Below are 58,748 nucleotides of genomic sequence, written 5' to 3' on the forward strand. Positions count from 1 at the left end.
ATTGGGTTTCTTTTTATTAAAAAGGGATTTAATTGACTGATTTCAGTTTTTTTAAAAGATAAGGGTTTTATGTTCTTTTTTTTTTAAACCTAAGAGATATGATAAGATTTAGTTTTTTTAAAAAAAAAAAAAGATTGGGTTTTTTGAGAATATTACGTGATTTTGAATGATTTTTAGAGTGGTCTTAACGACCTAATCTGAAGCAACTTCCTTCATACAAATTGTAGCTCTCTCTGTTATCTAAATTCTTCTTTGACTTCATGTCATTCCGACCTCTGTAGCTTGAGTTATTCACGTTTTAGTGAGCAGAGGTCAAGCTGCCCTGTTTTTCACAATTTGCTTCAAGGGTTTGCTTATTCCGAATTTTATCTTTAAAATTCTAAAGGCTTGGGTTTGTTTTTATAAAATGGGGTTTTATTTTATTTTAATTTAATTTAATTTAATTAAGAGGTATTAATTGAATGGAGTTGGGCTTGGGTAGAAAATTATGAAAAACCCTAACCCATTGTGTTGTAGCCGCCGGCTTTATGCAAGGGAGAGAGAGAGGGGTTTTATTTTCTTTTCTCAAGCCAAGGAAGGGAAAAATAGAAAGACAACCACATACTGTTTTCACGTAAAAAAACTCCAGCAAAGAGAAAAGAGAGCTTTTGAGAGAAAAGAGAGAGGGAGAGAGATCGTGAAAGAGAAAGAGAGCAAGGGGAAGAAGAGGAAGCTTGTGAAGGTGATCAAGGGAGAAGAAGGGACTAGAGCAAGGAGTAAGGAGCAAGGACCATCTTCTACATTTTTCATATTTTCTTCCTCAAATCTTAGGCCAAGGTGAGGGCTTTTCCGGTCTTGGGTAGAGTATAGGTTATGTGATGCATGTTTTGGTTTGAATGCATGAAAAGCTTTCTTGTGATGATGTTTTGTTATCTCTCTTGTATGTAGAGTCCTTTTGAACATGTTTAGGGCCAAGGTTCTGTTTTTACTTTCTCTTAAGGTTGATGCCATGATCTACTTAGATGAAATCATGCTATACTTGATGAATATGTTTGGATCTAGGTGATAGTCTATAACATGTGTTTTAGAATGAGTTATTTGATGATAAATATGTTGAAAGCTTGCTGGATTTTTCATGTATTGAATGATTAAGCATGATAACAAGATTTGATGATACCTTAGTCATGGTGGCCGAAACCCTAGTTTGTTAGGGTTAGGCGCATGTGACTTTCTTTTGTCTATGGAGGCATGTGTTGATGTTAGTTGCTGGACTTTGTATTTGATGTGTGAAGAAGCGTGTTGCCATGAGTACTTGATTGAATGGATGATGCCTTGGCCGATCCCTGTTGGGTCTTTATGGTTAGGCATGGACTAGGTTTACCTGATGATAATTTATTTGATAATTTTTCTACTCTCTGAGGAATGGGACAAAACCCTAAACCCCTTGATGACCATGATGTGCATGATAACTCATTATGTTGCCTCTGTGTAGAGATATTAGTAACTAAACCTAGAGATGTGAACTTCGCTTGCAAGTAGTGAATGTTATGGCTATAGTGCTAGGGTATAGGCTATGAACCATGAGAGCGATGGTGCTGTTAGAGACAAACGGTGACTGACACGCGAGGGAGTTTTTGTGGATTGACTGTGTGGTCTCCACGTGATAACCATGATTTAGTCATGGGATAAGGATTGACTGTGTGGCCTCCTTGAGAACTTGTGGATTGACTGTGTGGTCTCCACGTGGCTTGGGTTGACTGTGTGGTCCCCTTGGGTTGTTCATCTGCGGATGATCGAGATTGGATCCAAGGTGTTGAGGTGGTTGTGTGAATGGTGAGGACGTTAGTCTAACTGAACATTAAGTTGCTAACTCTAGAGATGAGTACTTGAGACCGATGTTGATCTTATGATTATTGTGTAATTGTTTTATCTGTGGTTGATGCATGGGAACTGACCCTCTATTATCGGTTATTTGTTTTATTCTGGGGGGGGCAGATGACCTTGACAAAGATTGCGGTGCGTTCTTGGGAGCTGATACTCCGCGACGAGCCATGTTGGTAAATCCGCAAGTGTACGAATCCACCCGGTTTTAAATATCGAACCACAGGGATTGTGAGTGACTAAATTCAGCTTAAGCCTTGAGTTTGAAGGTTTGTTTTGTTAAGATAAAGATACGTCGATGTAGCAAAGATATAATATAAGAAAAACAGAGATGGAAATGCTTTGGGTTCTTGTTCAACTATTCAATTCAAGTACATCATTCTAAGCACATGAACTCATGAATCTCTCCTTGATGATATAGCCTAGTTACTCAATTATTGATTCCTCACATAAGCAATTCTCTCATACTAAAAGCTAAGCCCAATTCCTTGTGTACTTAGTCATTTATATGAGGTTTTAGATCATGCAAATTCAGGCCATAAAACCCCAACCCTTCCTCTATTCCCAGTAGCAAGCATAGAAGGGGTAATCCCAAATCGGTTCCCTAATTTATAGCAAACTTCCGTTCTGATTATAGAAAAAGCATAAAGCAAGCATGCATACAAGCTTAGATTGATATTCCGAAAATAAGATTCAAGGAGAGAAGAAGAACATGTGGGAAAGAACTTAAGATTATAACTCAAATATGAAAAATCTTACAAAGAAAACCAAAGCAATAGAAGAGAGATTGAGCCATGCTTGGCTAAGAACCTGAATTACAAGCTTGGAAGCCTTCTCTCACTCTCCAAGATGATCCTCTACCTCTGAATTTTACAAAGTATGAAAAGATACAAGAGAAAATGACTAGAATCATATTGATAGGCAAAATACACGAGTCTGGGCGCTCAGGCGCTAACTCAGAGCGCCTGAGCGCCAATTCCATGCTGAAAAGTGCCTCTGGAAGGAAATTGGCGCCTAGGCGCCAATTGAGCATTCCTAGGCGCCAATTCCAGAAACCTTGGAAAAAGTAATTGGCGCCTAGGCGCAATGGAGCACGCCTAGGCGCTCCAAGCTCGCTGGAAAGCCTTTTTATCTTCCTCTTAACTCCTCTTCAAGCCTCTTTAAGCCTTCCTTCAATTCCAAGCTTCTTGACCTTCCTTCTCCTTCAGTTTCAGACTTAAAATCCTAACCACAAAGCCAAGGAAATATCCAGAAGCTCCAAGAGTCTATTAGCAAAGAGAACCCTCAAATAAAATAAGAAAAGTTATGCAAGTCCTAAACTTACTTAAAATGCTAGAAAAGTCCCTATAAGACTACAAAATTACCAAAGCAAAGTAAAAACACAAAGAAAGATAAAAATGCATGAGAATGCATGAAACACTATATGAGACTCAACCAAAAGACTCAAAAGTAACAAAGAAATGACCCTGAAAACAACACTTAATACGGGTCATCAAGCCACTACCGGATGACGACTACACGTCTGATGAAGAGGAAGAAGAGAAAAAGGAAGAGGCCAAGGAATAGGGTTGGGTTGAGAGTCAGTCATTTTCTTTTTGGGGTTGAGAGTACCGAGTTTGGGAAGCATTGAACCATTACTTTATTTTCATTTGGATATTTTACTTTGATGTAATTTACTTTGACTCCAAACATACATTTCATACTATTTCAGATGGTCAATTGGAAAGTTTTGCGATGTCGATTATTTTCCGCGTTTTAAAAATGTGAAGTTTCAAGAAATTCGTAAAATTGAACGTTTGTCATTAATTAAGGGTTAATAATTGAATCAACGAAAATTATTTACGAAAATTGTATTATTTGGTTACTGTGTGACACTCGAGAAATCGGGGCGTTACAAAGGTACATCCAGAGTACGTATGTCCAGACTTCAGTTGCTCACTACACAATTTGAAAATCTTAGAATGAAGGAAGATGAGACTATTTCTGACTTCCATATGAGGGTAGGTGATTTGGCAAATGCATCATTTGCTCTTGGTGAGCAAATGTCTGAGGAGATGCTTGCTAGAAAGGTTTTGAGATCTCTCTGCCTAAGAAATATGATACGAAGGTCACTGCTATTGGAGAAGCTCAAGATATCAATAGCATCAAGGTAGATGAGCTTATTGGATCCTTGCAGACCTTTGAAATGTAATCAATGATAGATCTGATCAGAAAAACAAAAGCATAACCTTTGTGTCAAACACTGAAGATGATGACCAAAGTGAGAAAGATGCTGATGAGAATATTGCTGAAGGTATAGCTTTACTTGGGAGAAAATTTAACAAGGATGTTTGATAGGAGATCAAGACCAAACACTTCTGATAAGCGGACTGACACTACTAAATTTTTTGTTAATTCTCACAGGGGCAGGGAAGAAGACAAAACAAGCAAGAGCAAGGGAGTTCAATGTCATGAGTGTGAAGGCTTTGGTCATATTATGGCAGAATCTCCAACCTATCTGAAGAAGCAGAGTAAAGGAATGGTGTCAACTTGGTCTGATGAAGACTCTGAAGAAGAAGATGAGACTCAAGTGGTAGGCTTCACAGTGAAGTGCAGTTCTGATAATGAATCCAGTGATGATGACATCTTTGAGAAAGAGCTTGCTGAAACATAGAGGTTATTGTTCAACAAATGGAAAGAGACTTGCAGTCATGGTAAGAAGGTAGAAATGACCATAGTTGATCTTGAAGTTGACAAGAAGAGACTGAAAGACATGAACAATAATCTTCAAGAGGAGAATTCTGTGCTGAAATCAAGACTTGAAGGAATGATTAAGTCTGTGTGTATGCTAAACAAGTGCAGTGATGTATTACATTAAATACTGGAAACTGGAAAAACAGCTAAAGATATGAAAGGTGTAGGTTATGGTCAGGAACCCACATAAGAAGAAGGCAGTAAATCTGAGCACAAGTTTGTTCCCTCAGAGAAAAGAACAGAGTTCAAGATGTCCAACTGTATGTTCCAACAAGGGGTAAAACATGTGTATCCTCAGATACCTTATGTGTATCGCCAAATGAGGAGTGGAAAGAACTTAAGCTGGAGATGTCACCATTGTGGTAGATTTGGGCATATAAGGCCTTATTGTTACAGATTATTTGGATTCCCCACACCAAGTAATAGATCTCATGTGAATAATCAATTTGATCAAAGAAGACAGGAGTGGAAACCAAAAGGTGGTGTACATGCTCTCATTGCTCATACCTTTCTCAGGGTTTCTTCCAAAGAAGTCTGGTACTTTGATAGTGGATGTTCCAGGCATATGACAGGTGTGAAGACTCTGCTTTACAATGTGAAACCATGCACTACTAGTTTTGTCACTTTTGGGGATGTTGCCAAAGGAAAGATCAGAGGATCTGGAAATCTTGTTAACTATGGGTCACCTGGACTGGATGATGTTCTTCTGGTAGAAGGTCTAACTGCAAATTTGATAAGCATTGGTCAATTATGTGATTTAGATCTTGATGTTTCCTTCAACAAAATTGCGTGTAAGGTCACTGATAGCAATGTCTTCAAAATGTCTATCAACTGTCAAGGAGGAGGTTATGTTATGACATCAAAAACTGGGTCATCTCAATCCCAAAGGCATGAAGATGATCGTTTCAACTGAGGCCATCAGAGGACTGCCTAAACTGAAGATAAAAGAGGACATAATATGTGGTGAATGTCAAGTTGGTAAACAGACTAAGGCGTATCATAAAAAACTCCAGCAAGTACCTACATCCAGAACTCTTGAACTACTACACATGGATCTCATGGGTCCAATTCAAGTGGAGAGCTTTGGAGGAAAGATGTATGCATTTGTTTGTGTTGATGACTTCTCTAGATACACTTGGATTAATTTTATTGCAGAGAAATCAGGCACTTTCAGTGTATTTAAAGAGCTATATCAGCAAGTTTAGAGAGGAAAATGTCATGGTATTGTGAGGATTCGCAGTGATCATGGAAAGGAGTTTGAGAACAACAAGTTCTCGGAATATTGCTCAGGTGAATGCATTAATCATGAATTCTCAGCACCCATTACTCCTCAACAATTTGGTGTCATTGAAAGAAATAACAGAACCATTCAAGAATCTGCAAGGTCATGCTGCATGATCAGAAGCTGCCATTGCATTTCTGGGCTGAAGCTATGAATACTGCATGTTACATTCATAATAGGGTAAATATTCGTTCAGGCACCTCTTCTACTCTTTATGAGTTGTGGAAAGGAAATAAGCCAACAGTTAAGTACTTCCATGTGTTTGGAAGTAAGTGCTACATTCTGGCAGATCGTGAGCAGAGAAGGAAGCTAGATCCTAAAAGTGATGAAGGAATCTTTCTAGGATACTCAACTAACCACAGAGCTTATAGAGTGTATAACTCTCGTTCCAGAACTATGATGGAGTCAATAAATGTTGTGATTGATGACAGTCTAGGAGAATTGAAGAGTTTTGAAGAGGATGAAGATGATACATCTCCCCAGCCAGATGATAATAATCCAGATGTCTCTGACATACAGTCTAACAATGAGTCTGAAGACAACACTGAGAATCTGACTTCAGGGTGTAAAGAACCATCTATTAGGATTCAGAAGATCCATCCAAAGGAAAACGTCATTGGAGACTTGAATGAGGGTGTTACCACCAGATCCAGAGAAATTATTGCTAATGGTTGTTTCATTTCCAAAATTGAACCCAAAAATATCAAATAAGCTCTCACTGATGAATTCTGGATCAATGCAATGCAAGATGAACTGGGTCAGTTCAAGATAAATGAAGTGTGGGAACTTGTACCAAGGCCAGAAGGAGTAAATGTGATAGGAACAAAGTGGATCTACAGGAAAAAATATGATGAAAATGGGGTTATGACTAGAAACAAGGCTCGTTTGATGGCTCAAGGATATACTCAGATAGAAGGAGTAGACTTTGATGAAATATTTGCTCCAGTTGCTCGCTTAGAATCCACCAGATTGTTACTAGGAGTTGCTTGTCTGTTCGAATTCAGATTATATCAAATGCATGTGAAGAGTGCCTTCCTGAATGAATATTTGAATGGGGAAGTGTTTGTTGAACAACCAAAAGGGTTTATTGATCCGACTTTTCCAGAACATGTCTACAAATTGAAAAAGGCTCTGTATGGACTGAAGCAAGCACCCCGAGCTTGGTATGAAAGGCTCACAGACTTTCTGACTGGAAATGGGTATGACAAAGAGGGTATTGACAAAACTCTATTTGTGAAGAAGGACAAAGGAAAAGTTATGATAGCACAGATCTATGTTGATGATATAGTTTTTGGCGGCATGTCAGACCAGATGGTAGACCAATTTGTGGAACAAATGAAGTCAGAATTTGAAATGAGTCTAGTGGGAGAGTTAAACTACTTTCTGAGTCTTCAAGTTAAACAAATGGAAGATACAATGTTCATCTCTCAGAGTAAGTACGCCAAAGAGTTAGCAAAGAAGTTTGGTTTGGAAGGTGCTGCACACAAGAGGACACCAGCTGCAACTCATGTCAAGCTTACTAAAGATGAACAAGGGGTTGATGTGGACCAAAGTCTATACAGAAGCATGATAGGGAGTCTCTTATATCTCACAGCAAGCAGGCCAGACATAGCATTTGCAGTAGGAGTATGTGCTAGATATCAAGCCTCACCTAAGAGTAGTCATCTGATCCAAGTTAAACAAATTATTAAATACATCAGTGGTACTAGTGAGTATGGAATTCTGTATTCTCACACTACAAAATCTGCATTGATTGGTTACTGTGATGCTGATTGGGCTGGGAATGCTAATGACAGGAAAAGCACCTCTGGGGGTTGTTTCTTTCTGGGAAATAATCTAATATCTTGGTTTAGCAAGAAGCAGAACTATGTGTCATTATCAACAGCTGAAGCTGAGTATATAGCAGCAGGGAGTGGATGCACTCAATTGATATGGATGAAGCAGATGCTCAAGAAGTACAACATCTTGCAAGACATCATGACACTATATTGTGATAATCTAAGTGCAATCAACATCTCCAAGAATCCCATTCATCATAGTAGGACCAAACACATTGATATCCGTCATCATTTCATCAGGGAACTTGTTGAAGAGAAAGTCATCTTGCTTGAACATGTGGATACTGAGGCACAACTGACAGACATTTTTACTAAGGCTTTAGATGCTATGAAACTTGAGAAATTAAGGAGTAAATTGGGGTGTGTTTGTCAATTGAGTTATAGCAGTTAATGACTTGTCTGAGTGGTAACGACTTTAATCCACTCTATTTAATCTTGACAAACCGTGCTGAGGAACCACTCACATTTTTCTTGAAACTTCCACCAACCGCTCTTGCTCACGAAAGTCTGGTTCTTGAAATTTCTCTCAATCTTCAATCTGAATTCCGTAGTTCTTATATTTCTCTTCAATACCTGATCATCATGTCTCAGGAATCTAGAAAGAAAAGCATCTCTGGTCTTACTCCCGTGAAGAACGCACATGGTGTTAGGTTTCTTGGTTTGAAATCTTCGTCCTCAACTTCCACTAGGGTTACTCGTTCTTCCTCTGGAATTGCTGCTCCATCATCATCCCCAGGACAATCACCTACTCCCAAGAAGATGCGAACCAAGCAGGTGGTGACAAAGAAGAAGATGTTGCATGTCTCTCCAACACGGGAGAATTCTACAAACACTGTGCCCCATTCTGAAGGTGTGGCTGACATTCTTGATCCAGACATTGTGCATGCTGCTGATTTGCTCGATCTTGCAAGTACAAGGGTTTTTGAGCAAGATGTTGAACCAACTGTGGAGAAATCCACTTCTTTGTCTGAAGATTCTGAAGATGTACAAGATGATGCTCCTATTGAGAAGGAGTCAGTGGACAAGCCTGTTTCTGCCAAAACGATTCCAGAAACATCTTCCAGGAAAGGGAAAGAATAGGTAATCATTGATTCTGATGGTGATACTTTTGATAATGTTGATGTGATTGTGAAAAGTATAGCAAGCAGGTTAAGGAAGAAGAAGCAAGAAAAGCAGGTCAAGTCGTATCAAAGGACTCCTGAGGCTGCTAAGGGTTCCAAAATTGCTGGATCTGCACAACAAAAGAAAGGAAAACCAACTAGCAAAGGAAAATGGTCAAATGGTTCCAGTAAGAAGAGGAAACATGTCTCTGACAGTGAATCTGAACAAGATGCTGAACCAAATGTGCCAGACATCTCTACTACTGCAAGGAAGAGTGTTAAGGGAAAACGAATTCCTCTGAATGTTGCTTATGTCCCCTTGGACAATGTCTCTTTCCACTATGCAGATAATGCTTAGAGATGGAAGTTTGTCTCTCATAGACGCATGGTTATAGAGAGAGAGAGAGAGAGAGAGAGAGAGAGAGAGAGCTGAGTGAGGAGGCCTTGGGATTTAAGGAGATCATTGATCTTCTAGGTAAAGTTGAGTTGATGAAGACTGTCAAAGGTATTGGCAGATGTTATGAGAAACTTGTGAGGGAGTTTATTGTAAACATCCCCTTTGACTGTGATGATGAAGGTTCTACAGAGTTTCACAAGGTGTTTGTAAGGGGAAAGTGTGTGCATTTTTCTCCAGCTGTGATAAATGAATATCTGGGAAGGTCTACAGAAGCTTTTTTTTAGGGGGAGTCTGACCTCAATGAGATTGTTAGTGTTATCTCTGGCAAGCAAGTGATGTAGTGGCCCAAAAATGGCATGCTGCCTTCTGGGAAGTTAACTGCCAAATATGTTGTTTTGAGCAAGATTGGTGCTGCAAATTGGCTGGCAACAAATCATACTTCTGGAATTACTCCACCTCTGGCCAAGTTAATCTTCTGGATAGGTAAAGGAGCCAAGATGGATTTTGGCCATCATGTGTTTGAGTAGACTTTCAAACATGTTGGTTCCTATGCTGTAAAATTGCCAATCATGTTCCATGTCTCATTACTGAATTGATTCTTCAGCAACATCTGGGTATCTTGAAGGAAAATGAGGCTCCAAGTAAGAAAGGCTTGCCTCTGAACTTTGACTATCGTCTGTTTGCTGGGACACATGTCTCATACATTGTGATGTCTGCTCCCAAGGATGGTCCTGGTGCAAAGGAGTTGCTGGTTCTGGCAAGGAAGACATTTTGGCTGAACTAAAGGAAATCTCCAAGACTCTTCAAGCTAGCAAGGTTAGAAAGCATAATGTTGATCAGCTCATCAAAAAGCTAACTGCAGGAGCTGATGGTGAGGTAAGTGAACATGCTGAAGATGAGGATGCAGACTTGGATGATGAGGATGAGGAAGAGGACAATTCAAATGACAACAATGTGGAAGAGGAAGGAGGAGCCACTACTGCTGATGAACTTCTGAAAGCACTTCTGAGTAGGCTGTGTTTTTATCCTAGTTTCTTTTTATTTTGGATGTATTTTGTCAGCCACTGGGTTGTTCAGTTTGACTCCTGGGTTGTAATAATTTTGTGCTACTAGCTCTTACACACTCTGCCTAGTTGTTCTGGCATGCTACTATGGAAATTGGTTGTTTTCTACTGTCTTTTGCCAAATTCTGCTAATAAGGGGGAGTAGTATGTGATATCTGATTTTGTGACTCTGTTGTGACTAATTTGAGTTGGTAGTTCCGATATGTCTGTGATCTGGTGTGTTTGGTAGCTGGTAGATTTCTGATGTGTTTTGTGAAGCTATACAATGGTGGCGCAAGTGTGTTGTTAGCTTCTATGTGTTACTGCTACGCATTGGCTTATGTAGAGCATGATTGTATGCAATTTGTGTGATTGGCATATGGCTGCTGAAAATAGCTATGATGCTGGAAGGTATTCTTTGTGCTGCCTGAGTGTTTACTCTGAATGTTATCCAAGCTGCTTTGCATGACTTAAGTTTTTTTTGGTAGCATGATGTTATTAGCTAAAATTTGACAAAGGGGGAGATTGTTGTTCCTTTGTCTTGGATTGTCTACATTTTAGCTAAGTGTTTCACTGGCAAGATGTGAGACACGATGTTGTAGCATCTTGGATGTAACATCTGTCCCTGTCGGCCTGCTGTGTGTGATTAAGTTGTTTATCTCAGAAGCGTTGGATTGATCAAGTGGTCAACATGCTAGGGTTTGTTATAAGGCTTCTGCGCGCTGTATAATGGATATGTCAAGTGTGATCAAATTGATTTGAGAAGGTTTGATCTAACGGTTGTTTGTGGAAGGTTTATCTGTTGTTCAAATCTTAATAAGAAGAGATTTGTTGCTGCTTTAAAAAGATAGACTTCATGTTTGTGTTATGGACTCTTTGTTGCTCAAGCCCATCGAAGACAATGCATGAGGAACTGCTATATGTGAAGACCAAGAATAAGCTGATAGGTCCGAGTTTTTAAGTAGAGGGAATATTATGGTTTTCTAGTGAGTTCATACTGTGTACTTTGGTGTAACTCTCTTAGCAGCTCTTACTGAATCTGGTTAGGCTAATTAAGAGTAGTTTGTGTGGTTTGTTTGATCGTGTGATCTGTCTTTACTCTGATTGTAAGGGATCAATCACTGTTGCAGTGGTTGTGTGAGAAAGTGAGAGGGGCTCTCATACTTAGGGGGAGGACTAAGTAATGAGACAATATAGTAATAGGGAAAGGGGCTATGAATAGGGGCTATTCATCTAAGACCTTGTGTACTTGATTATTTGATATAGTAGATTATCTTTCTCGGGTGAAAACCCTCCAGATGTAGGTGAATTTGCACCGAACTGGGTTAACAATCCTGTGTGTTCTTTTTGCAGTTATTTTACATTCTGCCAAATTTGTTTTCTGATTGTAATATGTTATACAAGATGTCCTAGACATCGTGTACAACATTTGTCCTTACGTGTTCCAGAATTTCAGTGGTAGAGAAGACGTTGATGGTGGAGACGGTGGGGTGGGCGGCAAAGTTAGGTTCTTGAAGTTGAAGGTTGAAGGTTGAAGGTTTCGATGGTGGCTGGCGGTGGTGCGGTGGAGATAGGAGCATAAGAAGTTGAAGGTTGAAGGTTTCTGGAAGTATGAAGAAGAGGATTGAGGAAAATGGAAAGTTAAGGGAAAATTAAAATTAAAAGAAGAAGTGCACGTGGAAATTGTGATTGTGTAAAAAATGAGCCACATAAGCATAAAACACGGGTAAATTTTTTTCCAGGGATTCGAAATCGGAAAAAAAAATCCAGGGACTTATTTTCGTACACCACACAACTTCAGAGACCTTCAGAGTATATGAAAAAAAAAAAAAAAATTACTATGATTTAGTAACAGTTTTTTATGGTCTCATGTTTCGGCGTTTCTATTCCCTTTGGTGATAGTTTCTTGTACTATACGATAACACTATAACAAAATACAACAATTATCACGTAATAGTTGTTCCATATTATTATATACGAAACACTTATTTAGTATTGTAAAATAACATGTTGGCTAAAATCAGTCTTTTATGGCAACAGTCACGAACGGATTCCTAATGCATTTTAGGAAACAATTTTTCGTACGTGTTGCTTAACTAGTGTCATATGGTCTTACGCTGGACCCTACACGCTGAGGGCCTATGTTTGAGATGGGTTATCCAAATATGTCATCATTTTTTGTTTACATCTCTGGTTTTCGAAACATATAATAGCCTTTTGTTGCTGAATTCGTGGAAATCACTGGACATCATGCTCCTACGTACTTGCAGATGATTGTGGAGGATTGTCAGAAACTTAGTCGCATTTTAATTTTGACTTTTGACTTCGTAGTTTGAATCATTTGAAGCAGTATGCTAATACAGCGACTGACTATTTGTCAAAATTAACTTTACGTAACCCAATTAACTTTACGTAACCCTGCCTATATATGGGTTGAAGAGGGCCCTTTTAGTGTATTGTCTATTGTAACAAACGGGCTTTCTGAATAATGAAGTTTACTTTACCATAAAAAAAACTTAAAGTTACTTGAATCATGATTATTTATCATACATGTTTAATATTTGTCACTGTATTATACTCCCTCCGTTCCTGTTTATCAGGAAGAAAAAGTTCACACAAATTAAGAAAAACAATTAATTGTGTTGATTTTCATAAAAACATTATTTGTTTTCCTATATCACCATTTAGAATGTATTTTATCTTTCTTAATTTATTGTTTCTATAAGGGTATTTCTTGGAAAAACATCAATTAATACTCTCTTAAAACTCTAAGTGGACAGATATATAGAAACAAAAAAATTTCTTCAAAGTGGATAATTAATAAGGAACAGTCATTTAACATTATTCTAATAGTATTAAAAGTATATACGTAATTATTCTTGATGGGCAATTCTTTACACACACTTCTTTTATTCATAAATGTTTTTGAATTAAAAAAAAGGGACTGAGTTACAGTAGAATCGATTAAAAGAAGAAGAGGACCTTCAATTAAACTAAGTGCAACAAATTCGCTGTAGATTAGGTTCTTCCCTTGTGTTTTAGTTGCTTACAAAGAGTCACCATTTCTATTTATGAAGAGCTTTGGTATACACACAAATATTTATCATGTGCTCTTGTATAAGTGTATAACACACATTATGTTTCTTATAATTTTGTTTGCTGGTCTTAAATTACCACTGTTCTTTTAGAGTATGACATCTCAAATCACTATTATCTCACACTTTCTAAGAGCGGTGAACTGTCATTGACGCATCACTTTTGGGATTGGAAGCATCACTTTCTAAGAACGGTGCTTATTAAAAAAAAAAAAAACAAACTTTCTAAGAACGGTGAGAGAGCTTTTCTTTTATGGCAATAAAAGAGTTGCTGAGAATGAGCTTTATCAATCACCAATATCATTTACTTTCTTTTCTTTACTGTGTCTTTTTATTTATTGTGTCAGGGCGTTGGCAAATAATTAAATTTACTACCCCTTCATAACAATAAAGTCGATCTTCTTCAGAAAATTGTACTATTATTAAAAAACATGTAATTTTTTAAAGAGAAATATATTTATGTAAATAGATAATAATGAGAAACAACCCCTTTCTACATGATGAGTACAGTTACTGAACCAACAAAAGCCAACAAAATCTCAGACACTACGGCAAAAACCCTCTAAAAACCCCACAAGCAACGCCAAACCAAACACAGCTAAGAGATGTTTCTATAAAAGCCGAAAACAACAGTAGGCTCGATCAAACAGACTCCTACCAGTCGCACGACACCTGCAAGATAGAGAAACAATCCAAAACGTGCAAAACACAAAACTCAACCACAATACCAAACAACCGCCATAGAGCTGAGATCCGAAGTCTAAAGAACTTGAAACAAAAAAAGAAAACTAAGAAAAACACTACAACCAGACGAGCAAAGCTCTGACAGAAACTCCATCACAACCTTCAAATCGCCTCAAGACTCGAGCAGTAGCCGCCACAGACAACCAACAACCAAAACCTGCAAGAAAATTAAGTAGGTTAATATATTGGTTTTGAAAAAATTATACTTCCTCAGTTCCTATTTATCTGTCTAGGAAGAGAAGGTTCACACAAATTAAGGAAAGCAATTAATTATGTTGATTTTCATAAAACTATTATTTGTTTTCCTATATCACCCTTTAGAATGTATTTTATCTTTCTTCATTTATTGTTTCTGTAAGGGCATTTCTTGGAAAAACATCAATTAATGCTCTCTTGAAACTCTAAGTGGAGAGATATATAAGAACAAATTTTTTTCTTCAAACTGGACAGTTAATAAGGAACGGAGGGAGTATTAATTAATGTATTGAGTGGTGTGGAAAAAAAATTATTATTAGTGGTAATTAAAATTTTAAAATTATAGAGTAAAATACACTCACCACCCTCAAGGTTTGTTAGACTTACACTCCACCTCATTCTTATCTAAAATATACACCACACCCCATTTTATATAGAGGCAAATTTAGTGACAAAAAATATTCTCCATTAATAATTAGTTATTATCTAAATTGTTAATCAATAATTTCAAAAAATATTTTCAATATAATCCCATAAATTTAAAAATGAAAACATCACAGTCCTCCTCATTCTCTCAATCACGTTCTTCCTCCGTAAATTCAAAATGCAAATTCTGCAATAGCACACCTGACCGGTTTACAAACCATATCTCGAACATAGTGAAACATGCTTGTGTTTTCATATTTGGTAATAATTCAATTTTAATTAAAATAATCTCTTTATACCTCCAACTTTCAAAACCGGATTGTAGACCCAAAAAGCAACACAAATGGGTGAAGAAAATAGAGAAGCAAAATTAAGAAATATAAAGTGGATCAGAGGTTATTAGAACCCAACGATGCGGTGGAGCACCGTTTTTAACAAAGTCCAACAACATCTTAAACTAACAGAGCGTTCGCTCACAACTTAAAGAGGTGAAGTTCACAAGAAGTAGTTGAACAAGTGGCTTTGGGGATGTGCGATTCACGTTCTAGGGTTCAGGTCGCAACAAAACTTTGAGGAATGGTGGTGCCATGGGGTTTCACATTCTGGGACGGTGGCCGTCGTGTTAAAGGAGCAAAGGCTTGGTGGTCGGTGACCATTTGTGGTGAGAAATATGATTTGTAGATAGATGAGACGTAGACTTAACAGACAGTGTGGATGATTTTTTTAAAATTTAATTCAGCAAAATTATTTTCATAAATTAATGTGTGATAGTGTATATGCATTAAATTTATTTAAATTTTAACTAATTTGTAATTATTTTTTATTAGTGACAAATTTTTTTTCGTCACTAAATCTTGCCTTTATAAAAAATTGGGTGGAGTGTAGATTTAAAAAAAAAATGGTGTGGAGTGTCATTCTTGCAAACCTTGAGGGGGTGAGTGTATTTTACTCAAAATTATAATAAATACAAGAGGTATATATATATATGGATAAAGATAATACATATTTCTAAAAATCTACCAATGAATTTTATACAAAAGGATATATACCAAATATGTCTCTAAATGGTCTTATAATTAGAACTAAGTGAGTAATATATTAAAATCTGAATATTTTTTTAAAATATTATGTAATCATAATTTTTTATTTTTAATAAGATTCAATAATTAACATATAATTTTATTTTATTATTTAATTTTTTGAATTTATTTATAAAATTTAAATCAAAATAAATATAACTAATAATAAATTACTAAACAATTAATATTATTATTATTATTAATAAATACTTTAAGTCAATTTTACTTATAGATACAGTTAATAATAATACGTAATAAAAAATTAAAATATTTAATACTTAATTTTTTATTTATGGATCGTCCAGGGACTGTTGGAGTCACATGGGCACCCACGCTAGGAGCAAGGGAGTAGACTTCAGGGTATAGAGTATAGTAATTTTAAGGGACCGTATAGGGCAGTCAACATTATGTAAGGGGGCTAGGCCGAGAGTTCTTAGGCCCAGCTAGCTCAATCAGCCTAGAAACCAGGGTCTATAGTTTTCTTGTACAACCCATATAAAAGGGAACTTGCACATCAATGTAAAAGATTTTTGACTTTTATCTTTTTTTTATAGGTAAATGTTAGTTGTTAGTAATGTTAGTAAATTAGTCTTCCTCAGGGTTCGAACCATGGACGCTTCACCCTTCATCCCACCCAACCCTTATGTCATTAGCTCTTACCTCTTGAGCTATCCTTTGGGGACCTTTTGACTTTTATCTAAAAGCGTTATTACATCATCTGCTAGGGTTTGAGGCCTATACCCATTCCGAGTGTTCATCCAGAACATTTTGACGCCGTTTCATTCTGGAATAATTTACATGTAATTAAAATTTTAATATTAATAATTAATATAATCAACACTACATATAAAGAGAAATTAGTAACTAATTAATATTGTTACAAATTTCGTAATTTAAGTAAAAATAAAAATTAATATAATTAATAGTTTAGATAGAAATTAATAACTAGTTAATATTTTAATTAATGTATAGTTTTTTTTTAAACGATATATATATATATATTAATATAAGAAATGTTGAGAAGCAACCTCTCTCAACATTCAACAATATGATTATAGAACGTTAAAAAAAACAACATGATTATAGTAACCTGGTCAACCATAGTTCAAGTCAATTAAAAAAAATTAACTTTACTTACATATTAGCATAATTTAAATTAATTTTACTAATACATAAATTTTAATATTTAATTAATTATTTAAATATATTTAAATTTATAATGAATAATAATTTTAATATTGTTATTAATCATAGTCAAAAATTTTCTTATAATCATATATATATATATATATATATTATCATTTCCTATGCTCAACGGTAATTCAAACTATAGCAGGCGCATTTTAGTGCTTTCACTGAACTGCGCCTCCGACGTGCTATCGTGCGCCTCCGTTGACATTGTCTCTTCCCCCTTTCTCTCATGAAGAAAAACCCATCGCTGAAGAAGAGGAGGACCAGTGAGCCGCAGCAGAGTCCTCCAATGGCGGATCCTCCGCGGCGGAAGCCCCGCGCTCTGGTCACAGTTCCCAACCTTCTTTCGTTCTGTCTTGTCGCCTCCGTCGTCGTCCTCTTGCTCGTTTCGTCCAACTCGTGGTTCGTTTTCGTTCATGGGGTTTCATATGAGACGATCACTGTTGTCAATGAGTTCCCTCATGATCCTGAAGCCTTCACTCAGGTCAATTTTAGTTTTCAATTTTATGCCAAGCAGATAAGAGTTTGTGAAATTGTTGTTAAAACCTGCACTGCATTGTTTCATTGATGAAATGCTTTTATGTTGATTAAGGTTTTGATTACTTTGTCACTCATGAAAGGGAAAATTGACTTGTCTATCTGGTTGTTTGATTTCAGGGCCTTCTTTATACTGGAAATGACACCTTGTTTGAGTCAACTGGACTTTATGGGCAGGTGATGTTCCTCATTTTCTTTTCCTTGGTTGCAAATTTTTAATGATTTTTAGTATGGGGTGGAAAATTTTGAGTATTCTTGAGTTCTAGATCAGTCAGGAAACATAATTTGCATCAACTTATTCAGACAATGATTATAAGGTAGTTGAGGCTTAGTCTTGTTTCACAGTTTATTCTGACCTGGTAGGAGTCTTGTGCATTTGGTTGCCTTTTAGAAATCATGAGATTTAGCTGGAAATGGATAATTTTGTTATTTGGTAAAATTGAACACTTGATCCTCCCAAATCCTCCCGAGCTAGAGTTTCTTTCACTATTTTTTTTTTGTTCAATTTTTCTTGTAATCCTGATAAATGAATTGGACTCTTGTCTCTGAGTTTTTTCTCTTGTAAATCTTAATTTTATTTCCATACAAATTCTCTTAATAGAGGCAGACAGATTTCTTTTAGATCAACCTATTTGGAAATCCTAAGCTCCTCTATTGTCAAATCTTTTGTCCCGACCGCTGTTCTTAATAGGATAGCAGGCGCAAACCTCTGACTTCTTTGTCTCTCAGTCTCAGTGCATGTTTAATGTGCTATTCCAGTTCAGAAACTGCAGCTTATCTCTTTTTGCACTGTTCTGGTGTCAGTTTTCCTTGGAATGAGCTGTCTGAGTTATTTGGTGTGTATTTTTCTGCCCTTTGAATTTGTATCAGTTTCTCCTTATTAAGTTCACAGGGTTTGGCTCTTGAAAAGAAGCTAAGATCTTGCGGCGGTGCTATGTCATTGCTGTTTTCTGTTTTTTGGGGCTAGAAAGAAGTGCTGGACTATTCAAGGGCTCTCTTTTAAGCCTGAACTTTACTTCGGATTGGTTTACTTTTTTAGCTTTCCTTTGCGATGTCCGCTCACGGTTTCTTTAGCGGTGCTTCTTTCTCGGAAATGCAGATAGATTGGCATGCTTTTTTACTTTGTTAGATGACTCAGTCTCTTTGGTTCTAGTCGTTTTGGCCGTCTTCTTGTAAGGATATATTTTTATCTTTCTTTGTATTCTTCTTTCTTAATAATTTTTTTTTTCTAAATAGAAAAAAGGAACTATTTCTTCTGTGATCATGATAATATTTTCAGTGCTTAATTGCCGCTACAATTGTACTTGTTGACCTTTCTTTCCTCATAATTCAGGAAGGTCAATTCTTGTTAATGGACAAAAACCTAATTAATTTGAAAAAGCTTTCTCCTGCCGGATTATGTTTTCTTGAATGCATTAGCTCCTTGTGGTTTGCAGCTTTCAAGCTGAATTAGTAACTTGCCTCACCTTTATCTTTGATTCGTTTTAATGATTAATGTTATTCACTCCGAGAGTTTGCATTGATGATGATTATTAGTGAGCTAAATAAGAACATATCCATTATACAGTACTGATGTTATCTGTTACACAAGACCAGAATGTTTTGAAGCCTTAATCGATTGTATAATTTATTGGGCTTATTTTCTATGGTCATTCTAATATTTCTTTTCCTTGGCATAGTTAATGTTTTTAATGTGTAATATTGCATTTAATCTTTTACTTGTTGTTTCAGTCTTCTGTCCGTAAAGTAGCTCTTCGTTCTGGGAAGGTACAAACACCTGATTCTTAAACTTTTCCTTTAACTTGTTTGAATGCTTAGTTGAGTTCATTTTGATTTCTATCATAAATTTATATGAAATTATGAATATTGACTGGTAGAAAGCGACCAAATTGTGTGGTTTGTTCAAAATTTGTGAACGTGGGTGTACGATTTTGATGCAAGCAGGTTGCAGGAAAAATTTCCCTTGTTTATAGCTTATAAAAAAGAAAGAAAAACACAATCTAGAAACTTGCTAATAGGTTTGGATATGCGTGATAATTATGTGGATAAGGTACATTACTAGAGGCTAGAGCGATTCAATAAAGGAAAATAACCATATGCGAGATTGGGAGTAGATGAGGACAGACTGTGAATCACAGGTTTAAAAACAGCAGTATTCCTGTGACATAACAAACAAAATATTGGCATTTTAAAAATAATAATTGTGTTTATGTTCATTTTTCTTCTATTGTTCTCACTGACAGTTCCATTTTTTAACACTACTGGATATACACCAAGGAGACAAAATTGATAAATCATGTACCTAAGAGGTTTAGACTTATTTAGGCTATGCCACTACCGTCCAGTAGAGTATCTGCAATGAGAATTTTGGTTTGTTTATTAGGGTGCTGATTTATATACACTAAAGTTTTTCATTTTAACATGGCTTGCTTATTATCTCTGACCTATAGGACACTGGAAGTTATTGTAAATTTTATACAAGTATACAACTATTATTTGTACTCTGCAGGTTGAAGAACTTCATAAGATGGATGATTCACTATTTGGGGAAGGTTTAACTCTCATCAATAATAGGTGTGCAAGACAAACTATGTTGCTTTTTTGTTTTGTAGATTAATAAACAAAAAATAAAAGGTTCTACTGTCAATGTATAGGGAGATGGAAAAGAGTGGGAAAATGTCGATACATTTTAAGAGTTATTTCTGGGTTAATATGATAGTTTGTTGTTGTTTCTTTAGAAATACAGGACTTTGTCTTTAATTTTTAGACATTTTCATTTTCTTCATCCTAATTATCTTCTACTAAATCAATGAAAAACACAAAAATGTACAGTACAGTTTCTTTAGACCACTTGGAAACTTGAATTTTTTTGAGCCATGCACAAAATTGTGTTGAAATTAATGGCGCTAAAGAACACTGTTTCTTGATTGCTTGCTGCTAAATGTAAAAAAGCTGATGGCACCCCCGTTAGAACGGTATATTGTTTGGCATAATGTTAAGTTAATAATTGACTATTTTCTCATTTAATTTTCGTTTGGCTTTCAAATTAATCAGTAGTACTTCTAAAACACCATGTATTTGCTAATTTTTATTGCTCGACATATAAACTGTTTACACCGTTGCAATTTTGTTCACTTGCTTATGGATGTAGTAGGGGATGTGTACTTTTGTTCTATCCAGATAAAATGTTGTATTGGCTTTCACAATTTATATTGAGTCAACAATGACGTCAAGTTCTTTTTACTTTACCTTGTTGTTTGGTTTTAATCTAATTCTAATACATTATCTATTGCAATTTTTGTAGGCTCCTCCAAGTAACTTGGCTGCAGAAAACGGGTTTCATATATGACCACAAAAATTTAAGCCAGGTTTGTTGCTTTACCTTCCCACTCATGTAATCTTTTTGTCTTTATCATGGTTTGAGTAGCTCCTACTGTTTTGATTCAATGTGTATGAGGAAAGTGCTGCATAGCCAAATTAGGGTTGATTTCGAATCTGTCTTCACTATTCTGACTCTGCATAATCATATAATTGTATTCTTAAAGTTTATAAGTTGATTCCATATAATCTACATGAGTCTCATTTCATTTTTAATTTAGTGTATAATTGCATTTTTAGTTGTTAGGACTATATGCGGTATTAGTCTCTCTAGTTTTTTATTCAAGCGAATCCGTTCCTTTGTTCTTAAGTTAAGCAAATCTAGCCATGCCCATGCCACCAATTTGCTTCTACCTATAATCTCAGCTCTCATTCCCTATCCAAATATTTAAAGGGTTTAATGATGAATTGGGGAGGTGAAATGATGTTAAAGTTTTATAAATAAGAGGTTTAGTGAAAATTTGAAAAATTTAAAGAATTTTGTATGATGTGAGATTAGAGTTTTAGAAGGGGTGGACTGTGGAAGTTCGGAATTTTTTATTTTATATATTTTTTTGTGAAATTTAATGTTTTGGGCGGTGAATTTAGAGTGAAAGAAAGTTTGAAATGATTATGATTTGATCGATTCAATTTGTGAGGATTTTAATTAGAATTGAGAAATTGAGAGATTTTAGTAGAAGGAAAGTGATTTATATTGTAACTACTAAAAAATTGAGGGATTACATTCACAAAACAAGAGACTGAAAGTGCTATTAAATCTTAATTTTGTTATTATGTTAAACTAATTTGTTTCTCTAGCAGCTTCACTTTGAATTTTTTTAACATTGGAGCTAGATTGAAAGTTTGTTTGGATGTAATATAAGCAATTGAAGATGATTATATCTGGTTGAAAATTATGTGGGGTAGAAAATGTATTAAGTTATTACTTGGAATGTTGGTTCCATTAAAAAGAATTGAATATTCATAAAAGCCAGTTGGGTGTAATTTCAACAGTGTGTTTGAAATAGGGTTGTTAACGGCGGATAGCGTAGCGTAGCGGCAAGCTCAAAAAACGCTATTTCGAGCGCTATTGCGGCGCTATAGTGGCAAATAGTGGACAATAGCAGTGAATAGTGGAGTAGCGGTGAACCCCCAGGGCGCTACGCTATAGCCTTTAGAAACTTGGTAGTTGGTACCCATGGTGTGTGCATGTTTACAGATATTAATCTTATTATTGTTCTTCTGATATTTTTTCTTAGATTATCTTCACTTTTGGGATGAATGGCCCAAAATTCCTTTCAATATATCTAACCAGATCTCAACAGCTTACTTTTACAATTTATGTAGCTAGGAACATTTCATCATGACATGAAAGATGGTTGGGGTCTCGCAAGTGATGGAAAAGTCTTGTTTGGAAGTGATGGCAGTTCAACATTATACCAACTTAATCCTCAAACATTTAAAGGTCTGTGTCTCTAAGGAAGTTTTATTCTTTTCCTTTTACCATTTATATGCAAACCCCCTTTCTCAAACCGTTTTTGTCTTCGTCTTTCAAAGTTGACAATACTTTGTTGGTTTATCTGTCACCAAACTTACGTTGCCCTTGTTAATGTAGCTGTCTCAAAACATGTTGTCTACTATAATGGTCATCAAGTATACAATCTCAATGAATTGGAATATATTCATGGAGAAGTTTGGGCAAATGTATATGGGGTATGTCCTTGTGTGATAAACTATGACTGTAGTAGGAGAAAATAGATCTCTTTCCCTAAAATTCTGCAAAATGAAAATAAATGTTTGTCATGTATGCATGATGCCTGTGGATTCTGTGTTGAGTTGGATTTGTTTGATGTTTCATTGTGTAGGCTGACTGCATTGTAAGAATCTCTCCCAAGGATGGTGCTGTTCTTGGATGGATTCTCCTCCAAAGTTTAAGGTATGGCTTCTTTCTTCTGTGTACACAAACTATTTGCTCAGTACATATTGGAAACTCGTTCGAAAACCACCGTGAAGCCAAAATCATGGTGGACTGAAGCAACTTCCCTTAACTTTTTCTTCTGTTCACCATAAATTTGGCTTCACCGTGATTTTCGAACGAGTTTTCAAACATGCATATATGTATATAAGGGAAGTAAATCTCCACTCTGGCTCCTGATAGATCTGTAACATCAAATTGGTCCTCAAAGATTTTCAGTCAGAGCATGACATCAATTTTGTCCTAGTAAACACTAACTTTTGGATTTTTTGATGCCAAAAATTATCACTGGAGGGCCAATTAGATTAATAATTTTCCAAGGACCAAAACAGGGGTTTACTCTTGAGTATCTTAGTTCATTTGTTGCGTTTTAGTTACATTGAGTCTATCTTATGCAGGAAGGAACAAATAGAAGCTGGATATATGGTAAGAACCTGAGGCTTCTGATATCTAAAGAAAAAAAAATTGTCCGATTATTCAGTGTATATACGCCACATTTTTATAGTGTAGCTATAATTTTTAATAGGATCAACAAGCTGCATGTCTTCGTTCATGTTTTCAGATCAAATATTCATTAGAGGTAGCCATTCCACATGGTTTTGCTTATGTGTTGAACTTTTATGTTTTAGGGTCTTGATGTTTTGAATGGGATAGCATGGGATCATGAGCAAGAGCGGATTTTTGGTAAGCTTCAATCTTTTAATTCATTAAGTTGTTAATTATAAATTTTTTATTTAAAATATCATTTCCATTTGTCCATCTGAGAATTATTTCTTTATTATTATTATTATTATTATTATTATTATGAAACATTACACATGATGAAACCTGACTGAAGAATCCAACTACTATCTGCATGTTAAGACTTCAGAATTCAGATACACGGTTAAGGTAAAATTACAGTGGACAGCCCAAAAAGTTAAGGGGAGTTGAAATGAATTGTACACCGTGTATCCAAACATGCGCAATATATTTTACTTTAAAATGTTTAAGGGGCTTGCATAAGAAATCACAGTAATATAAATTAGCGAGGAATACTACACTGTCATTTTTCTTGCATTTTCCCCTTTCTATTTCCAGCTAAAGTAAGTTTATGTAACTTGTGCCTTGCTTGCAGTGACCGGAAAACTGTGGCCAAAGCTGTATGAAATCAAGGTTTTACCAATCAAGACACCGATTGAAGAAGGAATTATAGAGCAGCTTTGCTTGCGCAAACCTTTCAAATTTCTATGAGATTAAGTGTTTCTGCGTTAGGCTTTAAAATCTACTAGTTTTGTACCTGTGCACCGCACAGAACAATATGTATGGTAACTTTATAAAAATAGTGTAGTTATATTAAAAATTAAATATGAGAAATATCACAAAAATAGAGCGAACGAGTGTATAACATTGTTGCGTTATGAGGCGTCATCCAGGGCTTTTCAGTTTTCATACACCGATGTAGTTTCATACACCACATTAAATTAATGAAGATGATCATCAAGAGATAGATATTGCATCTTTACTTAAACTTTAAGGTATTTTGGCTTTTGGGTCTTATCTATATACTTCAACACTCACTTCCACTCATGTGATATTTCAAACTTAAATTTGAGATGCTCCTCCTTAGCGGAAGCTACCGGTCGTTAGGGTTGCACATTCAACTCTGATGTGGGGTCACCAGGGTTGCACACTTGGCTATGATACCACTGTTGCTTCATGAGGGAGCATGGAGGTCTCTGCATACACCACATTGAGCTAACAAGACAACATGTAATTCGATCGCAATTGATTAGATTTTGCTGGACGTTGTAAGATATCATATTCAGTTAAGCGCTTCGTCCAGAGATATGTGCAAACGATAAAATAAAGAGATAGGCAGCGGACAATGCTCACATATGTGTTATCTTGGTTCACTCTATATCAGTGGGCTACGTCCAGTCCTTGGAAATTAACAAGATTTTCACTATCAAGTATTAATGACTTCTCCTTACAAGTATTGTTGTACGTGTTTCTTCAGGCATAAACGAGTATTCTTCAACCACTGTCTCTCCACGCATTGTTGAGTATTCTTTTACGTGCCTCTTCAGAAAAAAACGAGTATTCTTTAGCCAATATCTCTCCCGGCATTGTTGAGTATTCTTGTACATGTCTCTTCATGCACAAACGAGTATTCTTTAGGCACTACCTCTCCAGGCATTGTTGAGTATACTTGTACGTGCCTCTTCAGAAACAAGGAGTATTCTTGCACGTGTCACGCACAAGTATTCTTGTACATGCCTCTTCAGGCACAATGAGTAATCTTCGCACCTTGTTTCTCTAGGCATCCCAAGTATTCATGTACGTGTCTCTCCAGACACAACGAGTATTCTTGACCAACAGTCTCTCCAGGCATTGTTGAGTATTCTTTATCCCCTGCCTCTTCAGGAAAAAATGAGTATTCTTGAACATGTCTCTCCAGGCATAACAAGTATTCTTTTGTCGTGCCTCTTCAGGCACAATGATTTACAAATTTTACATGTGGAGGTGTTGTTCATACCGACTTATGAGATGCATACAAATGTAAAATTCATCTCTAGTTGAGATGGAGCTGATAAGATCTGGATGTTCTCAATCTTTTCTTGAATTGACTTGATCACCTTGTTAAGTAGATGTTGGAGGTTCATGATCAAGATCATTCTTCAATCTTCACTTCTGGCTCTTCCGAGTAAAGGCGTTGATTTTGCGATTGATTTAGCTCAACCTTGCTTCACTTCATCTTCACTTTAGCTCCTTCACTTGAGGTCTTCATGACATTGAATTGCACAACTGGATCCCCAACTTTCGAGAGCTTCTTCATCTTCTTCTTCTTAGCTCTTGATTGAAGGAACAACTTCAGTTTGTGAGAATTCATGTGGAAGATGCACATCAAGATCAATTGAGAATTTCTCCCCATCAATTAGTGCATTCTTATCTCTTATTCTTCTTTCTCTTCATCTTGCTCTTCTCATCAATATAGACTTGACTCTATAGCACAATTTCATTTTCATATATGAATTTGACTCTTAAGCTCATGCTTTTCTCTTCTCTGTTAATCTCTCTGATCTAAATTTGACTCTTTCGCTCATTTTCTTCTCATCTATGTTTTCATATCTCAAGATTTGACTCTTTAGCTCATTTTCTCTTCATCTTTCTTTTCACTCTTAATCACTTCGACTAGTGGCTTAGTTGACAATTGCCACAATCAGAGCTTTTCTCTTCTTCTAAGCCATTGTGATTGCTTCTTAACAAATAACCAACTCCCACTTTCTGCTGCATAAGCTATTTATACTAAGTCTTGAATATATGACCATTACAGAGTGTGAGACTCACCGAGTGTATGCAGTGGACATAAGAGAGTTGAAACTAGCTGTTCTCATCATAAGTACTGGATAGTTGATATTCTGATTTGTGTCAGAATGATGAAGACTTTTGGTGCGGTTGAGAAATGTTCTTGAGAAAATATTAATCGTCCATGATTGTTGTAGGATGTACTTCGTTCTTTGAAATCAGCTTATCATGTTCAGGCTTAGTTTGAATTTTGGTAGCCTCTTGACCGTTGAAGCTTGTGCTTGATACGACATTTTTTTCTTTCGGCTAGTAGACACTCTTCATAGCTTTTGTGGATGTGACAACTTTGTGCTTCGATTTGTACTTTATGTCAGGCTCAACTAGTAACATGTGAACAAGCATAGTGTATAACTTTAGTTGCTTGCTTCTAGTTACTCACTCTAGTTGCTTCTTTATGAGATTCATTCCTCTTTTGATTGCTTGAGTCTCTGTGACTTTGATTCTCCTTGAGATATAACCATTTCACATATGAGTGGAAGTCGGACGATGACTTCTTAGATCCTTGTGGTAGTAGGACATTAACTCCCGACGACCCAAGATGTGAGCTTGGACTTCTTAGACTGGAGAGATCGAAGATTCATTGTAGAGACGACGCAAGGCCTTAGCACATGTTGAATTTTTGTTGTGTGCTTCAGTTGATCAGACTATGAATGTATAGACGATGTCGGATCATAATGTTTGTTGAACTTGACACAACCTTATAAACATTCCTTTGTATCATTCTTCTTCCTTCAGCATCCTGATTCATTCATGTGTCCCTTCACCTAGAAGTCTTGCCAGGAGCTTCTTCTTATCTGTTCCTTCTCATTGCACTGACGATCACTCCTTGCCTTTGTCGGCCCCGGATGTCACATACATCAATGATGTTGAAGACTTTATAAATATGCTCCAGGAAAACAAAAAATGTTGAAAATGAAAGAAAAATATTATCCAAGTACATGGGAAAAAAACTAACAATAAATTTAAATGAGAATTGCAATCAATTTTTTAGTACATCGGAAGATAAATTGAACCTTCCACACTCCACCCCAAGCCATACATCCCTCCCCACCCCAATCAATTCAGTGTTATCAGACTCGGACCGGACCGACCGGTTGAACCGGTCTGACCGTGAACCGGTAGCATGACCGGTTTGAGTCACTGATCAGATCGGGCATGCAATCGAACCGTTACGAACCGGAGTGAACCGGCCGGTTTTACGAAAAACCGGTGACTCGGCCGAATTTGAATGAACCGATGAGTCATTTAATGAGAAAAAGAAGAGGATTTTTTTGAAAGTTGAAAAGAAGAAGATGAAAAGCTTGATTCTTTATCCCCATTCACATCAGATGATTCTCTCTCTGTACTGTATGTAATGAAGAAGAAGGAAAAAGTGAGATCTGAATCTGGAACAACAGATCAAGGAAAGAGTTGTAGAGAAACATATTTTTAGATCTATTTTTCTGAGATTGTGAAGAGAGAGAGGGAGATGCACGTTTGCCAAAATGTGGCAGTAATATGTGGAGATTATGCTTTACAGCTATAATGGCCGGTTCAAGTTCAAGTTTTCATTGAATATAATATCACTAACAAATAAAGGACAAGTCAAAATTATGTCAACAACACATACTAATTGGGCCAAAGTATACAAAATGAGACTTGGGCCTGTTACCATCTTCATGCTGTTAGGATTGTTTAAAAAAGAAATCTTGGACGAGCAACATATACGTAGAAACCAATAATATATAATACAAATATATAATAAAAAATCATAATACTTTATTCATAAATTATAAAAAATATATTTTTTATACTAATAAATTCGATTGTTATTTGGATAAAATATTCAATTTTATAGAGTATGAATTTATTCAATAATATTATCTTATTATATTATACATTTTGAATATTTTGTAATGTACACCGAGTCAAACGGTTCAACCAGTGACCCAGTGGTTGAACCATTGACTCATTGACCCAGTGCCTCGACCGAGTCGATCACCGGTCCGAGTCTGATAACACTGAATCAATTTATTTCAAAATCATAAATGTTTTTTTTCCGCCAAGTTTCCTTAGAAATTCATTTAAAAGGACAATTATGTCCTTGAAAGTAACTATGATATTTTTGCAACTTTTCCGCGCCAGATTGTCCTCGTAGAGGGGCAATGAACGAACATTCGAGACACAACACAACCGTTTCCAATTCCATAGAAAGTTCTCGATTCCATCCCGCGTAATTCACATCCAAACAAAAACGACACCGTACCACTGCAACCCAATTTTTCTCAGAATCGAGAGAAGAGTAGAAGACTCCAGAACCAGTTGGTTCCCTCACCCTCGCTCTCACTCATATTCTCCCTTTTCTCCTATATAAGCAAGCACCTCTCTCGTTCTTCACCTCGTGAATCGTCGAAATCAAATAGCCCACACTCTCTCTGCATTTCGCTACCCTCTCTCCGTTTCACGTCTCTTTCGATCGAGTTTCCCATGGCAGACGCTGAAACCTTCGCTTTCCAGGCTGAGATCAACCAACTCCTCAGCCTCATCATCAACACCTTCTATAGCAACAAGGAGATTTTCTTGCGTGAACTCATCAGCAATGCTTCTGATGTAAGCCTCCATCATCGTTTAACTGTTTTTCACAATCAAATGCTCATCCCGTTAGTCTTCGTAGTCAATTAGTTTCTGAGCAATGAGAATGATGCATGTAGTGTTTTAGGTGTTGAATTAGGTTTTGAATTTCATCTTGTTGATTCAATTCAGTTGGTTTCTGAAATTTTTGTCTTGGTTTTAGGATTGATTTGATTAGATAAACATTTATATTCTCTGTAGTGTAATTTTCACTGAGACTGAGGATAATTCGTTGACATAAAATGTGAGAATTGTTTCGGGAAATTTTGAACGATTTGTTCGTTTTCGAATTGTAGCTATGGTAATGAGTATTGTAGAAGTGTTCTGTTAATCAAACAAGTATCTCTTAGCATTAATTTTGATTCACAGTTAGGGAATCAGTAATGTGGATTTTGTTCGTGATTAATTTGATTGAGATGATTGTTTGCATTGATTTGCATAATTCAATGGCTTCTACCTGTGTTTCTGATTGTGGTTTTTGGTGCCATAGGCTTTGGATAAGATTCGATTTGAGAGCTTAACAGACAAGAGCAAGCTCGATGGTCAACCGGAGCTTTTTATCAGGCTCGTCCCTGATAAGGACAACAAGACTCTTTCCATTATTGACAGTGGCATTGGCATGACCAAAGCAGGTAATGTAGTGAACTAGTGATCTCTCACCTCTCCAATTGGAGTTTTGAATGATCATTTATACAATGGAGCTTGTGTTTCTGATCTATGTTTGTTGCTTTTTGGTTTGTCTTATCCAGATTTGGTGAACAATTTGGGTACAATTGCGAGATCTGGGACCAAGGAATTCATGGAGGCGTTGCAGGCTGGTGCCGATGTCAGCATGATTGGTCAATTTGGTGTTGGGTTCTACTCTGCGTACCTTGTTGCTGAGAAAGTCATTGTCACGACAAAGCACAATGACGACGAACAGTACATTTGGGAATCGCAGGCCGGCGGCTCTTTCACCGTTACAAGGGACGTCGAAGGCGAGCAACTAGGAAGGGGAACCAAGATTACCCTCTTCCTTAAGGAGGATCAGGTAGGCCTAACAACTTAACCAGCACCATTTTGTTATTTTTGTTGTCTAACTCTAAGGCTCTAAGTTGAATTGTCACACAATCCATTGTGTTATATTGCTGTAAAGTTGGGTTTTCTACTTGGCCATTCTGTTATTGAAATAATGGATTGATTTTAGCTTTACCGATTTAGTACTTTTGCTGAATAGTTTAATTATTTTGTTTCTGTTGTTTGGTGGTTGTATTGTGCTATTGCTTATTTGATTTGATGTTGTTTTGTTTTGGAACAGTTGGAATACTTGGAGGAGAGGAGGATCAAGGATCTTGTGAAGAAGCACTCTGAATTTATCAGCTATCCCATTTATCTTTGGACTGAGAAGACTACCGAAAAAGAGATCAGCGATGATGAAGATGATGAGCCCAAGAAGGAGGAAGAAGGAGATGTTGAGGAGGTTGACGAGGAGGAGGAGAAGGAATCTAAGAAGAAGAAGATTAAGGAGGTTTCTCATGAGTGGGAACTCATCAACAAGCAGAAGCCTATCTGGTTGCGGAAGCCAGAAGAGATCACCAAGGATGAATATGCTTCTTTCTACAAGAGCTTAACCAATGACTGGGAAGACCACTTGGCTGTGAAACATTTCGCTGTGGAGGGCCAGCTTGAATTCAAAGCCATCCTGTTTGTTCCGAAAAGGGCACCCTTTGATTTGTTTGACACAAGGAAGAAGATGAACAACATCAAGCTCTATGTCAGGAGGGTGTTTATCATGGACAATTGTGAGGAGCTTATACCTGAGTACCTTGGATTTGTGAAAGGTGTTGTTGATTCTGATGACTTGCCGCTCAACATTTCTCGTGAGATGCTGCAACAGAACAAAATCTTGAAGGTCATCAGGAAGAATCTTGTGAAGAAGTGCATTGAGATGTTCAATGAGATTGCTGAGAACAAGGAAGACTACAACAAGTTCTATGATGCTTTCTCCAAGAATTTGAAGCTGGGTATCCATGAGGATAGTCAGAACAGGGTCAAATTAGCTGATTTGCTCAGATACCACTCTACAAAAAGTGGAGATGAGTTGACAAGCTTGAAGGACTATGTTACCAGAATGAAGGAGGGCCAGAAAGACATCTACTACATTACTGGAGAGAGCAAAAAGGCTGTGGAGAATTCTCCATTTTTGGAGAGACTGAAGAAGAAGGGCTATGAGGTGCTTTTCATGGTGGACGCCATTGATGAGTATGCTGTTGGACAACTTAAAGAGTACGATGGCAAAAAATTGGTTTCAGCTACAAAGGAAGGATTGAAATTGGACGATGAGACTGAGGAGGAGAAAAAGAAAAAGGAGGAGAAGAAGAAGTCATTTGAGGATCTCTGCAAAGTCATCAAGGAAATCTTGGGAGATAAAGTTGAGAAGGTTGTTGTTTCTGACAGGATTGTTGATTCTCCATGCTGTTTGGTGACTGGTGAGTATGGATGGACTGCAAACATGGAGAGGATCATGAAGGCTCAGGCTCTGAGAGATAGCAGCATGAGTGGCTACATGTCTAGCAAGAAGACTATGGAAATCAACCCTGATAATGGCATTATGGAGGAGTTGAGGAAGAGGGCAGAAGCTGACAAGAATGACAAGTCAGTGAAGGACCTAGTGTTGCTTCTCTTTGAGACCGCACTCTTGACTTCAGGCTTCAGCCTGGAAGATCCCAACACTTTCGCTGCAAGAATTCACAGGATGTTGAAGTTGGGTTTGAGTATTGATGAGGAAGCTGGTGAAGATGATGTTGACATGCCTCCACTTGAAGAGGACGGTGCTGAGGAGAGCAAGATGGAAGAAGTGGACTAAAGGGCCTGAAGGTTCTAAACTTCTAATGTCAACTGTTATTGTTCTCTATCTGGATGCTGATAGTTTTTTGTTTTTGTTTTTGTGCATTTTGTTATAGTTTAATCTGGATTTTCGGTTATGATGTATAAGAAATGAGAACGTCTGTCATTCACCATATTATGTCCAGGTTATGTTATCATTGATGCATAAATGAGAAACAGTGCTGTTCACTGCCCCTGACCTTTTCTATTTGGTCTGAAAGGTTCTGCACTTCAAGCATGATTATAATATAGGCTTAATCCTAATTAATCATTCACCTAATTATTAATTATAAATCTTTATAAAATAAAATTAAAAATTTAACACACTAATTTTTTTTTTGAAATTAATTTTAACACACTAATAATCTTTTTTTTTCTTCTTTAATTTTTAAAACAAACCTTAATCCTAATTTTTGAACCTAATCTTCCATCTTCATGTCTAATTCTAGATCCCACCTCCAATTCCCTTCCTCAACACCCCGACGGCCAGACCCAAAACTTCCCACTCCCAGATTTGATAAAAAAATTACAAACCAATAATGAAAATGTTTACAAGAAGCATGAGAAGGAAAAGAAAAAAAAGTGGAGGATTGTTGAAGAGAGAAGAGGTCATTGTGATTTGAAAAGGCCACACCCACAAAGCCAAGATTTTTCACTGAAACAAAAGCTTCAATCTTTGGTGACCCTTGTTCTTCTTCTTCCACGATCACACGATTTTTGTCTGAAAATCAAAGGAATCCATTTGGGGTGAAGTGTGAATCGATCAGAGGGAGAGGGTGGGGATGTCTAGTTCTTCATCTGGGCCAGAAGAAGACGATGAGGGGCTCGAATGAAAGGAGGCTACCACGCTGTTATCGTCGCCGATCAGTTCGTCGGAGGAAGGTACATAGCGCAGAGGAAGCTCGGTTGGGTTCAGTTTTCAACCGTTTGGTTTGCTTATGATACTACCACCTCTGTATCTTTGATCCTACATCTTCTCTATTCTTCCATTTTGTCTTTGTTCTTCTCTATTCTTCCATTTTGTCTTTGTTCTTTGTTCTTTGTTCTTGGCTTCAAAATTTTGAACCACCAAGCTGAGGCAGATCGAAACCCATGGGGAGAGGGGAGGTTGAACGAAGAGGGGGAGGGGTGTGAGACCCTAAATTTTAGTTATAGAATTAAATATATAAACTCCTATTCACGATTAGGTTTTTATGTATCGTGAAGGAAACCTGAGTGAGTGTTGACTGATTTTAATAACTTAATGAAGGAGAAAGTTCAGGAAATGACTAAGAATAGTATTATAGTCGCTATAGGTTACAACACGAGCCTTATTCACTTATGCCTTAGGGCGTAAACGTTAGTAAATGGTTAATCTGCTTTTAAAGCATTGTAGAAGCGGAATTCAAAAATCTTCAGAGGAATATAAGAATTTCTCTTATTCCTTTCCATGACAAATGTTTCTACACGAAACCCTGGACAATACGCACGATTGATTTCAATTCTCGGAAGTTTGTCGAAACTAAGATTCTGACGACTCGAGAACCTTAAAATGAACCTTACATGAAGACTTTTTCTATTCGAAGCTTCAAACGAAGATTCCACACGTGTTAACTTATTTTCTTCGATGTTTCCAACCTTTCTTCAGAAGGAAGTTTTCTCATCCGACATCAACTGCAAAAAGTAGTTTTTCGGGTTAAATCGATTAATACCGTTAATGGATCGTTTGCTTTAATTCCAAGAAACCTGTTTCGAGTTCTGAAATTCTGTCGCCAGATTCTCACTTATAATTCACAGAGGAATGTACAGGAAAAATCGGAATCGCAAAATTTTCATTTTCTCGCGTTTTGCATTTCCTATAAATAGAGCAAAAACTCAAAATTCTCATCACAATTGCCAACCACATCCGCGAGCTTCAAGGAGGAGAGGGAGAAGAAGATTTTCGTCATTTCTTGACGATCGTCGCACTGTTAGTTGCTATACGTAGGCATCGAAGTATGGATACTACTTCTAACCTCTGATCGTCAATTCTGTCGCTTTTCTACATGTCTTTTTGTGCTAAAAGTTTTGAGATTTTTGCAAAACTTTCTAAATAACTTGATTCTTCTTTCTAAACTTCATCCCTACCATTTATACATCACAAATACTCCGTCGATGTCCGCCGACTCTCGCCGGATCGTCGTAGGAATTCAAAACTGTTAAAATACCCATTTTTTTGGATCAAAAACTCTTGACTGAGCTTAGAGTCAGTAGGATTAGTCGTCATAAACGTCGTTAGTAACAACCTCATCAAATTTATCTTTCAAAATTCCAACTTTGAAATTCTGAGCTAAAAACCTTGACCAAATTGTCTGTATTTCAGTTTTCGACCCGATAATTTTTCCGAGCTTTAATTTACCCTAGATATGACTAATGATAACCTAGGAATCAAGTTTGATCGAAGAAAAAGCGCCTCACGGCCGAGAGCACCCTAAGGGGGGAGGAAAATTTCTCTTTTCGCGAAAACTAGTCTTCTTGTGTTAGGTTATCGTACTCTGGAGCTTATAATGCTTCGTCTAACGTTAGTAATTATTGTTTGGTTAGTTCTGACTTGAATTGGTTGAATTCTGCTATGTTTCGCTCAAAGGTTCGACGGAGGAAATCTTTGGAGCGTTAGGAGAAGTAAGTGGAGAAACCTTGTTGTGTGAAGCTGGAAAACCTAGAGATGAGGGCAACTTACCTTGCTAGTTAATGACTTAGGCGTCGATAAATTCGACTGGTTTATTGTTTCTGCTTATGATTGATTATGTGATCTGGAAAATGTTTTCTGAGGCTTAGACCGTTGTTAATCAATAGAGACGTGTGTCTCCAATTTCTGGGGCTTCGGCCGACATATGTGTTATTTCTTGGTGATTGCTATTGATTGATTCACATGCTATGTGCTAAGTGGTTAATTATAGTATGTGTTGATATATGTGCCATGTTTTGCTGGATTGTACGACTTATATCTGTTATACGTCAGAGTGTGGGGAAACGAGAGAGTTATGTCATACTAGTGACGAGATTTTGGGAGAATGTTTGATGGGAAGAACCGAGTTTTGGGCCCTTAATGTTTTAATGGATCGAGACCTACTCCGGGAATCATTTGGGTTGATGAGATCTTTTAAACTCATAGTATTAGACAAAAAGAAATGGAAACTATTTTACAAAATGTTGTTACTTTTGGTTGTCTTGCATTTTGTCAAAAACAACCAGATGTCGAAGCAGATGCTGTGACATCTGCCTATGTGTAGCACAGGACATCAGTCCGTGACTTGGAGTGCTTATGTGTGCCCTGGAAATCTGGTGAACATTTTACTGTGGTTACTTACGGTTTAAGTAGTTGTATTATGGTTGTTTAATGTGGGCTGGTTTAATTGTTGAAACAATCTCTGATTGAAGATTTTTCTATTGTGTTAATGGTGATTGACATGTGAACGCAATCAACATTTATGGAAGATTGCGTTTTGATTTGTTGCTGTTGGACTACTGCTTCAGCCTTGCAAAACCCTAGTGTGGCTGCTGAAGCTTATATTTGTGAAGACCAAAAACGTGAAGACTACTTAAGCATTTTAGGGTTGTTATTTGTGCTAGTCCTTGTGTTCATTGTGAACTAACCTTGCTCATTGATTCTATAAGGCAAGGTTGAGTTTTGTATTCTTGAGTGTTATAACTCTGATTGTTGTTGTTCTTACCAATCACTGTGGCAGTGGTTGAGAGAAAGTGAGAGGGGCTCTCATACTTAGGTCGATATACTAAGTAGAAATACACTGGGTAGATTAGGAAGAGAACTATGAGCTGTGGTTTTCATGAGTATCTGTAGTTCCTGAATCTTGAGATAGTGGATTTCCTTTCTTTGAGTGCAAACCCTCCATACGTAGGTGAAGTTTCACCTAACTGGGTTAACAACTTTAGTGTTGTGTCTTGTTTATTTTATGCTTTTACTTTTCACTGTTATTCGATTGTTAAAGCAGTTGCCTAAGCATCGCGTAGGACATCTGCCATACGGGACCTAGACTATTGGAAAGTTTGCATGACTGCTTTTCTCCAGTCAATTGACAACAAGACTTGGAAAAATATTGTCAAAGGATGGAAGCATCCTACCAAGGAATAGATTGAAGGAAGCTCTACTGCAGCTACTGAGAAACCTGAGGAAGAATGGACAAAGGAAGAAGATGAAGCTGCTCTGGGAAACTTTAAATCTTTGAATGCCATCTTCAATGGTGTTGACAAGAACATATTTAAACTCATCAACACGTGCACTGTTGCAAAGGTAGCCTGGGATATTCTGAAAACTGCTCATGAAGGAACTACCCGAGTAAGGATGTCCAGACTTTAAATGCTTACTACTCAGTTTGAGAACATGAGGATGATTGAAGAGGGGACAATTTCAGAATTCCATATGCGTGTACGTGACTTGGCTAACTCATCTTTTTCCTTGGGAGAACCTATGTCAGATGAGAAGCTTGTGAGGAAAATCCTGAGATATTTGCCTAAGAAGTTTGCTATGAAAGTCACTGCAATTGAGGAAGCTCAGGACATTGGAAGCATGAAGGTTGATGAACTTATTGGTTCCTTGTAAACTTATGAGTTAACCTTTGATAAGAATGAGAAGAAGAATAAGAACGTAGCTTTTGTGTCAAACCCTGATGAGGATGATGATATTGAGTGTGAAGGTGAAAACCTCTCTGAAGCCCTAGCTCTTCTTGGGAGGAAGTTTAACAGAGCCCTAAGAAACATTGATAAACGGTCTAAGTCGAATGTCCAGGACATGCGGTTCGAGAATGCCAGATCTTCTAATTCTCAGAGGAAGGCCAAAGATGATGATAAATCTGGCCAGAATATAGGTGTGCAATGTCATGAATGTGAAGGATATGGTCAAATCAGAACTGAATGTGCTTCCTATATTAAAAAGCAGAAGAAAGGCATGATAGTAACCTGGTCAAATGAAGATACAAATGAGGAAGATGGGGTCTCTGCAAAAAAAGTTACTGCTTTCTCTGGAATAATTGATGAACCTGACTCCAGTGTTGAGGATATAACTGATGAAGAGCTGGCTGAAACCTACAGGGTTTTGCATAGCAAGTGGAAGGAAGCATGTAAGCATGTGAAAGATAAAGAAAGCGAGATAGAGCAGCTGACTACTCAAAACGAGAAGTTATGTGAGATCAGCAACAAACTGAAAGAAGAACTTGATGATTGGAAATCAAAACTTGAAGACATTGATACTCTAGAAAAGGTAAAATTAATAGGTGTTAATGCAGAATTGCAGGAGAAAGTTGCTTCTCTGAAAAGCAAGCTTGAAACCACACATAAATCTCTTAGGATGCTAAACAATGGATCAGATATGCTTGATGAAATCCTCAAGGAAACAAGCAAACATGGGAGAAGCTTGAAGGGTATTGGCTTTGACTACAGGACTACGAACAAGGAAGGTCAGAAGGTTCCTAAGGAATTTGTGGCAGCTGTAAAGCAATCAGAATTCAAGAAACCAATCAACAACATGGTGGTTGGATAGATGCCTTAGCATGTTCCTCGACATGTGACTTCTCAGTACAAAAGTGTCAGAAGTGCCCCTTGGAGATGTCATTATTGTGGAAGAAATGGTCATATAAGGCCTTACTGTTTCAAGTTTTATGGTTATCCTCAGATATCAAGTCAGCCTAAGAGCTCTGAGAACACCCAAGTGAAATGGAAATGGAAACCCAAAGGTGAAGTCTCAATTCTGATTGCTCACACTTCTTTTAGAGCCTCATCAAGGGAAGATTGGTATTTTGTTAGTGGTTGTTCAAGACACATGACAGGAGACAAGATCTATTTGTAAAATATAAGACGACACTCCAGTAGTTTTGTTACTTTTGGAGATTGAAGGGAAGATCAAAGGAATTGGAAAACTTGTAGGCTCTGGATCCCCTGATCTGACTGATGTGTTACTTGTGAAAGGGCTAACAACAAATCTTATCAGCATAAGCCAACTCTGTGATAAAGGACTTGATGTGAAGTTTAGCAAACCAGAATGTGTTGTTACTAAAGATGATCAAGAAGTTGTAATGAGGGGAGTCAGATCTAACGATAATTGCTATATGTGGACCTCAGAGGATAAGTATCATTTTGCAAGGTGTTTATTGTCAAAGGAAGATGAGATAAATCTAAGGCATCAAAAACTGGGTCACCTTAACCTCAAGAGCATGCAGATGATCATCTCTGAAGAAGCAATCGGAGGTCAGCCTAAGTTGAAGCTAGGTGAAGGAAGAATGTGTGGGGAATGCCAGATAGGAAAACAAACCAAAATGCCTCACAAGATGCTCCAGCATCAGACCACAACAAAGGTCCTTGAACTACTGCACATGGATCTCATGGGCCCTATGCAGATTGAAAGTCTGGGAGGAAAGAGGTATGTATTTGTGTGTGTTGATGATTTTTCCAGGTACACTTGGGTGGACTTCATTAGAGAAAAGTCAGAGACATTTTATATTTTCAAAAACCTCTACTTGAAACTTAAAAATGAAAAGAGCAATGTCATTTTGAGAATCATGAGTGATCATGAGAAGGAGTTTGAAAACTCCAAGTTCTCTGAGTTCCGTGGATCAGAAGGAATAAGCCATGAGTTCTCTGCACCTATGACACCTCAACAAAATGGAGTTGTTGAGAGAAAGAACAGAACTCTGCAGGAATCAGCCAGAGTCATGTTATATGCTAAAAAGATTCCATTTCAGTTTTGGGGTGAAGCCATGAAAATTGCTTGCTACATACATAACATAGTCACTATTAGAGCAGGAACATCCTTTACTCAGTATGAATTATGGAAGGGAAGGAAGCCTACAGTGAAATACTTTCATGTTTTTGGGAGTAAATGCTATATTCTTGCAGATCGAGAGTAGAGAAGAAAACTTGACCCTAAGAGTGATGTAGGACTGTTCATGGGATATTCAACAAACAACAAAGCCTATAGGGTGTATAATCTTCGCACAAAGACCATGATGGAATCATGCAATGTGATTGTTGATGATGTGCCAAGTGAGATGAAGGAAAGCATTTTAGTGGAAGATGATGATGTTACTGAAAATGCAGATATTCTAGCAGATAACCTGGACATCATACAACAGAAAAGTGCAACCGAGGAGGAAGACAAGTTGTTCACTTCAAATAAAGCTCCTTCAATCAGAATCCAGAAGATGCATCCACAAGAAAATATTATTGGTGATCTTCATGAAGGTGTCACAACTAGGTCCAGAAATCTCATTGCTCATGCTTGCTTCATATCCAAATTGGAACCCAAGAATGTTAATGAGGCATTAATTGATGAATACTAGATTAATGCAATGCAAGAAGAACAGGAGCAGTTCAGGAGAAATGAAGTCTGGGATTTAGTGTCAAGACCTGAGGATGCAAATATAATTGGCACTAAGTGGATCTACAAAAACAAGTCTGATGAACACGGGGTTGTCACCATAAACAAAGCAAGATTAGTTTCTCAAGGCTATACTCAGATACAAGGAGTTGATTTTGATGAGACGTTTGCTCCAGTGGCCATAATGGAATCCATTAGACTCTTGTTGGGAGTTGCTTGTTTGAAGAAATTCAGATTATACCAGATGGATGTAAAGAGTGCTTTTCTGAATGAGTATTTGAATGAGGAAGTTTATGTTGAGCAGCCAAAAGGATTCATAGATCCTCGTTTCCCTAATCATGTGTACAAGCTGAGGAAGGCATTGTATGGTTTAAAACAAGCACCAAGGGCTTGGTATGAGAGGGTCACTGAATTTCTTGTCAGCAATGGCTATTGCAAAGGAGGAATAGATAAAGCTCTGTTTGTGAAGAATGATAAGGAGAAGCTCATGATTGCACAGACTTATGTGGATGATATTATTTTTGGAGGGATATCGAACACGATGGTGGAGCATTTCGTTCAACAAATGAAATCTGAGTTTGAAATGAGTTTAGTTGGTGAACTGAACTATTTCTTAGGTCTGCAAGTCAAACAAATGGAGGATTCTATGATCATCACTCAGAGTAAATATGCTAAAGGAATTGTCAAGAAGTTTGGTTTTGAGAACTCAGGTCACAAAAGGACTCCAGCTGCAACTCATGTCAAATTAACCAAGAATGACAAAGGAGAGGATGTTGATCAAAGTTTGTGCAAGAGTATGATTGGGAGCTTATTGTATCTTACAGCAAGCAGGCCAGATATAATGTTTGTTGTTGGTGTGTGTGCAAGATACCAAGCTGCACCCAAGACAAGTCATCTGTTGCAAGTGAAGAGGTTTATCAAATGCATTAATGGTACAAGTGACTATGGTATTCTCTATACTCATGATACTAACTCCTCTTTGGTAGGCTATTGTGATGCAAATTGGGCAGGTAGTGCTGATGATAGGAAAATAAAATATGGAGGTTGCTTCTTCCTAGGAAATAATCTTATCTCCTGGTTCAGTAAAAAACAAAATTGTATGTCCTTGTCAACTGCAGAGGCAGAGTATATTGCAACAGGAAGTAGTTGTACTCAGCTAGTTTAGATGAAGCAAATGCTCAAGGAGTATGATGTTGAACAAGATGCCATGACATTGTACTGCGACAATCTCAGTGCTATTAATATTTCCAAGAATCCAATCCAGCACAGCAGAACAAAACACATTGACATTAGGAATCATTTCATTAGGGATTTGGTGGAGGACAAAATCATCAATTTGGAGCATGATACAACCGACAAGCAATTGGCTGATATTTTCACAAAACCCCTTGATGCAAGCACATTTGACAAATTGAGAGGAAGTCTTAGGATTTTCTTAAGTGAAGAATTGTAGCAATCAACAAATGAGCAGTTGTTAACGGCTAGTTTTTCATTAATCATGATTAACCGCCCTTGTGATGTTAGCAGAGAGAGCATTGCATCATCTAGCAACTGCCCTTTAACTACCCCCAGCAGGCAATTTGTCTTCACTTCTCAACCGCTTGTGTTTTTGTTTTCTGAAATCCTTATTTCTCTCTCAATTGTTCTTTGTTTGTCTTGTTCAGTTCTTGTCACTTTCAACATGTCTCAATCCTCTGAAAAGATTGATTCTGCAGATGCTAAGGTTGTCACTGACAAGTATGGTGTTAGGTTCATGGGTTTGAAAAGTGGGTCTTCAAAATCCACTTCATCCAAGACTGAGAAGTCCCTATCTCAATCAAGGAAGAAAGCGAGAACACCGTAAAGGAAGCAGTACAAATCACGCGTTCATGGAGATGAGTCCTCACATGCAAATCTTGAAGATGTTCCCTCTGATGAAGAAGAACCCTTTCATGATGCTCCTGCAAGCATCAATGAGGAAGAAACCCCCATGGGTTCCGATCGTGATGTTGAGCCCGATGCTGAGGTGCCCCTCAGGACACCAATGTTTCTCAAGAAACCCCAATTCCAGAAAATCCTGATGTTGAGGATGTGATTGCTGAAGAGACAGTTCCCACTGAAACTGCTGCATCTCCGTCTTCTTCCAAGAAAGGTGGTAAAAGATCCTTATCCTCAGAGGAAACCCATTCTAATGAACCAATCTAGGTTCCTGTTCACAACATCTCTAATGGCGATGATTCTGATGATGACGAAGTTCCTCTGTTTGAGACACTTCCAGAAAGTGTTTTTGCACGTTTGAAAAGGAAAAGAAGGACCACTGCAAGTGAAGCCCCTTCTGTTCCTCAAAAGAATACCAAGCCTTTTCCTACTACCCCTAAGTCCAAAAAGAAGGATGTGAAAAGGAAAGGCATAACAAAGGCTGAAAAAAGCAAGAGTGAGAAGAAGAAGAAGAAGGCCCCTACTATTGTTTCTGAGTCTGACTCAGATGTTGAAGTAGATGTCCCAGACATCGTGCTTGCTGAGAAGAAGAAGTTTGCTGGAAGGTGCATTCCCAAGAATGTTCCTGATGCCCCTCTTGAGAATGTCTCTTTCCATTATGAAGAAAATGTTCTCAAATGGAAGTATGTCTATCAAAGGAGACTGGCCATTGAAAGGGAGGTTGGATCTAATTTGCTAGAGTGCAAGGAGGTTATGGCACCCATTGAAAAGGTTGGCCCGATGAAAACTGTTCTACATGTTGGTAGATGCTTTGAGAGGCTTGTGAAGGAATTTGTGGTGAATCTGTCTGTGGAAGTGGGACTTCCTGAGAGTGATGAATACAAGAAAGTGTATGTCAGGGAAAAACGTGTGAAGTGTTCTCCTAATGTGATCAACAAAGCACTTGGAAGAAGTGATGCTGCTGTGGTTGATGAAGAGAAATCCTTGCATGTGATTACCAAGGAACTCACTGCTGGGAAGGTTCAGAAATGGCCAAAGAACAAGCTGATGTCCATTGGGAATCTCAGTATGAAATATGCAATCCTTAACATGATTGGTGCTATGAATTGGGTCCCTACCCAACATACCTCTGCCATCTCTTCCACTCTTGCGAGGTTAATTTACAAGATTGGTACTATGGTTCCTGTTGATTTTGGTACTTTTGTTTTTGAACAGACTTTGAAGCATGCAGAAACTTATGCTGTGAAATTGCCCATCTCTTTTCAATCTCTGATCATAGAGATCATTCTGCAACAACATCCTAAGATAGTCAGGGATGATGAGGAGGTTATGCCCAAAGGTGCTCCTATCACCTTGGACCATCGTTTGTTTTCTTGGCCTCATGTCCCAGACATTGCTGTGCCATCCAGCAGGACATATGCTTCTGCTCCAGTAAGTAAGTCAGGAAGGAGGGCTATTATTGATGAATTGCAAGCTGTTTCTAAGGCTCTTCAAAAGACTATCACTACAAGCACTGCAAGGAAACTCAAGGTGGATGAGTTTGTGCTTAAGCTTCAAGAGGAAGAGGACCAAGAGGGTGAGTCAAGTGCTGCCAATGCTGCTGCTGCAGATGCAAGCACTGATGAAGAGGAAGGATCTGATGAGAATAAAGAAGAAACTGGGGAGGAATCCAGTTCTGATGATTAGGATTCGTTGCATATTACTTCTATCTAGTTGTTTGTTTTTCTTTGACTGTATTTGAGAACCCTTTTCCAAATTTGTGTTAAAAAGGGGGAGTTGCTACTAGTATGATTTGGTCTGTACTAATCTGAAGCCCACACTCAAGAATTCAAGACTAAGTTGTTTATTGTTTGTTTCTGTGGAAGACAAGTGTGTTTATGCAAGGTCTCCAAGTGTGTTTGTGCTGTTCTCCAAGTTGTTGCTCTTGTTTGTTAGTTAGCTTTTGCTTGTTACCAGTTACTTGCTAGTTACTTTACTGTCATGTGTGCATCAGGAAGTTGTCAAGGATGTGTTATTTGTTTGTGTGTTGTGGGCTGCACTATTTGAGGGGGAGTTCCGCTGCTAAGGGGGAGGTATTAATGGATCAATATCTTATTGTTTTAATGGATCGAGACCTTCTCAGGGAATCATTTGGGTTGATGAGATCTTTTAAAATCATAGTATTAGAGACAAAAAGAAATGAAAATTATTTTACAAAATGTTGTTACGTTTGGTTGTCTTGCATTTTGTCCAAAACAACCTGATGTCGAAGCAGATGCTGTGACATCTGCCTTTGTGTAGCACAGGACATCGGAACATGACTTGGAGTGCTTATGTGTGCCCTGGAAATCTGGTGAAGATTTTACTGTGGTTACTTACGGTTTAAGTAGTTGTATTATGGTTGTTTAATGTGGGCTGGTTTAATTGTTGTAACAATATATGATTGAAGATTTGTTTCTATTGTTTTAATGGTGATTGACATGTGAACGCAATCAACATTTATGGAAGATTACGTTTTGGTTTGTTGCTGTTGGACTACTGCTTCAGCCTTGCAAAGCCCTAGTGTGGCTGCTGAAGCTTATATATGTGAAGACCTAAAACGTGAAGACTACTGAAGCTATTGAGAGAAATAGATCAAGTGTTTTAGGGTTGTTATTTGTGCTAGTCCTTGTGTTCATTGTGAACTAACCTTGCTCATTGATTCTATAAGGCAAGGTTGAGTTATGTGTTCTTGAGTGTTAAAACTCTGATTGTTGTTGTTCTTACCAATCACTGTGGCAGTGGTTGAGAGAAAGTGTGAGGGGCTCTCATACTTAGGTCGATATACTAAGTAGAAATACACTGGGTAGATTAGGAAGAGAACTATGAGTTGTGGTGTTCATGAGTGTCTGTAGTTCCTGAATCTTGAGATAGTAGATTTCCTTTCTTTGGGTGCAAACCCTCCAGACGTAGGTGAAGTTTCACCGAACTGGGTTAACAACTTTAGTGTTGTGTCTTCCTTATTTTATGCTTTTACTCTTCACTGTTATTTGATTGTTAAAGCAGTTGCCTAAGCATCGCGTAGGACATCTGCCATACGGGAACTAGAATTTCACAAAAGCAATTCATAATACATTAAACAACAGCCGAACACTTTAAATAATTATAACAATCACTGAAAGAAATCTAGGGCTTGGAATTATGTTTTGGAAAATGAGAAGTGCCGCCGAATCTAAGCTTTGCTCGATGAGCAGTTTGCTGTTTGTCTATCTAAAGGATAAGCCGGGAAAGTATAAGTTTCCAAGTACATTGGTACTCTTTCGCTCGCTAAGCAATTTTTGACGATCAAAATTGGATAAGTCAGATGACTCGAGAAGTCATCAAGAGTGATTGCACTCTTTTTATATTAATTTTCTTTTGTCGCAGAATTGACATTTACCTTAGGGTATTTTTAGAGACAATATGTTAGCTAGTACATGTGACGACGTGACGGGTGAGGTCGTACATTGATTGGCTAATCATATTGCATGATTCATACATATTGAGGTTAATACATGATGAGATGTCGGACCTCGGTGAATCCTAAAATGGTCATAAGAACCGGGTTTTCACATAAGAACACTACGTGTGGTTCTTAGTAGCAGACGGAAATGGCAGACCTGCGGGTTACGGCTGATCAAACTACATTTGTTTGGTGTAAGAGACGCCCGAGCAGAAATGGTTAAACACTAGGCCGGTGTTAGGACTGACTCGTTGGTGCCCATCTATTCCGGAGCATTTCTTGCAGCATGACATACATCTCATCATGCATTTCTGACTTGTTGATTTGATATCGTTGAATATCGTTATGTTTCTTGATAACTGGTTGAGTTGACTCTATTTGTCTATTATTATTTCTTTTGAGGTTATTATACTTACATGCTATAATAAGCCTATTGAACCTAAGTATTTATCCCTGTACACTTTACTGGTTGCGTGTACTATATTTATATGTCTACTTTTGTGAGTTGACCCTCGCGCTTGCTTTGTTTGTATGCTTTTGTTTGGGCGATCGTACGCCTGCTGCCAGATGTCGATGGCGAATTGGTTCGCGCTGGTTCACCCTTCGGGGGGACCCGATATGAAATGCTAGACCAGGATACCCCCGCCGCGTGGGTGACTAACCCCGTCAATCACCGGGCTATTTACATGGAGAGGATCATGGAGGATCGGATCGACGAGTTTGGGCATCTGACCAAAGGATTGTTACAACGTTACTCGGTGAGCTTTAACCTGCCACCCATTGTGCATTGTGGACCCGGTACTGGAGTACCGCCACCACCACCGTCGTCTGACGATGAGGATCTTTCCGGTGGATCATCGCCTGGATCGAGCTCTCCCGCCGTAGGTGACCGTTACGATGCCACTTCTTCTTCTAGACTTTTTGAGCCTGAGGATGAGCCTCACACTGCTACTGCCATTCACTTCAGGTCATCTGCTCCCTCCCGTGGTTATCGCGTGGTACCCTTGGTCCGCGTGATGGAGGGGGATGTGATCTTGATAGTGGTGGATGCGGAGACAGAGATGTCTAGGTCGGAGTCTCGGTTTGAGAGGAGAGATGTCATTGATGTGGATAGCGAGTTGATCATTCTAGACTCTGACTCTGACGATGACTATGCCAGCGAGGAGGAGGAGGAGGAGTGTTGAGACACGCTCTCTCGGGAGGTTAGAGTAGGAGTATTTGCCGTAGCTCTAATGGTCATTTCTCATTTTTGGGCAGGGTAGGTCCCCGACTTATAGCTTTTTGTGTGATTCTCTTTTTTGAGGATCATATGAAGTTGGTCGGACTTAGGAGGTCTTGCAGAGGCTGTTTTGGGCTGACTTACTCTTTTGGAGGACTGTACTTTCATACTTATGACTCTGATTATGGTTAGTACCTATTAGCCTGCGCCTGCGGGAATCACTTTCAGATTAGTTTCTGTACTTTCCGTCATTGGAGGTTACTCGTGACGTTGACTTTTACTTACAGCAGGGGCTGTATATATAGTGTACATTAGTTTATGTTTATCGCTTTTGGGTTGAGTCTTTATTTCGATAAGTCTTTTATTTAAAACAAACGAAAAAAAATTCTGCTTTGCCGCTTTATTTTGTTTTTTAGTTACTAAAGTGACCCCCAAAATCGGGGTGTTACATTGTGGTAGGTCCCCGACTTATAGCTTTTTGTGTGATTCTCTTTCGTGAGGATCATATGGAGTTGGTAGGACTTAGGAGGTCTTGCAGAGGCCGTTTTGGGCTGACTTACTCTTTTGGAGGACTGTACTTTCATACTTATGACTTCAATATTGGAGAAGGTTAGGCTTATGCAGCAGAGGTGAAGGCTATCTTGATGGCATTACTATTTTGTCAACAATTCTTGTTGAGTAATATCATATTTGAAAGTGACTCCTCCTTGGCTATGGGGTGGGTCAATATGAAAAGCAATAGACCATGAGCTTTGATCAATGATCTCAATCAAATTAACTATCTCATGCCCCAAGTTAACTGCCTCAGTATCCAACACATTTTTCGTGAAGCCAATGATAAAGCAGATCTGCTAGCCAAGGAAGGAGTAGCTCGTGTTTCTCCTATGTGGATTTGTAATGTGTCTAATCCCAGTGTGCAGGAAAGCTAATATCTGAGTTCTGGTGCCATGTTTCTGGCCTTCCTGGCTCACGGGAACTGCCTTGCTTGTTGGTTCATGCTGCTCGCTTGCTTCTTGGACGTTCTAAGCGTTTTTCTCCTGTTCTCTTTCTCTAGTTATAGCTACTGCCTTGTTTATGCTTTTCCCTTGTTGTTTTGTACTTTCATCTGTAGTAGTGCTCTCTTGTTTCCTTGTTTGTTCTAGTTTCTTTCTTTTCTTTTGTTTGCTCTTTGTACTGGTTCTCTTTGCTGGTTGGGTTTTCTCCAATCTAGCTTATTAATATATTCCATTTTAGTTTTCCAAAAAAAAAAACTTCTTTGCTTTCTCTTGACAGTAAATTTTAATTTTTATTGGATTAACTACATTAAAAGTTCTGTAAAAAATATTATTTTATGCAATTTTAATTTCTAATAATATATTGTTCCTCTTGCTGTTGATGTTTTCTGTTTTATTAGTCCACTGGGGGCTGTATTTTGTTGTGGGTTTTTTCCATTCTTTTATATAATACATTTGGTTTTTCCAAAAAAAAATATATTATAGTTCTCTTTAGGAATATTTTACTTTTACCGCAGTAGTAATAATATTCTTAAATTTTTTTTTCTTGTGAATTTCTATCTAATTCAGATTAAATAATATTCATTGTCAATAATACAAATTTTACACACATTCTAGTAAAATTAAACTCAACATTTTTCAATAAACTCGTACTTTCTACATCTAATATGTATTCACTTCCCGTAATTTCTAATTTAAAAAATGAATATTTTACGCATCTCTCTAATATCTTACTGGTTCCTTACATTTAACATCTGTATCGACAAATAAAATAGGAAACTTCAAGACTCTTGCCAAACATAAGTTTTGTTGTATGTTTATTTATTTCGAGAATTCACGTGTCTTACATGTTTTATTAAAATGTGTAGTGTTACAATAATATTCTATATGCATTGGCATATTTAGCATTGATTAGAATTATAATAATTATTCAACTAGGAAATTCTTGGTTAGCTTTGGTACATAATACACTCCTGGTATAAATATACTTGATTGCATGTAGACGTGAACAATGTTTTTCAAACACTCCATTTCAATATAATTAAAACCAAATAAGAGACTTATGAAGTATTCTACTAAAACATATCACATTAAACATTTTAAGGCGTTATAAAGGAAAAGTTTCTCCTATCAACGTGGCTTAATCAAATTACATATTGAATTTCTGACCTGTTCAATGTAAGACCCAAGTTTTTAAGCTTAGAATAAGTGGAAGAGATTTCCATTTACGATTAGGCTTGACGTATCGTGAAGGAAAAACCTGAACAAGAGTTTATCGGAAGGAATAAATTTGTGAAGGAGAAAGTTCAGGAAAAGTCTGAGGATCGTATCGAAGTCGATATCAGTTATAGCACGATCGTTATACGCTTAAACCTAGGGCAGAAACCCTAGTAAATAGCTAATTTACGCTTATAGTCACGATGGAAACTAATTCCAGAAATCTTCAGAGAAATGTTAGAATTTCTCTTAATCCTTATATGACCATCGTTTCGAGGCAAAACTCTAGGATCTACGAACGTCCGATTCCAATCATCGGAAGTTTGCCGAAACCGAAACCCTGGTATTTCAAAACCCTAGAATCAACCGACAATGAAGACTTTTTCTATTTAGAGCTTCAAATGAAGATTCCACACGCGTACACCCATTTCTCTTGATGATTTCAATCTTTCTTCAGAAGGAAGTTTTCTATTCCGACATTCGATGCAAAAAGTAACTTATCGGGTAAAATAGTTTTACACCGACTTTGCATTAGTTACCAAAAATACAAGGAGACCTCATTTTAGTTTTGGAATTCTTTCGCCAAAACCTATCTTAGAATTCACGGAGAATGAAGCCGGAAAAATCAGAATCGCGAAACTTTCATTTTCCCGCGTTTTTCCATCTTCTATATAGCAAGCCTCGAAAACCAAAAATCATGCTGATATTTCTTTGAAGAATTAGAAGATTCAGCGGGGTGAATATCGTGTCTAAAATACGTTGGAATCAGTAGGAAGAAATCGGGATCGCTTTTATATTTTTATCTTAACTCTATGAGTTAAATCCTCCGATATCTAAACAAAACTGTACCGGTTTACAAAATATCTATTCATTCTTATCCAATCTCTGATAAATATCTATTCAACCTTATCCAATATTTGATAAATATCTGTTCATACTTATCCAATCTTGATAAATATCTATTCATACTTATCCGATCTTTGATAAATATCTTCCATTTCATTCCCTATAAATATGTGAAGCTTGAAACAAAAACCTCACAAACACACACACACAACCCGCGGCTTGGAGAGAAGAGGGAGGAGGAGAGTTTTTCGCCGATTCTTGTCTGATCGTTCCATAGTTCGTTGCTACCCGTATTTCTCAAGGTACTGATGCTAATCCTTTCTTCTGATCGTAACTTCTGTAGCTTTTCTCTATACTTTTCTGTGCTCTTAGTTTTGAGGTTTTTGCAAAACTATCTAGATAACTTCATCTTTCTATCTAAACTTATTCCCTGCGTTCCCCTGAGCATGTTTAGCGGATTACATTTCGCCGATTCTCACCGAATTGCCGCCGAGTTTCAATTCTGTTCATAATACCCATTTTTGGCTAAAGTTCCAACCTTTGGGCTTAAAACCCTCGACTGAGGTTAGCGTTAGTAAGATTAGTCGTTATAATCGTCGTTAGTATCAACCCCATCTAATTTGTTTTTCGAAACTCTGATTTTGAAATTCTGAGCTGAAAATAATTGACCAAAATACCCCTGCGACAGTTTTTGATTCAATAATTTTTCTGAGAGTTTCCTTGGCCTAGATATCGCCTAAGAATACCTAGGAATCGATTTAGATCGAAGAAAAAGTTCGGAAACCCTATTTTACATAGTGGCCGAAACCTATTGCTTAGGGTACCGTGTCCAAAAATAATTTTTGGGTCTCTATGACCTGAGCCATTGCGTAGCTCTTTCGATTGTCGAAATTTTGGCGCTGGTTTCGTGTCATTCCGAGTTCTGTAGCTCGAGTTATGATCGTTTTAACGAACAAGGTTCTGTCGTCTATCCATGCTTAAATATTGTACTCTGAAGCTTCTTAAGCTTTGTCTAACGCTAGTTAGTGTTGTATTGACCGAATTGACTTGTTTTGATTGACCTTCGCTTCGTTTGCTCAAAGATTCGTTTGGAGGAACACTTGGAGCAGGAAAAGAGGATTGTGAAGGAGCGTTTGAAGAGAACCCTGGAGAATCTACAGGTGAGGGCTTCTCACTGAACTATTAGCTAATGCTTTAGGTGTCGACGAATTCGACTTGATTTACTGTTTATGCACTTGTTTGTGTTTGCCTGGAAAAATGTTTTCTGAGGCTTCGGCTGACAATGTAGATTATTCATCTACTGACTGTTTTTTTGAGTTTTGAATCATATGCTATGTGCTACATGGTTAATCTAGGATGTGTGATATCTGCTATTTATGCTAAGTGCTACGTGTTTAAATTAGGATATGTTGATACATGATTTATGATGGTTGGATTGTGCTAACTTAACTATGCTATTGCACCTATATCTGTTATGCTTCAGAGTGAGGATAACGGGCATGTTATGCCGATTTTATTTTGAGATTTTGAGGAAGTTTGATGGGACGGACCGAGGTTCGTACCCTATTATTGTTTTATGGGTCGAGACCTTCTCAAAGGAAAATTGAGTTTGAAAAGGATATTGGAAAAACCCCATTTGAATTCACGTAAGAACTTGGGTTGTTCTGTCTAAGGCAAGAAGGGCTTTTTGTAAGGCCCAAGTTTTAACGCTTTGGATAAGTGAATAAAATAAAAGAGTTATTTGATTAAGATAAATTTGGGAAGGAAAAAGGTTCAGGAAAAGTTCAAGAATTTATCGAAAAACCGATAAGAGTTATAGCACGACTAACATACGCTTAATCCTAGGTCAAAGGTATTAGTGAATAGTTAATTTACGCTTTAGGACACGATGGAACTAATTCCAAAAATCCTCAGAGAAATGTTAGAACTTCTCTTTTCCGTCCTTAAACAACCATTTCGATGCGAAATCCTGGAAAGTACGAACGTCAAATTCCAATTCTCGGAAGTTTGCCGAAACGGAATCCCTGATAGTTCGAGAAACCTAAGATCGACAGACGATGAAGACTTTTTCTATTCGGAGCTGCAAATGAAGATTCCACCCGCGTTCTCCTATTTCTCTCATCATTCCTAATCTTTCTTCAGAAGGAAGTTTTCTCATCCGACGATCACTGCAAAAAGTAGTTTTTCGGGATAAACCGACTTACACCGACTTATGCCGATTTTGGATCTTTTGGTTTAATTCCAAGAATCCTGTTTTGAGTTCTGGAATTCTGTCGCCAGAACCTATCTTAGAATGCGCAGAGGAACGCGCAGGAAAAATCGGAATCGCAAAAAAATCATTTTTCCGTTTTTTCCAAAACCTATAAATAGCTTGAAAATTAGATTTTTTGCAAAAAAACCCATTTTCCCCTCCCCCAAAACCGCGAGTTCCTAGAGAGAGAGAGAGATCCGGATCTTCGTCGTTTCTTGCCCGTTTGCTTCACCGATCGTCACTAATCGAAGACCTCGAGGTAGGTAATCTATACTCTCCTTCGAATCGTCGTTTCTGTCCACTTCTCCTGCGACTTTCTGAGTTCAAAATTTTGAGGTTTTTGAAAAACTGTTCAAATCAGCTGATTTCAGCGTCTAAACTTCTTCCCTGCATGCTCCTGAGCGTGTTCTGCGGATTAGATTTTGTCAAATGTCGACGAAATGCCGCCGGGATCAATTTCTACCCTAAATACCCATTTTTCGGCAAAGTCGCAACCTTTACGCTCTAATCTATCGACTTGGCTTAGTGCTAGTAGGATTTGTCGTCATAAACGTCGTTGTGGACGTCCCCATCCAATTTGTTTTTCAAAAATTCAATTTTGAAATTCTGAGCTAAAAATAATGACCAAACTACCCCTATATCAGTTTTCGATCCGAAAATTTTTCCGAGCCTAGAACCGTCTTAGTTACGGCTTACGTTAACCTAGGAACCAAGTTTGATCGAAGAAAAATCGACCCTCCCAATTAGAGGAAGTGGCCGAGAGCTATATCAAGGGGGGAGGAGAATCCGATTTTTCGAAAACTTGTCTTAACGCGTTAGATTGTCGTACCACGGAGGTAGTAGTGTACTGTGTAACCCTAGGACTCTTTGATTGCTGAGTTTCTGACTCTTGGTGTTGATTTCTGTGATTTTTGCTTAAGGTTCGTTTGAGGAGATTCCCGGAAAACAAGGAGAAGAGCTTGAAGAACATTTTGAGGAGGAAGCTGGAAGACCCACCGGTGAGGGCTACTCTCTGAATTACTAGATAATGCTTTAGGTGTCGACAAGTTCGACTTGATTTATGTGTTATGCACTTAATTGCTAAATGCCTGAATTGTTTCTCTGGGGCTTCGGCCGACCTTGTTGAGTAATTGATGCCATGATATTGTGTGCTAAATGATTCACATGCTATGTGCTACGTGGTTAACTTAGGATGTGTTGGAATATGCTGTTTATGCTTTTGACTGAGCTGTTTTATTTATGCTATTCCACTTGTACCTGAGATTCTGAAGAGTGAGGTTTACGGGCAGGTCATGCCAAATTTTTATGAGATTTTGAGAGAGTTTTAAAAGGACGAACGGAGTTCGGACCTTGTCATGCTCCAATGGATCGAGACCTTCTCAGGGAATTACTTGGGATTATGGGAACTTTGAAACTCATAGGGAATACGATAAGACTAAAAAGGAGCTATTTTTACAAAGAAAATTCATAAGATATTAAACAACCTCTAAACCTTTAAATAAAGATAACAATCTCGGATGCAAGCAGTTTTGGAGAACGAGAAGTGTCGTCGGATCCAAGTGTTGAGAAGATTGCGAGTTCTGGGTATGTTGATACTCATTCGCTCTGGGAGCAGTTTGTTTAGCCATCCAAGGGATGAGCCGAGAAGCTTCACGGAGGTGTGAGACCTTGTGAATGCGTGATACTCCACTGAGGCGTGAGACCTTGTGGAAAGCATGGATCTTCACTGAGGCGTGAGACCTCGTGAACAGCATGAAACTTCATTGAAGCGTGAGACTTCGTGCAAGTGTGTAAATTCACTGAGGCGTGAGACCTTGTGAAAGCATAAAACTTCACTGAAGCGTGAGACTTTGTGAATGTGTGAGACTCCACAGAAGCGTGAGACTTCGTGAGAGCATTGATGACTCGAAGAGTTGTCGTGAGTGGTTGCACTCTTTTGTTTATGATTAATTGTATTTTGTCGCAGAATCGACATTTACCTTAGGGTATTCTTTTAGAGACTTTAAGTTATCTAGAACACGTGGCGACGTGTCGGGTGAGGTCGGAGACGTTGTTTGGCTAATCACTTGCATTCATGCACTCATTTTGAGGTTAATACACGGCGTGATACCGGACCTCGGTGGATTCCAAAATGGTCATAAGACCCGGATTTCCATATTTAGGACACTACGGTGGTCCTCAGTAGCAGACGGAATGGCAGACCTACGGGTTCACTGCTGATCTGACTACTTTTGTGTGGTGTAAGAGACACGCGAGCAGGAAGGTACCCACCGTGGCTGGTGTTAGGGCCGCCTCGTTGATGTCCATCCTTCTTCCGGAATGCATTTTGTTACCCAGCATTGCATTTCATGCAACATACATGCTGACTTAGTTGCTGAGTGTGATTGGTAACTGTTTATCCTATTTTTTTGAGGCATGCTACTTGTTTTATGGTTCTTTATATTCATTGTGATACATGCAACCCTAGGAATCTATCCCAAAACTTATAAGCCTGAGCGGCAAGTATTTATTAACCTATAATTATATCTGGTTTTATTATTTATATAATTCTTTGGAGTTGACCCTCGCGTCTGCTGTGTGTGTTTGGGCGGACTACGCCATTTGTCAGATGAGTATGGGGGATTGGTTTACCATGGTCAGCCCCTCGGGGGGGACCAGGTACGAGATGCTTGATCAAGACGACCCAGGTGCATGGGTGGTCGATCCCGAGGGCCACCGTGCGACCTACACCGGTCGGGTCATGGAGGACCGTGTCGACCGATTCGGACGCTTGACGGAAGGGGTGATGAGGAGGCACATAGTGAGCTTCAACCTGCCTCCAGGAGTACACTGTGGACCCGGCTTGGGAGTACCTCCACCGCCACCATCCCCTTCGGATGATGAGGACCCCTCTGAGGAGCTGCCAGTAGGTGGGGCTTCGACGGTGTCCAGTCCGTCTGCTGCTGCTGTCGTTGCGGATCTCGTTCCGGGCCCCGAGCCCGAGAGGCCAGTGCAGGAGCGCATTAGGGTGGACAGAGAGGGCAGTGTTGAGTATGTCGACTTAGTCGTCCTGGATGCAGATTCGGATGACGACCGCGCTAGCGCGTAGGATCGAGTGCTAGTGTGGGCTCCTCGGGTAGGGATAGTGTAGGAGTAGTGTCGATGCTCTGACCGTCATGCTTCAGTTTTGGGGACAGGGTAGTTTCCTACCGGTAGCTTTTTGTGTGGTTTCCTATGGGGATCACAGAGAGCTGGTTGGATTTTTAGGGGGTCTTTTCTTAGGCCGCTGGGCCAACTTGTTCTCAGATTTTGAGGTTAGTGTTGCGGACACAGTATTTTTACCTTGGACTGTACATATTGCCTTCGGGCGTTACTCTTTTTCTGTCACCCGTCACTGGAGGTTACTCGTGACGTGGTAGTGTTTAGCGAGGCATGTATATATAGTTGTATAGTAGTTCCTTTTATCTTTTGTTGGGGAGTTTATTGCTTTCTGTCTTTAGTTATATTGTCGAAAAAAAAATAATTCACGTTTTTCCGCTTAAAGTATTTTCTTTTGGTTACTAAAGTGACGCCACCGAAATCGGGGTGTTACATTTGTGGTATCAGAGCTTGTCGAGTCTTTCGGGAGTCTTTGGGGAATAGGTCTTCTGTGCTAGGTTGTGTGACTCTGCAAAGAGTAAAAATTGATTGTCTGCCAAGCGATTTTTCGCTTAGAATTGTTTGAAGTTATTGCTTAATCATATTGTATAGTTATATTAGATGCTATCTTATGATGAGCACTAACTGTTTGTTAATTTAGCAGAACATGGTGAACGCTAACCAACTAGCTGAGATGATGGCCACTATGGCCCAAGCTGTGACTGCACAGGCAAACGATAATGCTATGAGGCGTGCTGCTGAGGAGGCACGTGATCAGCACCAACGCCAGAGGGAAGTGACAATGGATCAGAACAGAGGCCTGAATGATTTTAGGAGACAGGATCCACCTAAGTTCTCGGGGGGTACGGACCCGGACAAAGCGGATCTCTGGATCCAGGAGATTGAAAAGATCTTCGGTGTATTACAGACTGCTGAGGGGGCCAAGGTGGGAATGGCAACCTTTCTACTGTTGGGTGATGCTGAGTACTGGTGGAGAGGCGCCAGAGGAATGATGGAAGCAAACAACTTGGAAGTGAATTGGGTTTCGTTTCGTGCTGCTTTTCTGGAGAAGTATTTTCCAGATAGTGCTCGGGACGAGCGTGAGTCGCAATTCCTGACACTTCGTCAGGGTAGCATGTCCATCCCGGAATATGCTGCCAAGCTGGAATCGTTGGCCAAGCACTTTCGATTTTTCCGCAATGGGGTCGATGAACCCTACATGTGCAAGCGCTTTGTGAATGGGCTGAGGCTCGATATTGAAGACTCGGTGAAACCGTTGGGAATCACTCGTTTTCAGACTTTGGTTGAGAAAGCCACTGAGGTGGAGATAATGAAGAACAGGAGACTGAACCGTGTTGGAACAGGAGGGCCGATGAGGTCGGGCTCTCAAAATTTTCAAGGCAGAGGGAGATTTCAGAGTAGGAGGCCGTATCAACGTCCTGCAGATAGAGGAATTGCTTCAGGATCTTATAGGCCCATGGTGGGTACTGCTGGAGGTTCTGGAGGTCAGACTGTGAACAGGGAGATGACCTGTTACAGATGTGGGCAGCCTGGGCACTATGCCAATGCTTGTACTGACATGAGGCCCAAATGCTTTAACTGTAACAAGTTGGGGCATACTGCTGCTCAATGCAGAGCACCCAAGACAGAACCGGCTGTTAACACTGCTCGTGGGAAGCGTCCTGCTGCCAAGGCAAGAGTCTACACCATGGATGGTGAAGAAGCTGAAGGGGTTGATGGTCTGATCAGGGAAGACTGCGAGATTGACGGTAATCTCCTAACTGTACTTTTCGATTCCGGAGCAACGCACTCTTTTATCTCTAGGGAATGTGCTGCTAGATTAAAACTTCCCATTACTACTTTGAGTTTCGATCTTATAGTCACCACACCTGCCAAAACTCTGCTTGCCAATACTGCATGCATGTATTGCCCAGTAACCTATAGGGATAAAGTTTACCATGCTAACCTAGTGTGCCTAACTCTCAAGAACCTAGATGTTATCCTAGGGATGGACTGGTTGTCCCACTACCATTGTCTTCTGGACTGTAGCCGAAAGAGAGTGGTATTTCCTGACTCGGATCTTTCCGAGTATCTATCCGCCAATCATATTAGCGTCTCTCTAAATGAAGGATCTCAAGAGTATTCAGTTTTGTTGAGCTTGGAGAGTAAAGGGAATTCGGAAGTGAGTAATATTCCAGTTGTGAGGGACTTCGCGGATGTTTTTCCTGGCGATGTACCTGGTTTGCCGCCTGTACGCGACATTGAGTTTGCTATTGACATCGTACCGGGAACAGGACCGATTTCGATTGCACCATATCGGATGGCACCTGCGGAATTGGTGGAGTTGAAGTCTCAACTTGAGGATCTTCTGTCGAAGGGATTCATCCGACCAAGCGTTTCACCTTGGGGAGCACCCGTCTTATTGGTGAAAAACAAGGATGGGAAATCTAGACTTTGTGTCGACTATCGACAACTGAACAAAGTGACCGTCAAGAATAGGTATCCGCTACCTAGAATTGATGATTTGATGGATCAACTGCGAGGAGCTGCGATATTCTCAAAGATAGACTTGAAGTCGGGTTACCATCAGATCAGAGTAAAGACTGAGGATATCCAGAAGACGGCATTCCGGACTCGTTATGGACACTATGAGTATCTAGTGATGCCATTTGGGGTGACAAACGCACCTGCTATCTTCATGGATTATATGAACAGGACATTCCATCCGTTCTTGGATCGATTCGTCGTGGTGTTTATCGACGACATTCTGATCTACTCAAAGAACGCTGAAGATCACGAAGGGCACTTGCGTCAGGTTTTGCAAGTGTTGAGAGAGACAAAGCTGTACGCCAACCCTTCTAAGTGTGAATTTTGGCTCGAAGAGGTAAAATTCTTGGGCCATGTGATCTCTAAAGAAGGTATAGCTGTGGATCCAGCTAAGGTAGAGACGGTGTTGTCATGGGAACGGCCAAAGACCGTGACTGAGATAAGGAGTTTTGTCGGTTTGGCGGGATACTATCGTCGCTTCATTGAGAATTTCGCCAAGATCGTTGGACCCTTGACTCAACTTACGAGAAAGGATCAACCTTTTGCATGGACCGAAGCGTGCGAAACTAGCTTTCAGACAATGAAGGAACGTTTGACGACGTCACCTGTACTCGTCTTACCGCAACCAGAGGAATCGTATGAAGTGTACTGTGATGCTTCGCATCAAGGTTTGGGATGTGTGCTGATGCAGCATCGGAAAGTGGTGGCTTATGCTTCACGACAACTGAAGACTCATGAGAAGAACTATCCGACTCATGACTTAGAACTTGCTGCCATTGTGTTTTCGTTGAAGATCTGGAGACATCACTTATATGGATGCAATTTCACCATATTTAGTGATCACAAGAGCTTGAAGTACTTGTTCGACCAGAAGGAGTTGAACATGAGACAACGACGTTGGATGGAGTTTTCTCAAGGATTACGATTTTACCTTACATTACCATCCTGGAAAAGCTAATGTTGTTGCTGATGCATTGAGCAGGAAGATGCATATCTCGTCAATGATGGTGAAGGAGCTGCAACTGCTGGAACAATTCCGAGATTTGAGTTTTGGACGTAAGAGTATCCGAGGGAGAACTGAGGTTCGGGATGATCAGGATTACCAATGGATTGATGGAAGAATCCGAGACCAACAGTTACAAGATGAATTTTTACTCGGAAAAAGGAATTTGGTAATTCAGGGTAAGGACCCGGAATTCAAGGTAGGAAGTGACAATATCCTACGGTGTAAGGGTAGAGTTTGCGTACCTAACAACCCTGACTTAAGAAGGTTGATAATGGACGAAGGTCACAAAAGTAAGTTGAGCATTCACCCTGGAATGAAAAAGATGCATCAGGACTTGAAGATGAATTTTTGGTGGCCAGGAATGAAAAGACAAGTGGCAGAATATGTAGCTGCATGTTTAACCTGTCAAAAGGCAGAGGTGGAACATCAGAAATCTGCGGGTATGCTACAAAGCTTGGATGTACCTCAATGGAAATGGGATATCATATCGATGGATTTTGTCGTGGCATTGCCAAGGACCCAAAAGGGATATGATTCGATTTGGGTAATCGTGGATCGACTGACTAAGTCGGCTCATTTCATACCTGTGAGAACTACGTACAACGTGGATAAGCTATCAGAGATTTATATAGATGAGATTGTGCGACTTCATGGAGTGCCAACAAGTATCGTTTCCGATAGAGACCCGAAGTTTACTTCACATTTGTGGAGAGCTCTTCATGAGGCTTTGGGAACAAGGCTGAGATTAAGTTCTGCTTATCATCCACAGACTGATGGGCAAACTGAGAGAACTATCCAATCATTGGAGGATTTGCTACGAGCTTGCGTGTTAGACAACAAGGGCAGCTGGGATACCCTATTGCCACTGATTGAATTCACATATAACAACAGTTTTCATACGACCATAGGTATGGCACCGTATGAGGCATTGTATGGCCGCAAGTGTAGAACACCTTTATGTTGGTATCAAGATGGAGAGAATCTGTTAGTAGGACCGGAACTTCTGCAACAGACAACTGAGAAGATTAAACAGATCAGAGAGAAGATGAAGGCTTCTCAGAGTAGACAGAAGAGCTATGCAGATCAAAGGCGCAGAACCCTGGAATTCGAAGAGGGAGATCATGTGTTTCTGCGAGTTACTCAGACTACAGG

The 58,748-nt window shown here is 38.6% G+C and overlaps 3 protein-coding genes across 4 annotated transcripts; all 3 read left to right on the plus strand.

Annotated features, from left to right (window-relative positions):
• The first annotated feature begins 17,105 nt into the window (after positions 1-17,105).
• On the plus strand, positions 17,106-24,341 carry LOC130738107 (glutaminyl-peptide cyclotransferase). Of its 2 annotated transcripts, XM_057590011.1 has the most exons (11): positions 17,106-17,467; positions 17,641-17,697; positions 19,252-19,287; positions 20,030-20,094; positions 20,825-20,888; positions 22,225-22,342; positions 22,493-22,590; positions 22,743-22,813; positions 23,251-23,278; positions 23,482-23,536; positions 23,970-24,341. In XM_057590011.1, the coding sequence occupies exons 1-11, from the start codon at positions 17,213-17,215 to the stop codon at positions 24,083-24,085; spliced, it is 963 nt and encodes a 320-aa protein (XP_057445994.1). In that variant the 5' UTR covers positions 17,106-17,212; the 3' UTR covers positions 24,086-24,341. The 2 variants fall into 2 exon arrangements, with proteins under 2 accessions (XP_057445994.1, XP_057445995.1); XM_057590012.1 differs by lacking the exon at positions 23,251-23,278.
• A 4,138-nt stretch (positions 24,342-28,479) lies between these two features.
• Positions 28,480-31,869, plus strand: LOC130738108 (heat shock protein 83). Its single transcript, XM_057590013.1, has 4 exons — positions 28,480-28,789; positions 29,301-29,442; positions 29,560-29,840; positions 30,108-31,869. The coding sequence occupies exons 1-4, from the start codon at positions 28,667-28,669 to the stop codon at positions 31,653-31,655; spliced, it is 2,094 nt and encodes a 697-aa protein (XP_057445996.1). The 5' UTR covers positions 28,480-28,666; the 3' UTR covers positions 31,656-31,869.
• A 9,123-nt stretch (positions 31,870-40,992) lies between these two features.
• LOC130736499 (uncharacterized) lies at positions 40,993-42,626 on the plus strand. Its single transcript, XM_057588325.1, has 2 exons — positions 40,993-41,028; positions 41,208-42,626. Exons 1-2 carry the CDS (start codon positions 40,993-40,995, stop codon positions 42,624-42,626), a joined length of 1,455 nt encoding a protein of 484 aa, XP_057444308.1.
• The last annotated feature ends 16,122 nt before the right edge of the window (positions 42,627-58,748 follow it).

This window comes from Lotus japonicus, chromosome 2, assembly GCF_012489685.1.
Source record: "Lotus japonicus ecotype B-129 chromosome 2, LjGifu_v1.2".
In the NCBI taxonomy this organism is placed as follows: Eukaryota; Viridiplantae; Streptophyta; class Magnoliopsida; order Fabales; family Fabaceae; genus Lotus; species Lotus japonicus.

Coding starts and splice junctions, on each gene's coding strand:
- LOC130738107 (XM_057590011.1), top strand. CDS start 17,213: ATGAAGAAAAACCCATCGCTGAAGAAGAGGAGGACCAGTGAGCCGCAG. Junction 22,591..22,742: donor TTTGGGCAAATGTATATGGG/GTATGTCCTTGT, acceptor TTCATTGTGTAG/GCTGACTGCATTGTAAGAAT. Junction 23,537..23,969: donor TGAGCAAGAGCGGATTTTTG/GTAAGCTTCAAT, acceptor CCTTGCTTGCAG/TGACCGGAAAACTGTGGCCA.
- LOC130736499 (XM_057588325.1), top strand. CDS start 40,993: ATGGGTTCCGATCGTGATGTTGAGCCCGATGCTGAG. Junction 41,029..41,207: donor ATGTTGAGCCCGATGCTGAG/GTGCCCCTCAGG, acceptor GAACCAATCTAG/GTTCCTGTTCACAACATCTC.
- LOC130738108 (XM_057590013.1), top strand. CDS start 28,667: ATGGCAGACGCTGAAACCTTCGCTTTCCAGGCTGAGATCAACCAACTC. Junction 29,443..29,559: donor CATTGGCATGACCAAAGCAG/GTAATGTAGTGA, acceptor TGTCTTATCCAG/ATTTGGTGAACAATTTGGGT. Junction 29,841..30,107: donor TCTTCCTTAAGGAGGATCAG/GTAGGCCTAACA, acceptor GTTTTGGAACAG/TTGGAATACTTGGAGGAGAG.